At 34.2% G+C, this 72,089-nt stretch overlaps 6 protein-coding genes across 8 annotated transcripts; 2 read left to right on the top strand and 4 right to left on the bottom strand.

Moving 5' to 3' along the window:
* Window positions 1-3,816: 3,816 nt before the first annotated feature.
* LOC147397500 (uncharacterized) lies at window positions 3,817-6,483 on the bottom strand. 2 transcript variants are annotated; one of them, XM_086449198.1, is made up of 2 exons: window positions 6,204-6,483; window positions 3,817-5,857 (listed from the first exon to the last, which is right to left on the bottom strand). In XM_086449198.1, exon 2 carries the CDS (start codon window positions 5,657-5,659, stop codon window positions 4,364-4,366), a length of 1,296 nt encoding a protein of 431 aa, XP_086305324.1. In that variant the 5' UTR covers window positions 5,660-5,857; window positions 6,204-6,483; the 3' UTR covers window positions 3,817-4,363. The 2 variants fall into 2 exon arrangements, with proteins under 2 accessions (XP_086305324.1, XP_086305326.1); XM_086449200.1 differs by having other exon boundaries at window positions 3,817-5,788.
* A 3,746-nt stretch (window positions 6,484-10,229) lies between these two features.
* LOC147397499 (putative glucose-6-phosphate 1-epimerase) lies at window positions 10,230-18,563 on the bottom strand. The gene is made up of 9 exons (XM_086449196.1): window positions 18,425-18,563; window positions 15,899-15,973; window positions 14,222-14,278; window positions 13,980-14,140; window positions 13,679-13,819; window positions 12,063-12,165; window positions 11,845-11,944; window positions 11,198-11,447; window positions 10,230-10,545 (listed from the first exon to the last, which is right to left on the bottom strand). Exons 1-8 carry the CDS (start codon window positions 18,515-18,517, stop codon window positions 11,233-11,235), a joined length of 945 nt encoding a protein of 314 aa, XP_086305322.1. The 5' UTR covers window positions 18,518-18,563; the 3' UTR covers window positions 10,230-10,545; window positions 11,198-11,232.
* A 4,952-nt stretch (window positions 18,564-23,515) lies between these two features.
* Window positions 23,516-26,954, bottom strand: LOC147397498 (uncharacterized). The gene is made up of 3 exons (XM_086449195.1): window positions 26,161-26,954; window positions 24,815-25,050; window positions 23,516-24,363 (listed from the first exon to the last, which is right to left on the bottom strand). Exons 1-3 carry the CDS (start codon window positions 26,189-26,191, stop codon window positions 23,644-23,646), a joined length of 987 nt encoding a protein of 328 aa, XP_086305321.1. The 5' UTR covers window positions 26,192-26,954; the 3' UTR covers window positions 23,516-23,643.
* A 15,619-nt stretch (window positions 26,955-42,573) lies between these two features.
* LOC147397497 (Tetratricopeptide repeat (TPR)-like superfamily protein) lies at window positions 42,574-49,050 on the bottom strand. Of its 2 annotated transcripts, XM_086449194.1 has the most exons (3): window positions 48,791-49,050; window positions 43,996-45,116; window positions 43,752-43,886 (listed from the first exon to the last, which is right to left on the bottom strand). In XM_086449194.1, the coding sequence occupies exons 2-3, from the start codon at window positions 44,891-44,893 to the stop codon at window positions 43,873-43,875; spliced, it is 912 nt and encodes a 303-aa protein (XP_086305320.1). In that variant the 5' UTR covers window positions 44,894-45,116; window positions 48,791-49,050; the 3' UTR covers window positions 43,752-43,872. The 2 variants fall into 2 exon arrangements, with proteins under 2 accessions (XP_086305319.1, XP_086305320.1); XM_086449193.1 differs by having other exon boundaries at window positions 42,574-45,116; window positions 48,791-49,046.
* Window positions 49,051-51,604: 2,554 nt separating this feature from the next.
* NFU3 (NFU domain protein 3) lies at window positions 51,605-54,801 on the top strand. The gene is made up of 4 exons (XM_086449192.1): window positions 51,605-51,886; window positions 51,996-52,113; window positions 53,689-53,987; window positions 54,504-54,801. Exons 1-4 carry the CDS (start codon window positions 51,776-51,778, stop codon window positions 54,693-54,695), a joined length of 720 nt encoding a protein of 239 aa, XP_086305318.1. The 5' UTR covers window positions 51,605-51,775; the 3' UTR covers window positions 54,696-54,801.
* Window positions 54,802-62,974: 8,173 nt separating this feature from the next.
* On the top strand, window positions 62,975-67,498 carry LOC147397495 (uncharacterized). The gene is made up of 3 exons (XM_086449191.1): window positions 62,975-64,052; window positions 66,172-66,302; window positions 66,761-67,498. Exons 1-3 carry the CDS (start codon window positions 63,466-63,468, stop codon window positions 67,216-67,218), a joined length of 1,176 nt encoding a protein of 391 aa, XP_086305317.1. The 5' UTR covers window positions 62,975-63,465; the 3' UTR covers window positions 67,219-67,498.
* Window positions 67,499-72,089: the final 4,591 nt, after the last annotated feature.

The raw sequence follows: 72,089 nt of genomic DNA, 5'->3' as shown, positions 1-72,089 counted from the left end.
GGTATTATGCATTTATGTCACAAGTTTTTTACCAAAAGGGTTCGCCAATTGGTCTACCTCAAGGATTCTAATTTATATTCTGCCCGAGTAAAGATACCTTTCATGAGTTTGCGACCTTGATCAAAAGTATGTACTTCATAGGGCTTAAAATGGGTTGGAATCCGAATTTTAAAAAAAAACACTTGGGCCGCAAGATGCAAGTATAATCTACACATACAATTGAACCTATATACCATTCACTAATCCAAGGCCTCGTTCTATTGTAGATCATAATAGAAGAATCCAAGCGACTATAAGAAGGATTGAAGTGGGTGAAAAGAAAAGGCCCTCCCTTTCAACATCTACATTTGGTGTTCCCAAATCTTTTACAGGAATCAATGTACTTTGTTTGAATTGAATGGTGGAATGGGATTTGTGTTGCCAAACCCAAATAGTTGCAGTAAACCACCATTGATGAGGTTGATGATCAAAGACAATGTTACACATCTCCTTTTCAAGAACTAGATCTAGTAATATATTGAGGACTAACTGTCTATTTGGACTGAGACTACGAACACAAAAGACACTGGAACTCTTGGTGGGAAAAGAGAGAAAAACTATGTCAGGTTTCAATGTACTTTACGTACGATATAAGGAACTTGCATTTGGGGAGTGATGCAGGTGATTTTTAATTAAAAAAAACAAAATATAGAAACGGAGCAATGGAGCAAGAAAAGGGCGAATAATCATTCCTTGACATTGAGAACCACCATTAGTAGCAAACCAAAACAAAAATTCCTCTTCTCAAGAATTCTCCATTCTAATCCAATCTTGGCAATGAAAACTAAATACTTCTCTAGAATAAGTCAGAGTATGGCCTAGATTTAAATTCTTGTTTCTAAGTAATGTTTGGGTCAGGAGAAAAACCAAAACAGTCTCGACCAAAACATCCAGACATTCCGAAACATTCAGGGAAACCTTTCCAATTTTGACTTAAACAGGAATGTTCCACAAGACATGCTGAAACAACACGAAACTTTGAATCATGACTTAACAGCCTGTATTTATGACGCTCCAGCCTCAAAGGGTGCTCCATTCAACTCTCCAGTATGGTATCTACATACTTCATTTTGCTTCAATTCAACCATTCATGACTAATTCAAGAACTGGACGTCGTTTAATGATTAAACACCCCGCAGTGAACACACTTCTAACCATAGTTTTCTAGAACTCTATAATAATTCCATGCAACAAAAGAAACAAGTTTAAATGTCATCCAACTTTGGTTGACTCATACTTTGAAACTGCTACAGTAACAACCTCAAATGGGAAGTCAACGACTGCCTAGAAGAACACGATAAATATTAAGTGAAAGGGTCCAGATCATTAATGTGTCACACAATTTAATATTGGTAAAACTGCTAGTAGAAATAAGATGTGCCAAGCAAGGAACATGGAGTATGAGAGAAAATGTAGCAGAAATGTAAATAATTATTCCACTGTGACAGATTAAGTCTAATCGTCTGACCTGCTAAAGAACAAAACAGGAAGAAAAGGAAATGGTCAAGCTCTTCAAGCAAAGAATGAAGTTAACACATTGCAAATAAGTAATGCCGCTAGGGGTACTAAATGTCCTAATAGAACTCAATAACTCAGAACAGGATGTATTTCAGAATGTTTGTTGAAATTCATTTTTCAAATGATACACTATTAGTAAAATAAGATTGTTGTGCATCTGTGGACTGGTGGTGATGACTAGTATAGTACCACTACAGATAGATCACTACTGTCCTATTTGTGTGCTTCACCAATACTATCAATGGTAATCGACATCGTTACACCTGACTAAACCATCTCAAACAAGTCAACTTTATTTTATCATCCTCGATCTATTCGGAAGTTCCCTCCAATGTGCTCATTTGTAATTCTCTTTTAGCATTTTCCACTCATCCATCTAAATCGAGTTATATACTATTACACATACATGTTTCTTCTTGACTACTGAACATTCTATCCCATGGAGTGTAGCTAGTTTAGGATTCAAGGATTTGCTGGTTAAAGATGTGCTTAGAATGGGATCATGGATTTTTCAAGATGCCTTTATTAATTCATTTTACTTGGAAGAGTCACTTATATTTTTTCATCTGAATATTGTCTACGTAATCTTAAACAAAATGATGATCAAGTCACTTGCTTCAATGATAACAGAGAACTTGGATGAAGCATGCCACAAGTTGTTACGAAGAGTCAAACTTGAGACCATTTTCCATGTTTCATTTTACAACTTTTTTTGTTTCAAGTCAAATGCAATTAAAGAAGAAAACAGGGGTCGAGATAATCTACCTGAATATAGTGCAAAAGATACAAGAACAAGGGCAACCCCAAAGAACGAAAAAATAAAAATAGAACAGTTCGATTAAAATCAAGTCAGCAACATGGGGATCTCTTCAACAATCAAAACTACAATTAATAGAACTAATCAACTCATCTAAGGAATTCCATAAATGAATTCTTTTCTAACAAGCATTAACATAATGATTACCTATAACCGAATTGTGATTAAATGTGTAGCAGTGTACATGAGTCCAAAGTTTTATATATAAATTTTAGTCTATATTTGGGTCAGCTTGGAAATAGAAGTATATACTTCAATGTTCAATCGATACCCAAATACTTGTAGAATTTCATAAATTGTGGAAATATAATAGTGTTCACAGAAAACATATCAAATATACTTTAATATTTTAGGAAGCAATATAACAAGCACAAAAGCACATCACAGCTCACATTACCGCAATCAACAATTTGGAGGAAAAGAAAGCAAGAGCAATATTATAGGTACGTGCACACGCAATTCATTGATACGTCAAATCTCATACTCTACTTACACATTCAAATGTTAATGATCATGTCAGGTTGGTAGATAAAATCAAGAGTAACTGACTTACAACCTACAGAGGTCATAACCGCATAGACCGACAAACTACGGGTGCCCTATGCTTTCTATTTTTTAAAATTTTGTTTGAATTTAAAATATTTTTAAATTATGAATATTAGATCATGCAAGTAATTAGACCACTAGAAAAAGTATTCGAAATTATATGCAATGGGCTTTCCAGTACATGTCTTCATTTATTATTAATTTATTACTCTTTATAAATTATACAATACTTTAAAATATAAAAGTATAAAAAAATATTTCATGGAAATGGAAATATTTCAGAAATGTTTCCTCTCAATGTCTGTTAAAATATAAATATTAAGGTATATTTCATGGAAATATGTTAAATTTAATACCGTGTGCATGACAAAGAACCACTCTGAAATGAGCTTTGTAGGAGACATTCTAGATGGAGCTATATTCAATAGAATCTTCCAATCGGAGTTAATACGTTTTTTTTTTGGTTCGGTGATACAATACTGTAACTCAAATAAAAACAAATAACGGAGGCTGCAAGGAGAATCCCTAATTGTGAAGTATGTTTGCATGTTGGGTTTAGCTTGTGCATGCAACCGTTCTATTCTCATATTATTTTGAAAATGAATAGGATATGATGCCTACATAGATGCTGTAGCCTAAACCAAATTAGTTTAATCTCATTGGAGAAAAATAGATTTCTATTTCTTTCTTTCTTATTCTGAAAGAAGCTGGGTTTGTTTTTCCAGTATCTGGTGCACCGGCCTTTTCAAACCCAGAAGACCACAAAGAGTAAGTTTCCACAATCAAGAAAATTTATTAACACAAGAATTTTGTTCACAATGGAAATATCACATAATTTAGAAAACCAGATAAACAAACTGGGAGAGTATTGAAAAGCCAGAAGAAATAGAAGGTAATTTCTGAGTTGTCAATTGGATGGATTATTCAAATAAAGTCATAAAAATAATATTATGGAAGGGTAAGTTGTTAATTTCGAGACTCAAATAAATTTCAGATTTGATAATACATACACCGCAACACTTCCATCCATTCATGCACGATTGCACCTTTTACCAAGCTACACAACAGTAACCTACAAAACTGTCCTTAAATTTCCTCATTCTGGGCTATAAATTACAACGCTTGAGATCTGCAGTGATGGTGTGAGACATCCCAACACAAATGCCAAACATACAAGTGCAACCAAAAAATGGGTAAACTTTCTTTCTTTTCGTCCAAATTCCCAATTGAATGGCTGCTGTTAAATGTATTCTTGATCGATTGTGCACCCACAGCTGAAGAATACACAGGTTTCTGCTCCAATTCCCACTTTTCAAAGGGATTCATCATGGCCACAAGGGAAAAGTCATCACATCGACGGTTTCCATAAACAATTATCCCTTCGACCATCAGGGACCAATCCCAAAGACAGCTTGGGCAAAACCAAAGTTTGCTTTGGATGCTTTATTCCTCACACGCATGCATACATATTTTTTCAAGCAGCAACGACCAGTCCTCTCCAAGCTGCTGTGGGTTTAGCTCCATCGCTGTCTTGAAATCAAGCAGAGAGATAGGGCAATGGGTTCTCTGTTCTTGCATGTTAGTTTGCATCTGCAATTGATGACCTGGCAAGATGCCGTTAATAACCTTCCCATGCGGCTGTTGCTTGTGAAGAGGTTGCTTTTTTGGTTCATGTCCAAGCCTTGCCCCAACTATCTCCATACAGGATCTTATCAACCGCTTCAAGTACGCATCCAGCCCATTATTCAACAAATTAGCACAATCAGTCAACACCCCTTCAACGCCTTGTCCTCGAACAATATGCTCCATACGTTTCCTCAATGTCTCGGTATTGGGTAATTCACCACTTTCAGAAGCAATAGCAAAACTACTACTACTACTGCTTATTGAAGGCAAAGCCCTACGGGCCCCACCCACACTGGCTGAGCAGAATGGGATCCCGAGAGGAGCACGGAGCGGACTTCTAGCAGAGTTGGAGTTATTTCCCAACTCCAACTTTTCCCCATCTTCAACGATGACTACTTCAGCAGGACCTTTGCCATGTACAGAAACCGGCTCATCTGGAGATCTCTTCGTTCGTGGTCTTTTTGTAGGACGTTGAAGCAAAGTATCAAGCTCACTCTCAGGTTGTTCAGCAATTCCTTGATGTTGTTGCCCCAGTCTCTGGAAATCGTACGAGTTCAAATCCCCGTTTTCTGTAATACCCTTTATGATACCAACCTTCGGTGAGTTTGACAAATGAGATGTGAAGTCTGTCTTCCCATTTGGTCCCAGAGGGCTAGGCCTATCCTTTGTCCTCCGATCACGAAACCCAGACCTGATCTTCCGTGGCGACATTAGCAAGACATCCCCATTTGACCAAATGAGTGGCGTAGGACCTGAAGTCGAGGTTGGGGATGGCCCATTCTTCTGATACCCATCTTCTCCCGAAGAAGATTTCTTCCCTATCGTTTCCGAGAACTTGGGCGGCACTTCCTTCTCGTGGATTGGTGGTGGGACCTTTGCATGACAAGCATTCTTCAGAATCGAACGTATCAGTAGATTGTGCAATTGCAAGTTCTCCCTTCCAATTGTCAGAAAACATAACTTATTAAATTCACCCTTACTTAGTTTCTCGCTTAATAACCCATTCAAATAATAAAAGTACCGCTTCGATCTCTCATGCCCGAGTTTCTTCACTATCTGAGCCTTCAAGTCGGTGAGATTGATCCGAGGCTGTTGCTGCTGTGACGGTTGCATTTCTCAATCCGTGGTAGAGTCCATAAAACAAATGCACAAACCCCCAATCCTTGAAACCCCAATTCCCCAAACAGAATTAGGGTTTCCAACGCTTCCAACTGCGATAAACACAATCACCCGAACCTTGCCCTAATTCCGCGACGTTCAAAGAGGACAATGCAGTAGGCACCAATGTCATCTTCAAATTATCAGAAAAACCTATAAACAAATCGGTGGGACCCACAAATCTGAGTTCCCCATGCAGGTATCACAGTGCCAACAGAAGCATAAAAACCATTCCAAATTTTCAAAATTTTCTATCCTTAGAAATCAAAACCCTCATTTTTTTCTACTTGAGTATTGGAATTCGATTGTGATCCGCGAAACGAACTCAATACGAGATGGATCACAAAGGAATTTGAGTTCGTTCGAGGTGTGCGTGCTGTGTGTGTTAGTTCGTCCAATGGATTTGAGTTCGAATTGAAAGTTGAAATTCGCAGAGAAGAACACACGAAACAATAAAAGAAGAGGATTTGAGCTTGAAAAAAGGTAAATTGAAGCTGACCTTATTTTTTTCCGAGCTTCTTCAGATACTGAGAACGATTTAGATTAAAAAACGCATCTTTGGAGACAGCTTCGTTCGATTGATCCTCGTCGCTTCAATTCTTCTTTCTTCGTTTGGGATGCTCGTCAGCTTCGTCTCTCTCTTACACACACTCTCTCTCTCTCTAAATTTATATTTCTCGCGCTCTTCTCTGTGAATTAGATTGCACCCCTCAATCCCTGCAAGTACTTTCTCTCTCTAGTTCTCGTTTTTCTTTGTCCCCCTCTCTTTCACGTCTCTTTTTCGCTTTTTATTTTTTAATTGATGTAATAATATGGGAATTTCTATCTACACAGACAGTGGAGGGAAGAAGTCTCCACAGTCGGATTTTCTTACAAATGGGAGTTTGAGTTGGTTGGAGTGTCAATGCCTACCCATTTAAACATAATCCAAACCAAAAGTCCTCATTCTAGTTCCCTTTTAGTTTTAACTGATTAGAATTGGGTCTAACATGAAAATGAAATATTGAAATCAGAACAATTAGGTTTTATCTGATGGATACCCACAATATTTAGAATCGATTTATTTTAAATCATTTGATTTTATATTATATATGATTTAAGGTTTTCTTACGTATTAAAAGATTAGTATATAATATATAAAGCTCTTCCATATTTTATATAAATTATGCAAGGGAGTTAAAATGGATTGTCTCTTTTAGAGATTTATTATTTGTAAAGAAAAAGAATTTTAATTATGGTGATATTTTATGGATAATATGTTAATTTTTTATATAATAATTTGAAATTTTCTTTTCCCATCAGATTCTTGAGAATTGAATCAACGGATAACTATGATTGTTCACGGTTCTAATTCCACTTATTTTAGAATCAAAATTAAATTATAATGCAAGTATATTACTAATAAATAAAAATTAATTTATTCTTGTTTATAGGTTTAATTATATATGTTTCTATTATTATGTTTTCTGAATTTAAATAAGGGAACGTTTTTTCCTGTTTAATGAGTTGTGACATAGATGGATTTTCAACGTAGGTGGTGGTGTCTATGGATACTTCTTCTCACAGCTGTCTATGCAGAGAACATGTTCTTCTTATTCTTTTGGGGGGTTTATATAGTTGCAAATAATAATGTATTTTAATTGGATAGCTTCTATAGGCACCCAACTTTTACTTATTACACTCTAATTCATTAAATTATTTATCACACACTAATTAAAGATTTAAAACACACTCTTCAAACATTACAAAGGTTTCGCTCAAATTATAATCTCAACATTACAAAACATCATAACAATCATTCAAACAATTTCAGTAGTTGTTTAAAATTATGATTAGGCTCATATAAAATCTTAAACCCCAAAAAAATACAAAAAAATAAAAAACAAAACTAGCAAAAAAGCATGGGAGATCTTCTATTTGACACCTCAACTTTTATTTAATCTCAACCAGTCACTTATTTTCTTGGGATTTTTCTCAAAAACGTGTGCAACTTATGTCCAAATTCTGCTTTTCGTAGATTATTCATTTTAATTTCAAAAACATGCATTTTGAGTAAATTCGTCACTTTTATAATCAATGAATTCGTTGGTATATCTACGAATTCGTAGATATTAAAAGTGATGAACTCACAAATTTGTAGATTATGAAAATGATGAATGCATGTTTGGGAATTAAAATGAACAGTGTACCAAACTCGAAATTTCATCATATAGCCCACCACGAAATTGAGATTCACCCTATTTTTCTTTATATTTAATTGGGGTGTAATGAGTAAAACTTGCGGTGGGAATAGTAGCTCTCTTAAGTTTTTCTCCATAAGAAAGGAGATTAGAACTCTCCACTCTAAAGATTTCCCTGCATAAGAGAACTATGGTGGATGCCAAGTTCAAACTCTCATCAATGGCCCTCAAGCATGTGATAGGAAAACGTGATTTACTGTTTTTCAAATTTTAAACGAGAAAAGAAAATTTGGTCAATTTTGTTGTCATAATCAATTTTTTGAAGGGGATGTTATTGTCATAATCAAATTAATAAATACATGTGACTAAAAGTGATCAGAGCTATAAGTGTGAATACATCCTTGGTTTAAAGTTTTGTGCTGTTCCAGAATGTTTTGTTTGAGACATTTTGGTTGAAGTTGATATTGAAACAAAATATTGACCTTGAAATATTGAATATTAAGAAAAATATTTTTTATTATCTCAGGATTTTTTTTTTTTTTTTTTTTTTGAGGTTCTCATAATATTTTGGTTGAGATGGTATCTATTTTTTTCCTAACCGAAACATTTGCTCAAGATGAGTTTTTAATATAAGTACATTAAAATGTATTCAAGTTAGTCGAAGATATTAGTTTGAAACTTGCCACAACATGCCTCTAATAGTTATGAAACCAATTTGTAGATTTAATTTAAGTTTAAAACTACAAATCATTTTACAATGAAGATATATATGTTCATTTGTACTATTTATTTATAGGTTTATATTTAACTATTATTAGCATGTTCATTTGTGTTTAATAAATTTTACAAAAAAAAATAACAAAATAATTTTTTTATATTAAATTTCATCCAGGATTTGAACCCAGATGAAGTTCTGACCATCTGCCAGAGAAAGAAGAGCGAATTAATCTTGTAGGATTCCCAAGAAATCTTTTGATTTCTTCTTAAAACAGATGATTATTCACTTACTTCTCACATTCCGTGAATATTCGGGACATTGAGGAATAACCAAAAAGGCATTTTGGGAATCAATCTGATTCTAATTTTGTTTGTTCTATTTGAAGAAAAGAAAGGATCCCACGGAATCAATCTTTCTTTTAATTGTTGAATATCTTTTGGATTTATCGATGTGTGATATTTTAAATCTTCATTACAAATGGAATTGAAATGATCTATGGATTGCTAGAATCTGTACTTAACGAAAATAGATCTTGTAGAATCATATTGCATATTTGTCGATACATTCTGTGCCTTTCTTAAAAAAACCTATCCTTGTTTACCAACCACACATTGTCTAACTAATTCCTAAAAAAAATCCAATTCTTGCTAATTCTTCCCTCAATTAATGAAGCGATCTTGGCTGAACTGCCGCATATGAAATTTAGCACAATTCTGCAATAGAATTTCTAATGGAATCAAGGTAGGGCAATAGTCATTCGCCATTTGCTCCCACAACTTGCTACTCCCCGAAGGGCATATCAGTTATTTTATGAACTAGTGCATCCAAGAATGGAGGAACTGCCCATCTTGATCCATATATTCCTACAAGAGTCTGGATCACATGCACCCAGGGTGGAGGATTGAAGCCATCCTCCCACACCCTAACACATGCCATGTAAGCCATAATTCAAGGAATTAGCGCTCCCATGATTTTTTGGGGAAAAATAAATAAATGTCTTGGACTCCGTAAAATGTAAATGCAAAACTAGAACCTTAAGAGGAAATAAAGTGTACAATATGATCTCCAAGCGATCTTGTAGAATTGGAGAAAACGCTCTTATGATCTACCAAGCAATCTTGAAAGAAACCACGTCGGGCCTTGTAGTCCTCTATAGAAAATAATGTACACTAGATCAAATTGTCAAATATTTCCCCAGAAGAGAGTACATCCCGTTGGTTGTTGATAGACGATTTTTTTTTTTTTTTTTAATTTTTTGTTCTTCCACATTTGAGGGACTTGTGAAAGGAAGAGCTCATAAATTCAAGTAAAGTCATTCCTATCCTAGATTTTTCACTTTTGTCATAGAATCTTCAATCTGAGCTCTCATCTTTGAAAAAGATTTGAAACTGTCAAATTTCTTTTAATTAGCAAAACATCATCTTTGTCATATCGCTCTCAAATGGCTTTTATTCTTGATGCCAGAAAATAATTATGAATATGCTTGGACCAGCAGGTTACCATGGGAACAAAGAAATTAAGGCCTCAGTTGGAGTAGATGTGCTTCCAATGGAAGTACTTCTAGGAAGGCACTAATCTCTACTACCAATACTAGAGTCTTTAGATGATTAAAAGCCATACCAATTGATTGAAGATGTGAAAGGGGTCTAGTTATCTATTTGTATTTCCAGAACTTTGGATTGTCTAAAACCCATTCAAAGTAGCCCCCTCCAAAAGATTTACAAAAACAAGCACTGGCCATCGAAGCCTAGACGTTCAAGTCTTCTTTCCTTTTTTTTTTTTTTTTTTTTTCCCTTTTTGTCAACTTTGACATACCAAATAGTACTCCATGAAAGCATTATTATTAGATAGAAAGTTCTGCAAATGAATCTGGCTGCCAGCCAAAAAAAACAAACTCAGCCAGAATTCACTGTCAAGCCCTGATCCCAGAATGCAACAAGGGTCTGCAAAAACACATTAATTGTTTCTTAGCGATACTCAAAATTAAGAATGCAAATAATAATAATAGCAAGAGAAATCTGATGATCCAAGCATTACGAATGCAAACAAACAAAACAATAAAAGAAGAATGGGAAACTGAAACCCGGAACTCAACAAGAGTGTCTGAGTGAAAGCGAAAAATCCATTATTTGTTTCTTAATGAGTGCAAGCCCAAGAATACGCTAAGTGTACAGTCTGTATGATTGGTGAGACCTTACTTTGAGACAACAGGGGAAAAATACAAAATTGGATCCAACGGAGACCAGAAGCATTTGACTCGGGGCTAAAACTGAACTGCAACAAAAGAAATCAGGTTTGGTAGTTGGGAAGACCATTCATTGTGCAGTTGTATCTATTAGCTATATTTTTGGGTTTGAGGTGACACACTGTTGGGTGCAAATGAGTATTTAAGTCTTTGAAGAATACCATTATATTAAGAACATTACAAGATGTTGTCGGGGGTAGGGGAATGAACATTGAAACAGCCAAAATTTTGTTAGTTTCCAAACTGATAGCAGGTTCTAACACTCTTACAACTTTTGGATTTGATATTAAAAAAAAAAAAAAAACCAAAAAAAAAAACTATAAATACAATCAAATGTATGGGCAGTGTACCTGTACAGCATATGCATGAGATAGATCTTGATCATTCAGCTGCCTTGGAGGACCCGTTGGGGATCCAGTTGCCCACTGCAATAACTAGAAGGAACCGTAGATAGTTCCTGCCTTCCTTTCCACTCTTCCCCAGGTTTCAGTGTGATGGGATTCTCCACTGCTGCAGCTTCCACACACAGCATATGCTTGTACTCATCATCCCCGAAATCAGCCATGGCCTTCGCTTTCTTGTCCCAAGGATTCCATACCACTGTAGAGGGAAAGAAACAAGTGAGCAATCAATGTGTAGTCATGGTATTCTAGAGAACTGTACACAATTATGCCGAGCATTTAGGTTTCTAAACAAGGAGACTTGCTTATTATTAGAATTATAATGTACCCTACCGGAGCCTGGAATAATGGTAAGTGTTATTCAATAAATTACAGTACATATCAATACATAATACCATGTTCAGGATAGAGGAGAATTACTTCGTAACTTTAATGTTTTTTTTTGGGTTGCCATTTCAGAATCTTTGGTAGCATGTGGTTTCAGATGAAACCAGAACAGAACATTTGACGCTGAAACATTCAATGTTTTGGAATGTCTTGGTTGATACCATTTTAGTTTTACTTGCGACAGAAACATTGACTTGAAATTAACTCACCAGCATCTGGAAGTCCATCTTTCCTCAAAACAAACGTTCTTTTCTTTTCATGGTCCAGAATTGCAATCTTGGTAGGCGTGCTGACATATATTTTGTCTACCTATTTGCACATAGAAACAATGAAATAAGTATTATAAGCAACATGGAGGAGGGAATAGAAATAGAAAAAAAAAAAACAAAGGAAAACAACTATATATCCCCAAAAAACGAATACTAACTTCTGTTTCAAATGTTATTGCATCCCCTTGTTCTGTAAACCGCTCCCTGCCCAGCAAACTATCCAGAAAATCAATTGTCTCCAGTCCCTCTACACGCACTTCACTGAACACAAGAGATTTTAAGTTAATGACCAGTTAAGCACATAATGTACATTTCTAACTACAGCATATGTTATCACTTTATAAACAAATACAGTGATATAAACTTGATGTTCATTAGCAATAAATCAGGCTTTTTTTTCGTCAAGAAATTTTAAGTTAATGACCAGTTAAGCACATAATGTACATTTCTAAACTTCAGTATATGTTATCACTTTATAAACAAATACAGTGATATAAACTTGATGTTCATTAGCAATAAATCAGGCTTTTTGTTCGTTTATTAACCAGGAGCTAGTATCACGTATATCAGATCATCAGTATAATGTTTATATATAATACAGCTTGGATGCTACAAACATGGTAGAGGAGCAGCAATGCAAGAAAAAGAGAAAGTAATAAACATAAAGTCATTCTAGGAACGATACATATTTGTTGTCTTTAAAACGATGTTTGCCCCTAACACAAATATCGTGATCGGCTATGGGATTACCAGCAAAACTGGTTCCAAGATACAATAACTAAGTATTCTTGTGATTGATTTGTTGAATTCATTTGTGCTCACCGAACACAAAAATATCGATAAACCATTTTTGATTGGAATAATCAAATTGTAGTGAAAATAAGACAAGATTTTCAAATGAGTTTTGTACTCAAATGAGTAAAAACAGTCCTTTTAAATAGATGGAGGGTGCCTAAAGAACCCTTTAAATCAAATAAACAAGGATCAATAGTTGTCAAAGCAACCTTTGGTCAAAAGGTCAAGGGGTGCAAATTTAAAAAAAAAAAAAAAACTTTTAACAACAAAAAGTTACCCATGTTGGCATTACAATTTTGCATTTGTCAAAGCAATGGTTGGAACCAAAATTGTTTCAACTATTGTCTTAATTTAAATTATTAAATTTTCTAACACTAAAATTTTCAGCCACAAGATCATAATCCCCGTTCAGTTAGTTCATGAACCAAGTGAATAATTATGATAATCAGCCAAATACTTCAGAAATCAGGCTCCACCCATGTCTCAGGTTGTCGCATAAAACGACTAGATTTCACGTAGTTGAAGGTAACTTGTTTTCAAGTCTGTATCTCTGAGGAAATCGGTCTCGGCATGGTTTGGGACTCTCAAATCCCAACCCATGTCCCCATCACCTTTCCCAGCCCAATAAGTGATATACTTAAGAAACAACATCATGGCTAAAGCTCCATACTCAAACCCAATGACTTATCCAACAATAGGTATCAATTTGCACTGAAATATGGCCATAACTAGAACTGGACTTTCTGTTATACAAAGAATACATGGAGGAATATATACAATATTCTCAACATAATAGATATGACATGATGAAACACTTGTTGTTTAAGAGGAATATCATTGTAGAGATCTATATTGTTGCCGATTTCAATTATTTAAGTGAAATGGAGATATGACTTTTATTAATCAAATAAACCCCAGAACTAACATCGAATGAAAAAAACAAAATGACAGCAAGCATGTATGAAACTGCTGACAATACCTTATATCAGAAACAGAAAAATAGGTGTGATACGCAAACGTAAATGTAAATGGTTTTCCATCAGCACTGGTATTTCTGATGCGAGATGTCAACATCAAATCTCCTCCAGGTCCCAGAGTTACTCTAAGACGAAATTCGTAACTGCAAATGACCACAAATTATCAAGTTTTTCCAACCAAAAAAGGAAACAGTTTCACAATATTATGCAAAAATAGATAATAAATAAACAACTATAAAATTGACATTGATCTAAATACTAAAATGTTATAAACAAAGATGACCAATTCATAGGAATGTCTACCTGTGGGGCCAGATCTTCATATCTTCTTCAGATGGCTTAAGAATTAAATCAACAAAAGTTTTATTGGGGCTATTTGTTGGAAACGGAGGTGGATTGGCCTCGATGCTCCACAATCTGTTCCTTGCAAATCCATGTTGATCAAGAGGTCCATGACTTGAAAACTACATATGCAGATCACTTTTGATTTGAAAAGATGAATACAAGCAAAGTCAAAAAGGGTAAATGCAAAGAGAAGTAATTACCTGAGGGAAGCATATTGGTATACCTCCACGTATGGGCTTTGGAGGCTTGAAATTAGCCTACACAAAGCATACAATTTTTTCCACAAAAAAAAAGGGAAGTTAGAACTTGGTAACAAATGAAAGAGGGCCCCAATTATACTCATCCCTTTGATTGTTACTAAAACAAGCAAAATAATTATGCCAGAATAACATGCAAACTTATCTCAATGAGGGGTTACATAATACCATTATTAGGGCTGTCAATGAGCCAAGCTTTGGACCAATCCAGTCCGGCCCATCACGGACCGGGTTTGAGAGCTAGGCCCACTGGGTAGCTTGGTTCGGTCCAACTACTAATACATAAAATATTTTGCATAGATTCGTACAGGAAGTACTTGTAGAAAAATGATTTGTGAAGAAATTTCACATAAAGAGGCTGTGTGTTCAAGAGTTTGTGAGAGTGGTTTTTGAACATAAAAAATAAATTATTTAATACACAGACCAGCCACAAATAGGCCCGAAATTGTGTGGGTCGTGCTGAGGCCCAATTGGGTTTGGACTTAAATGATTTATTAATTGGCCCAATCTGGTCCGCCCGAACCCAGCCCATTGACAGCTGTAACCAGCATGAAGTCAGAAGATGCATGATTTGACATAGGAAGCTCTTGTAAAGTAAAGACTAAAAAGATTGACAGCGTCCATATGGACAGGAATATTTTTGTGGCATCATAAGGAGAAGAACAAGACACATCCACACCAACTTAGGTCATTTTTGAGCTGGATGCAGCAATGAAGCACCGAAGACAGATCTTCAAGCAACTAGGGAGAAACAATATTTGCAAAATTTATGAAAACAATAGGGAAAAAAAAAAGTATCTACAAACATCTGATACATGAAAACAATATTTGCAACTCAAATATTGAACCTTATAAGCAAAGAAAATGAGGTACCATACTCCAAGATTCCTGATGTAGGAAAGGCCCAATTAATGTGACTTTGTTGTTGATCTATTGACTGGTGATAAACCCATATGCAATTCACAAGAAACTTCTGGAAAAGGTAGTAGCATTCACCCATCTACTGACGAAATGAGACAACAATTCTACTAAATAACTCCCTTTCATCTACAATCAAAGCTCTCAACTCAGCTCTCAAAACATGACCATTAGGCAGTTGTTTAACAAACCTGGGGTGGACCCTTGAATTAATTAAGAACATGAAAGAAGCTTCAAAGAAAGCTACAAGAATGGAGTCTACCAAAAGAATGCCATATAACAACAAGATAGAACTCAGGAGGAAGACACAAAAGAAAAAAGAAGCATGAGAAATCTCAGATGATGATACCAAAGTTAGCAATGCAGAAGCCAGTCTCTTAAAATAAAGTTATACAAAGGAGCCTAGCAAAAAAATTCTCACATCTGATTCATCCTTGGTCGAGTCAATAATGAGTAAGCAAAATTGAAAGGCTAAGTCAGAGCTCCTAGTGAGATATAAAGGATATAGAAAGCCCAAAACAGGTATATAAAGTCAATCTCAACATAGGTGCTACCCTTAAAAAAGAAATCCATTTGTTTTTATTTACAGGTATATAAAGTCAATACAGGACCTGAAACTAATATTTTAATCCATCAGAAACAGTAGACAGCATAAAACGCTGTGAAGATTGACTCAAAACTCAAAAGAATACTGTATACTACCTTACTGCTGACAAAAAGCAACTCTTCCCCATGGTCATTCTTCCAAGATGTCACCTGAGCCCCATATAAGTACACCTGAAAACAAACAAGTAAGATCATGATTAACTTTTTTCATGTAGTATACTTTTGTGTCCATGATGGACTGCAAATTGTTGTTTGATATTTCTTCCAAGCAGTATTTTACTATTTTATGATTTTTTTAACAGAAATAGTTCAATATACACCAAAACAAAAATCAAGAAACTAAAGGGAGCCAAACCAACAGAAAGAAGAATCCATTTTGAAAAAATATTTTCTCAGCAAACTAGGTGTGTAATAGATTGTTAGAGTTAGTAGGTCTCACATTTTGAATATGCTCTACACGTTAGATGAGATTACTTACATGAACTTCAGCTATCTTTGTAAACCAAGCAATGAATTTCTTAATGACTTGCTCATCCATTGCATGTTCTCCCATATAGTGCAGTCAAATTTCTTTCCCTATTTCATCTGTTATGGTGCTTTCCTCGTTCTACAAGGAAAAGCAGGGTCCAAAGGAGACCTGGCCAAAGTACCAATTGGAACAACAGTTGACGGAATGGAACCTATAAAAAAAGTAGGAAAAGGTGTCCCTTCACTCGAGTTTAGGCTCGAAGGCATTTCTTTTTCAAAGTTGACATACCTTGGCTCTAAATTTCACATAAAGAATTCAATGGAGTTTGACCCTATTTGTTGTTTGTTGGGACATTTGGACGGAGAGGAACAATTGTGGTTTTGATGAAAAAGAACACTCTATCCAAGAGGTCAGTGTTAGTATTTTGACATTTATCTTCTCTGGGTCTATGGTGTTCAAGGGAGCCTTCTTCAAAGACTTCTTGTTTAGGTGGGAGTTGGTGTGTATGAAGTGCGAGTGAGAAGGTTGCTTTTGTTTCTCTTGTTTGTTTTGTTTTGTTTTTAATTTTCGTTTTTTTTTTCTTTGTGAGAGGTCTGCTCGACCTCCTCTTCCTTGATTGATTCTCATCCATTTACACAAAATCTTATTATAAAAAAAACGTAGAGTTTTTTTTTTTTTCAGGCAATTCCCTTTGTGTTTAATACTTTTGACAAACAGTGTATTAACAAAGGCTCTGAACCACTAGACACCAGGCACTTCATTTTTTTAAAGTTATTTTCCTAAAAAATCCTCCCTTATTGCCATTTTTCTCATTTTCTTTTTCTTTTTTTGTTCTCTCACTCAATTTAATCAGAAGTTTGCAGGAACCTGGCCACATCACTGACACCTCACATTTATTTCAAACAGTGTTCCACATGCCCATTTCTATGTCACCTTCATATCAAGCCTCCACATCATTTTTCTTCATGAATCACAAACAACATGCCACTTCTTAAGTGATTTCCGTTGCCCAACATCTATGGTGAGATACTTGACAACTGGCAATTTTGAACTCCATTTGAAGAGCCAGATCAATTGTCTAATAATATATTGCAACTTCTGTACACTAGCACATACATGGACGTATTACGATCAACATTCACCTATTAACTGCAGCTTGCAAAGAAGTCAGATCAATACCAACCAACTTCCATCACAAAACTGTGGATGAAACTGAAACGAAATAGTTCAGACCTATATAATCATAAGTTCTAGGCTTCACACACCCGTCCAATGACGATCTTAACCAGTGCACTAATTTCTTGAAATAACCGCAAAATGAAAGGATTAATAAAATCGAATGACATTCAAAAGGTTCGTCATGAAGATGCCTAGAGGTTATCCATTTTCTCATATTTCAGCTCCATTTAAGGCCATTAGAATGAACTTGTCACAGTTCAAATCCACAACAAACAAACCTTCATAACATTTTTTGGATAAAACCATTCACTGATTTTAATTGTGGGAAGGATAATATCATCTTTGCAAAGAATGATAGTTAAAAATAAATAAGAACACAGTAATTCCACATATCTTTACAATCAGTGGATAAAACTTGCATTACAGAGAAGGCGAAGAACATTGTATAAATGAAATTGCATACATGCTAAAGATCTGCATCCAGGTAATGGAATCACTTAGAAAAGATCGAACAGCCAACAAACCATAACAAGAATCGATACAAGGGAAACAGACAAAATTCGATTTGCATGCATAATATCCACATGAAATAAACCAAAAGATCACTAAGTTTCTCAGTTTCTCGGTGAATTCGATACTTGAAAGAAAATCCAGTTTAATTTCTCTACATAAGAAAGATATAATAAATTATCACCAGAAATTCAACAAAAAAACAAAAGTTCGAACAGATATTTCACGAAATAATTAAAGAACAACACAAATAATACATCAAGAATCAGATCCAGGATATTAACATGTAGAAAAACAGATCCAGCTGAATCGATCCAAATTACAATGAAATTAAATCGAAATAAGTTCAATTGAATCAGAATCGTATCCAGAAATCAAAGAAAGATGTGTGTGTGTGTGTGTGTGCGCGCGCGTGTGCGTGTGCGTGTGTGTGTGAATGTGAGAGAGAGAGAGAGAGAACGAACCTCTGCAGAACTGCCTCGGACATCTCTCAAGACAACTTTCTCGAGGCCATTGATGCCCTTAGAGACTTTAACAGGAACCCATTCGCTCGACATGTCTATCGCTCAAAGCTCCATCAACTGGAACAGATACCTCCTGTGTTCGAAACAAAGAAAACTCAGAAATTCTCTATTCGTATATATAGACGTCAAGGGAGGGGGAGAGAGACTTTACTTACCCTTGCTGGTGTGGTCCAGGAATGTTCAGTGTTCAGTTTTTCTACTGCCTTTTGGAAAATGTTTTTGGACGGACACTCTAAATCTCTTCCCTGCACAGACGGAATTTCTTGCCACTTGGAGGGATAACGTGGAAGATTAATGTACAATTGACCATTTCCATGATGCTAATGATTTTCTGACTCCAAAATTTTTACTCAGTCTGTATTGGGCTGACTGAGTAAAAAGATTTATGATTTTGTACTCTTATCACATCCATTGCGTATCACTGTTATTAAAGAGTTGTAATAACCTGACTTGAAAAATGATACTTGAATTTCACTCAATTGACATGACATGTGTACGGGATGATAGATTTTTTCTCCTCGAGATACACAAAGAGAATATCTATGGTTATGGGCAGTTGAATAAATTTGAAGTATCGTTTTACAAGTAAATTTATCACAATTCATTATTAAAAGTACGAGTGTGATACCAATTCAAAAAACGAACAAATATACCTATAATTGTCCAATTATTGAGGAAGGCGGTTATACAAGTCAAATTTTATTATTATTGAAAATTTTATTCTCTAACTTATTTTAATCATTTTTATTTTTTCTATAATAAATTCAGTCAAGTTAGGATCGGGTGTCAAGGGATACCTATTTAATCGGAAGTGAATCAAAATTAACTCATAGTTGGAACTGATAACTTATAGAACTAGAATAATTTGAGGAAAAAAACATTAATGATTATTTTATGATTCCATTAATTTGAGAATCAGAATTAGAATTGTTAAAATAATTGATTCATGATCTTTTTGGATGCATAGCGGAATCCAACCATTGACATCCCTAATTTAAGTGGGTTTTACTATTTTGAAAGTTTTGTTATTTGGTTACATTACAATTTAGGATTAATTTAGCTGTAATCGGAATGGGAATCTAAAATTTTATTTAAATCATTAGAAAAAATGATTTAATTTAGTATTCAAATTATCAAATGAAAATCAATATTTTTTAAAATCCTTCTCTTATTTATCTTGTAGATTCAAGATTTATATCATAAAGAAATCTTCTCTTCGACTTCTCTCGCTTTGATTGCATCCCTAACAAGGCTCTCTGAAGTGCTCACTTAGATATTTCATGGTGAGGAATTTCTATAAAATTTACAAATATAGAAATAGAAAAGGTAATCTGGACTATGACTAATTTGTCGTGTAGAGCATTTAGTATAAAATCTTATCCACGTAAAAAAAATGATGATGTGGCATGATACAAGAGCTCCACGTGTAAATAAAAGGTATTCCACTCATATGGATTCAATGAGAAATTTACTAGAACCTGATCCGAACCTGGTTGGATCTGTCATTTTAAGCTCTGGACCTGATCCTTTATAACATAGTTGTTCCAGATCAGATCTGATAAAATCCACACACACACAAAAAAAAAGTCTATTTTTGGATCATTCCTAATCCAATCTGACTCAATTTGATAAAATTATATATAAAACGTTATATACATTATTTATTTAAGTAAGATATATAATATAAATATATAGTATTTATATTATGGATCCAAAACCCGATCCAATAGTAATTAGATTGGATCCTTATTGAAACCCAAATGCTTGATCTGTCACTGAATCCGAATGGATCAGATTTTCCATTTACAGTCCTAATCTATGTAGCCAACCTTTTCTTATGTAAGAAAGTGTGAAGCCGTGACTCTTATGGGCCCAAATGCAGTTACCAGTCAATCAACATCAATGATCCCAAATTTGGGATTTGAACGATCTAAAGGGTGACTCAAATTTTGGTTTTATTACACGTAATCCAAAAACCGTTCCAGTCGGATTCGGATGACCTGTAATTTGGATAATTGCAGTTTCCAACCTTGTTGGACAAAAGCCTTCGCCAACCAATTAAACCGTGCCAGATACTTCTTAGAATCTTCATAATTAGGCAATCAGATCTTCTCTTCTCTCGTGTCATTGTCTCATTGGTCACTGGATACTCACTCAAATTATTAATATTATTATTTTAAGTTTTTAGAGCATATGATACATGATATAATCAATCGTGTTAAAGATTAGATTTTTGAAATTATTACATGATGAACCCTAACGGAAGGTTTTCTTTTTAAATAACCCTTATTAGGAAATTATTTATTTCTTAATCCTCCTCATCACCTTTTCAATTGTCAAGATCAATAATTCAAATCATTGAGATCGACCTTTGATTCAATCATCGAGATCGATTATTTATCGTCCTTAAGATCAATGATTATAAATTGTCGATTTCGAAATTTGAACATGAATGATTGAGATCAACTATTCAAGGGAGAGGTTTTGAGTTCAAGTATTCTCATTAACCATTTACAAGGATTTATCCCTATTTATTTGGTGTAGAAGGAGATAATCACGCAATTATCTAGGCTGTACACGTGTCTAGGCCGGTTGAGTAGTACCATGCGTAGATCAGCATATAGGCGCTACCCAACAGCAGGACAGGTCAATGCAGAGAACACCTAGTTTGGCTAAAAAAATAGTATAACATTGAAATAGACCTAGTCATATATTACCCATAATTCAGATATGTGCATGTCAAGTCCAAAGATCTCCCCAGTATAGTATATCCAATCCAGAAGATTCTCATTTCGTTTTGGGATTCAATGAATCAGGGGATCACCTCTCGTGAGAAGGAAAAATCTTGATTCGCAGGAAGGATCCATAAATAGCAAAATTAGCATGAAGGAAAGGATTTTTTGACGGATTGGAAGTCTAACCAGTCGATTAGATTTTTTCACTACTTTACTAACTTGAGCATCAAAGAATTTTTTGAAGATAGCACATTGACGTAAGGAGGGAGGTGACTGAATTGACTTCGGATCCGTGAGGTGGAGTCCATCAGCACCGCTCACCGGCTTTGACCACACACTTGGATTCTATAATGTGTGAAGTATTGTATGTACTTGGGGGATTTGAGCAAGATATAGTACTCTAACAAGTCAGTTACCTCACCCTTGTTAGTCGGGCTTATAGGTCTGGAACTCTGGTTATCAAAAAAATAAAATGGTATAAACCATTAAATTGTATTCCATTCATTTGAACTCCAAATATAAATGTAGTAAAGGGCGAGAAAAGTTTCATGGAACAACAATAATATATAACATAATTAAAATACACGAATTTGATTAAACTTTGTTTATACCACCGATGAGTTACTATTGCTTAGTACAAACGGATTTATGTATATATTTAAATAATAACTATTATTTACACAATTAATTCTATTAACAGATGGTCAATAAAAAATCTTAAATTATACAAAATCAATGTATATTGGATGCAGTCCAGACCACTCCCCTAAGTTTATGGGTCTCAAGCAAGTTTAAAAACCATGTTTCGATGTGGGAGCCCATTCAGTAACGGGTCCTCATGAAATAAACTTAGATACTGAGAAGTTGACAATATCTAAAGGCGTTTATAAACTTGCTTAACATGCATGGTCTGGACCTTTTCCAGCTATCTTATGGTCCCACAGCGTACCCCAGCTGTGTCTCAGCTGTACCCACACAACTAATTGTTTAGGTGATGGCAACAAGGGACCGTTCGAACGAAACATAAAAAACAAAATTAATCCTAGTTTGAACATAATTTGCACCATCCCCTAGATGACGGCTTGAAATAATTAATGGTAAATTTGTTTTTTTCTTCGGTGTTGTTACGTGCCATTGAATCTTGGTTTGGTCCTATTGAGTTTAGTCCGACATTGGATACTCATTGCCTCGTCTCTCTCCTTATAAACTCTTGGGCCTCTCCACTCATTACCAATGGATTTTGAGTTGGACCTCAAAACTTATCATACTACAAGAGTAGGTTTTTCTCTCCTCCATGTTATCTAATTCATATCTCCACGTGCTTTCTCCCAGTCAAGCTCACTCTTGCGGGGGCATGTGGAGTTTAGTCTCACACCGGACCCTCATAACTTAATCGAGTTTTTGACCTTACACACGTGCATTTTCAATCAAGCTTTGCCAGATTAATCAGTTAACCCATGTTCATGCATCCAGGTAAATAGACAGTCACATCTCAATAAATTTTTATCATAAATGCAGCTTTTCTATTTTTTATCTGATCAGGTTCACAATAGAGTACTAAAAAAATTCACAAACAGGGCACCTTTTTGGTAAAATTAAATAAATACCAAACCAGATGCATGCCCTATTTTTAATAAATATTTTAAAAACAAGTCTCCACTGATAATTTCAGCAAAATATCCTCATTTTGGTAAAGCACCCAAGATTCTAAATAAGGAAAAGTATAAAACAAGGGACACAGAAGTCAAATTACATTGCTGCATTTATTTTATTTATTTTTTTTTTTTTTCAATATTTAGAAGATAGGGTGAGTAGGTCAAGTGTTCGAAACCCCACGAAACTATGAATTCCCTGGGGCCACCCTTCCAGGGTCTGGTTGACCCTTGACTCAACTTGTTGCACGTAGGACTTTCCGAGGGGGCGGTGCCTGTGGCTGCAGGATTAGTCCTACTCGAAGGATGAGGATACCCACGATATTATAAAAAAAAGGGGCTCATCGCCATATGTTAATGAAATTTTATAACTGAATAGGTTGTCTGTTGTACTTCCCTGTTCTGTGAAACACCCTTTTAGATTAATACTTACAGTTTCAGAAAGCAAACGATCAATAACATCGGCACTAGCACAGCAAGGATGCACTTCTTTGAACAGGATTTTCCTGCATGCCAGCAAAGCTGTGTCGTCCAAACAAATGTCACCAAGAACCTATGGGACTGAATCATAACTAGTGTAACACATGTTGTGAAACAAGATTTCTCCATGGAAATATTGATCCAAAAATGAGTGAAAAAGGGCGTGGGTTCTTGAATCGATCCACATAATTCAATTAATATCAATGGAAACTAAATTTTTTATCTCAAGGCATACCCAGGTTAATTAGTAGTCCGTGTCACATTGGAAGGACACAATGGTATACATACAAGTTCATGTCCTGTTCAAGCTTAGAGTTTGATAAAGCCATGGTGGCTGCTTTATGCTTTCCCGATTGAACGTTGTGCTCGCAATGCCTGTACTCTTGGTGGGGTCACTGCATTCCTCTCCTTGATCTGGTCTAATCAACATAGATGGGTCCATCTGCCTTAATTCATTATTTTCTGACACAGAAGAACCTAATTCTACAATTGAATATGGCATGTGGTTCTTGGGTTTATTCTTATTACTAGGGCCAAATCCAATACTCAATGTCAACTCAACATCGTTCTCTGCATCAGTGGGACAACGAGGATCACAAGAGCTATTGATGCTCATTTTGTCTTTCAAAGAGCTTAAAGAGCTAGGTGTGGCTTGGTCTTCGATAGCACTGAAATCTGTAGAGATGACTTCTTCAGCAGGACGTTCGAGATCAAAACCCCTACACATTCTAAAAGTGTCTCTAGAGCAGCTACTACTCTCTTCATGCAAGCTTGGATCTGCTCTCAAACTAAAAAGTTGATGGAAGCTATATGGGGAATTAGTCTGGTTGGAAGAATTAGTTCCAATCCCAGTACTCAAGAACCCGGATTGGTTATCCACATTTTTGTATTTGGGTCCAACCTGGTTTGCTTTGGGACTTGGATTGGTCAGTGAATGAAGCTTTGGTGTACTATTTCTAAGCTCAGCCATCAACATTTTCTGAACTTTGTAAAGCCGATGGAGTTCCTCTACCTGCATTGACGGGTTAATCGAAGTAGAATTAGCCTCCATAAATTTCATTCTATTGGTTGTCCACATTTTAAGAAAGCAAAACTTGAAAATGTGCAGTGTTTTCTATGTTTACTAGTGAGTATTTAAATTTATTATATTATTTATCTAAAATTTTATGCACATCAGGCCTAGGCCTTGAGCCAGCACCTTGCCTCGCTCCTCATTACGTGAAAATATTGATTATAAGTTCATAACCGTCTAATTGTGTTCAACATTCATAAATCATTGCGTCCAGTCAGGTAAAAGGTCCCTAAGATTCATGTTTAAAATTATCTGATCAAGTTAATTTTTCAAAGATTTTTCGGTAGTTCTCATCAACTTTAGAACCGAAATTCGTTGATAATTTAACTAGAGGAAACCTTAAAAATCTCTTCTAAAATAGGGCAAGCTGAAATCATGAATTCCAATTCACCTGGTCTTTGAAGATCTCTTCGTGTTTCAGCATTGTCATCTTCACAGATTCTCTGTCATAGTGTTCTAGAAGTCTATCCATGATGTCTTCAAACTGGTCAGGACAGGTCTGTGTGCTTTTTAGCAATCTTTTCTCGACTAATTCCCAATAATCTGAATTATTTACAGCATCACTAGTGGTTTTCTTTGGTATGTTGGCTAAGAGATCAACTGCATATTGGACCGCCGTTCCCATGCCTGAAATGGTAGGCCATTTTTTCATCAGAACAACCAAAATAATCAAATATTTTCTCAAAATGTGATACCAATACAGCTACGAGAAATGGACCATGTCGCCATCTCCGAATATCAAGTAAACAAGACATAATCTCAAACCAATCTGCTTAATTTAAAGTGCATTTCCACAAAAATTAACAGAAGGATCAGCTCTTCAAATAGCTCTATAGCTTAAATGAAAAATGGAAAGAATATTTTAAGCATTTTGAAGGGAAACCAAACCATATTTCAAGACATGAATGAAGTTGAAGACAAAAGTTCTTTTTTTTTTTCATTTTTTGATCTTCTTCAATGTTGATTATGACAAAGCAATCTACAAATCACACAAAAAAGTAGGTGGTATACCACTTGAGTAACAATCTTTATAGGGCTTTAAAGGAAATTGGTCAGTATTGCAGAGGGCAGGGCAACTAAAAGAGAGACAAAACCACACCCTACTCTCCGGCTCGTTAAACAAAGGATCAAGATTCATATTAGGAGACAGCGAAGTTTTCACACTCGCTGCCAACCTGATGTTACCCTCCTTTATCTGGGCTTGTGACACAGATGGAGGAATTTGGATAATTTCTTGAACTCCTCCAAGAATCCAAGAACACCCAAAGAGAAGAAAAAATATAGGCAAATGTAGAAATTTCAACATCTTATGTTTTGGATCTCTCTCTAAATCCAAAACACTTGGGAGAATCCTGAACATTAGAAGAAAAAAAGGCAGAATCAAACAGAATTGCCGATGCCCATTCATGCCATCGAGACTAGTTTTCTACCCATCAAGAATGAGTAACACACTAACTAGCAAGATGGACAACTAAATTAAGCATTTGAGTCAAAAGTAAGAAAAACAGATCTCTTTATCTCCAAAAGACTTGAGAGAATCCTTAAAATCCCAAAAAAAAAAAAAAATTACTAATAAGGCAGAATCAAACAGAATTGAAGATGCCCATTTATGCCATCAAGCTTAATTTTTTTGAAAAAACATTGTAATACTCAAAAGAAAAGTACCCATTAAGAATCACCAACTAAATCAAACATTTGAATCAAAGTAAGAAGGAAATTAAAAGAAAATGTTTTAACCTGTGAGATATAACGGTCTCCAATTGCTCATGAACCATCTTCCTCCTCACTAAATAAACCAAAACCAAAATAAGCACCAACAATTCCCTCATTAGCACCCATGACTCATTCCAACCAACATCGAGGCCTCATCGACGGAGCAATCGAAGAAGAAAACTCATAAATCAAGTAATCTCTTGCAAGGCAAAAGCTAATCTTACTTTTCTTACAGAAACAACAAAGGAAAGAAGCTATGGAGAGCAAAAAAATAATCAAACTTGACAGGCTGTGAAGAAGAGGCAAATAAATGGTGGAGGAGAAGCCTATGGGAAGGGTTGTGTGTATATTGTTAATAGTATTGTATTGAACTTGGGAGGAAGATCAAAAGGGGACCCAAAATAAAATAAAATAAACAAAAACATTAAAAAACAAATCTCACTCTCTCTCTCTCTCTCTCTCTCTCTCTCTCTCTCTATGTAAGTCTGTTGAACAAGATATTCCAGACAGCTCTTCCAGGACATCAAAGTTTACAAATGATGCTGAGGTTGGGGTGCTGTTAGTTAATAAGTTTAATTTCTTTTTCTGTTATTTTCTTAACTATTTCTGAAAATTCAATTATACCCGTTGGATTATTCTAAGTACTTCACTATCCATATCTAGTTTTCTGTGAAAAAAAGTGGGAAGAAAAAAGTTACAACGAAAGAACAGTCAAGAGTTTGAGATTTTCTTCAAGTACACACCTCATTTGGGGTTCTGTAATGTGGTAAAAGGTAAGAGTAAATTCTTTTTAAATTACTTCTAGATTATTGGAGTGTCTATTTAGATTTTTCCACCAAAATTGTGGTGAAAAAAAGATTGAAACTTACTTAAATAGGACTCTTTCTGATTATTTGAAAAGTACTCATTAAAATTTTCCATAGTTCTTGAGAAAAGGCTTGAAAGTAACTCAATTTTGTCTTTTTCTGATAATTTGAGATGTACCCATCAAAGATCTCTGTCCTTAAAAACCCATCCTCAGAAATACCAGATTTTTTAAGTGAAAAAAAAAAGAAGATCATTCATTGCACATCAAAAGGGACTGACCCACTTTCAGGGGTAAAAAGGCCCAAAAAAGGGTAAAAGAAGAGCTTATCACTATGGTTTTAAAACTGGCACACCGAGTTGATTCGTAGGAGTCAACTCTATATTAAAGAGTTAAATATTCTAAAATTATTTATTAATACAATTTATATTTAAATAATTATACTTTCTTTTAATATGGGTAAGTTAGTATTTACTAATAATTAGTAGACGATCAGTCATAAAATCTTATTTTTCATAATTAACAAATATTAAATCACCCAAAGATTACTTATTTTATGAGTCATGTTGGAGTTACATTGTGGGAGACATTTCTGACGTGGAAATGTGTAGTAACTATAGATACTTTTCATCGATATACAAATGAGATCTCGACGAAAAGCATCTATGGTTCCTATACAATTCCATGCTAGAAATGCTCCCCTCCCCCCACAATGTTACTTCTGCATTATCCTTATTTTATATCAAACGTACAAAAATCATATTCAAATTAACTTTAAAAATGATAATCTTGGATCTTGTATTGGACGATTCACATTGACTAATCTCGATTGGTGGCCTTTGAAGTCCTAAATCATATTGGTATTGGATAATTTTTTAAGCCATGCTATTAATAAGGATGCTAATAATATTAGTCCTGATAATTTGACTCACTTTTTTTACACTCTCCTCACAAAACTGTACAAAACCAAAAATATATGTTCTTGCAAGGACGAAGCTAATCAGAAGCCAATGGGGGGTAATTCCGCTCACAAAACTTTAAGTTAACCTTGAATATTCAACTAACTACATGCCCCCCACTGCCTCACCTCCCTCCAATTTTTGCTCTCCCTTTCAATTTTTGAAAATAACATTGTCTTTAGACTAAGTCTTCTCTCATAGACTAATTGAAAAAAATCGAATACTCTTTCTTCAATTTCAAATAAAAAAAGATCTCTGAATTTTTCTTCAAAACTATTCATCTTCAAGCTCTTTAATGGTACCATGAACTATAGTTTACCCCCATTACAATAAAATCCTGGCTCCACCCTCGTATTTTTATGTATCCCAAAGCAAAGGATTTATGATTTTATGAAGGGAGCGTACAAAATAGTGAGTCAGATCACAACTCAAAAAAAAAAAAATGTTCTCATTAAAGACAATTTATCTTAATTATGAATAATATTAGTTGTCAATATTGTATTTCATATGGATAATGTTTTTTTTTTTTTGGGAGAGGGCCTCCAGTTAAAGATTTAAGAAGAGAGAGAGAGAGATCACTTTCCTTTAAAAGCTCAAGGATCAAAACATATCTGTTAGCAGTACCAAGTTATTAAAAATCTAAAGGTTAAGGCAAGTGCTATCCAAGGGAATTCCATCCATAGCCACATACATACATGCCTCAGGTCTTATTTTATTAGAGAATGTTAAAAAGTAGACATGAGCTTCACAATGAAAATTATTGATCCTCGTGATTTGTATCAAATCAAACTTTTATTCTATCGATCCAATGGAGTTGACTTAGGGGACGTATGGTTTGGATATTAGAATTCTGACTCTAAAATCCAATGTTACGTTTCTTTCTATCATAAAGAAATATAGTCAGCTAATGTGATTTTGTTTTTAGATTCTGAAATTAGTTTCAAGAAACATTATACACACTAGTTTCGAGTTAGATTTTGGACAACGTGTTCCATATGAGTCGTGTTGGTGTGACCTCAAGATTGGAATTCATATCACACTTCTCGTATCTCAAGAAAGAGTTTCTATGATTCCCATACACTTTCACACCAGGGTGTGCGATGTAAGGTCCAATGTTGACGTCACTTCAGTATTATTCTTTCCATAATTTGATTTTGAAAATTAAAAATTAAAACCCATTAACAATCTGAATTAAAAAACTTTTAATCCTAGAAAGGCTTCTTGTAGATTTTAGATCCCATGGTAAGAGAGTCGTGCTTGAGTAACATTGAAATTGACTTCATTTCACATGTTGGTGTGCACAGAATCATCGATGCTTTTCATTCATATCTCGATGAAAAGCATTTATGATTTTGTATGCACATCCACACTAGCAATGTGTGAAATGATGTCAATTGCAATGTTACATCATCATTTGCCATAATAAAAAAAATCATATATAGTAGGGTCGTGCATTCTTCAATTCTTTGTTTCATACTACTTAAATATCTGTCCAAAATCCTCTTTCACATTTCCATGGAGTTTGGAGTGACATAGTTATAAAACTCGACTCGACTCGACTAAGCTGTTTATCAAGTGTAGTCAAAAGTCTACAATTTACTTGTCAATTTAGCCAATCAAATAAAAATATATTAAATTTAAAAATTATTTAAATACTAGAAAATATTTATTATTTTAATCATCCACAAAAATATTATATATATAAAAAATAACTTGGTCTAATCAAATAAAATATATGCATTTTCGATTTGACTCATCTGAGTTGACTTGATGATTGCCCCAAGTGGATTTGATGCATTTGTCCCATTCGTGACCGAGTCACCTCAATATGAAATAAATCCAAAAGAAAAATAAAATAAAATATTATTTTAGAAGAAAATTGTAAGAGAGGGAATTTTTGGATCCTTCCCTAACTCCTAGATTAGAGACTGTCTTTTCTTATGTGATTTTGCTAAGGTAGACAGAATTTTATTTTATTTTTTATTTTTTGTTTTTTTATTTTTGGAGAAGTCTTGTTGAGAATCTTGTCCCTTTCATGTCCACTCTTTTCCTTTCCTTCAATTTGATTTTCTTCATTCTTAACTTCTTATTAAAAAAAACAAACTAATCAAACACATTACACCCATTGAATCTCCCACTTGAAAAAGAATTTCATAATCGGCTCGAGTTGAGTTAGGAATCATCGATGATGAGTTGAATATGATGGGTCGGCTCAGATGAGTCATAAATCGACTCTGGTATTTTACAGCTATGGTGTTGACCTCCATTATTGCTTCTCAAAAAAAAAAAAAAAAAAGGATATTCTTAGCCTGAAACAGATTTCAAAATTAGAGTCTTTAAAGAAATCATTATCACTGCCATCTCAATCTTCTTCAATGCTGATGCTTGCTTTCTAAAATGTACATCTGAGTTGACCCCACTTGGGTAATTTGATCGTGAGTTGACTCTCTTTTGGCAGCTAGACTAACTATTCATCCACCTTTCTTAGTAAGTTTAGCTAATGTAATATGATTTGTGGGCCAAAAATATGATTTTATTCCCATATATGTACTAACTTTACATATGAGATATTTTGATATTTTCAAGCAGTTGATCGGTCCCTCCTAAAAGTTGGGACAATCCCCAAAATCCCACTTCTAAATTGCGTAGATAGAAAGAAATCTATACTCGTGTAATGAAAGCTATAAATAATTTTTCAAAAAATACTAATAATTATTTTTATTATATATTTATAAAATATTATTATGCAAAGAGTGGTTCTAAAAGCAACTCCAAGAGAGATACCCATATCCATTTATGGGTCATCAAGTACTTATGGATAGTCATTTTAGATATTAATAGGGTATGCACTCCAATTGTACTACCTAAAAATTACTATCCATAAATATTTTTATATCTTTTTTAATTCAATTTAAATTTCAAATTGTCTGAAATTGCCTTATTTTTAGCTAACTATATGAAGTTTTCCCTAAAAAAAAATAGGTGGGCAACTAAGTGGAGTGACCTATTATGAGTCCTGAGAATTTCATGTGTTCAAAATTTTTTATGGGTAAGTTGAACTTGAACCCACAACCTCAAGGTTGCCTTGCAATGTGTCAAACCAATCGAGCTATGGTTTTATGGCTGACTCAAAAAATCATGGTTATCTACACACTACCACGTCTGTGTAGTGTTGTAGGAAATCACTGTCAAGATTTTTCTTTATTCAAAGAGTAATGTTAAAGTGACCTCAAGATTGACATCGATTCTCACTTTGTCAACGTGGATGTGTGTACGGAATCATAAATACTTTTCATCGAGTATGAGTGAAAGTCATCTATGGTTTTGTGTGCACCTCCTCGTTAGCAAAGTGAGAATCGATGTCAATCTTGAGGTCACTCACATCGTGAAAAAAAACTCATATTCGACAGTCCAATCATATTTTATAAAATTTGACAAATCATGGTATCAAAATTTTCGTTGTCAATTTTTTTTCTTCTTCTAACAAGTCAAAATCGTCAAATTAATGGATGATGTGAGAAATTCGATGGCTCTAGGCCGTCAAATCTAGGTAACATCATAAATTACGATAGTTCTAGGTTGTTTACTTTTTATTTCTAAAATTCATGACACTTGGACTATCGAATTTTCCAATTTTCACATAATGACTCTAGCATGACTCTTTATGCAAATATAAAAAATATATTTACTTTCTCACTAAAAAAATAGTAATTAAATATATCATTAAAAACAGAAAGTATTGGAAGATATACCCCACATCCTTATTATGGTGACCTAGAAATAAAGACTCAAACCTCAAATGACATGTTATGCATTAAGATTTAAAAATAGATAACCATCTCGTCTTCCCTCTCAAATTGTTTATGTGAAAAAAAAAAATTATATTAGGAGTTTGATTTTTGTTTTCTCTCAGATTATTCCAAAGAGTAGAAGGTATATACGTATGACCAAGCAGAGGTTGCCCTATGATTGAGGACAACAAACTAAGGACGAGAATCACAACGCATGCATAAGGTCTCAATATAGATGGAAATTCTATGTCGACCGTCAACATGACTCACACACACATTAGATAACTCCAACGTACACAAATCCCTAAGAAGTGATGTGAGGTACTAATAATTTTAAGGTTAAAAATAATTTTAATAAAAACAAGAAATAATATTAATTATTATAAATAAAAATAATATTTAAATTAAAATCACATGTCAATCTTATTATTTTATTAAATTGAGAATTGACTTAATCATAAAAAAATAAATAAACATATATATATATATATATATATGGGGGGGGTTCAAGGGCCAACTTTTTAGCAAACTTTTTGGCAAAACATTTTTCAAAACATAGGTTAGAGATTTTGGAATGGGCTGATTTTTGGTGAGGATGATCTCTACGGTGAGGGGATCATCATCACCAAAAATCAGCCCATTCCAAAACTTCTAACCCCATAAAAAACAGTTTATAAAAAATGGACGGTCCACGATTTTTCAACTTATAAATATGGGTTAGAAGTTTTGGAATGGGCTGATTTTTGGTGAGGATGATCTCCTCACCGTAGAGATCATCCTCACCAAAAATCAGCCCATTCCAAAACCTCTAACCTATGTTTTGAAAAATGTTTTGCCAAAAAGTTTGCTAAAAAGTTGACCCTTGAACGCCACCCTATATATATATATATTATATATATATATAGGGTGGCGTTCAAGGGCCAACTTTTTAGCAAACTTTTTGGCAAAACATTTTTCAAAACATAGGTTAGAGGTTTTGGAATGGGCTGATTTTTGGTGAGGATGATCTCTACGGTGAGGAGATCATCCTCACCAAAAATCAGCTCATTCCAAAACTTCTAACCCCATCAAAAACAGTTTACAAAAAATGGACGGTCCATGATTTTTCAACTGGTAAACATGGGTTAGAAGTTTTGGAATGGGCTGATTTTTGGTGAGGATGATCTACTCACTGTAGAGATCATCCTCACCAAAAATCAGCCCATTCCAAAACCTCTAACCAATGTTTTGAAAAATGTTTTGCCAAAAAGTTTGCCCTTGAACGCTACCCATATATATATATATATGGGGGCGTTCAATGGCCAACTTTTTAGCAAACTTTTTGGCAAAACATTTTTCAAAACATAGGTTAGAGGTTTTGGAATGGGCTGATTTTTGGTGAGGATGATCTCTACGGTGAGGAGATCATCCTCACCAAAAATCAGCTCATTCCAAAACTTCTAACCCCATCAAAAACAGTTTACAAAAAATGGACGGTCCATGATTTTTCAACTGGTAAACATGGGTTAGAAGTTTTGGAATGGGCTGATTTTTGGTGAGGATGATCTACTCACTGTAGAGATCATCCTCACCAAAAATCAGCCCATTCCAAAACCTCTAACCAATGTTTTGAAAAATGTTTTGCCAAAAAGTTTGCCCTTGAACGCTACCCATATATATATATATATGGGGGCGTTCAATGGCCAACTTTTTAGCAAACTTTTTGGCAAAACATTTTTCAAAACATAGGTTAGAGGTTTTGGAATGGGCTGATTTTTGGTGAGGATGATCTCTACGGTGAGGAGATCATCCTCACCAAAAATCAGCTCATTCCAAAACTTCTAACCCCATCAAAAACAGTTTACAAAAAATGGACGGTCCATGATTTTTCAACTGGTAAACATGGGTTAGAAGTTTTGGAATGGGCTGATTTTTGGTGAGGATGATCTACTCACTGTAGAGATCATCCTCACCAAAAATCAGCCCATTCCAAAACCTCTAACCAATGTTTTGAAAAATGTTTTGCCAAAAAGTTTGCCCTTGAACGCTACCCATATATATATATATGGGGGCGTTCAATGGCCAACTTTTTAGCAAACTTTTTGGCAAAACATTTTTCAAAACATGAGTTAGAGATTTTGGAATGGGCTGATTTTTGGTGATGATGATCTTTATGGTGAGGAGATCATCATCACCAAAAATCAGCCCATTCCAAAACTTCTAACCCCATCAAAAACAGTTTACAAAAAATGGACGGTCCACGATTTTTCAACTGGTAAACAAGGGTTAGAAGTTTTGGAATGGGCTGATTTTTGGTGAGGATGATCTACTCACCGTAGAGATCATCCTCACCAAAAATCAGCCCATTCCAAAACCTCTAACCCATGTTTTGAAAAATGTTTTGCCAAAAAGTTTGCTAAAAAGTTTGCCCTTGAACACTACCCTATATATATATATATATATTCCAAAACCTCTAACCCATGTTTTGAAAAATGTTTTGCCAAAAAGTTTGCTAAAAAGTTTGCCCTTGAACACTACCCTATATATATATATGGGTCCCGTTCGGCACCCTAAGTTTTACCACACACTTTAACAAACGCGTTTTGTCCTACATGGGTTAGAAGTTTCGGAATGGGTCGATTTTTGGTGAGGATGATCTCTATGGTGAGGAGATCATCCTCACCAAAAATCAGCTCATTCCAAAACTTCTAACCCCATCAAAAATGATTTATAAAAAATGGACGGTTCACGATTTTTCAACGTGTAAACATGGGGCTAAACATTTCGGAATGGGCTGATTTTTGGGGAGGATGATCTTCTAATCATAAAGATCATCCTCACCAAAAATCAGCCCATTCCAAAACTTCTAACCCATGTAGGACAAAAAACATTTGTTAAAATGTGTGGTAAAACTTAGGGTGCTGAACATTTCCCATATATATATAAGGAAATGTTCAGCACCCTAAGTTTTACCACACACTTTAACAAACGTTTTTTGTCCTACATGGGTTAGAAGTTTTGGAATGGGCTGATTTTTGGTGAGGATGATCTCTATGATTAGAAGATCATCCTCCCCAAAAATCAGCCCATTCCGAAATGTTTAGCCCCATGTTTACAAGTTGAAAAATCGTGGACCGTCCATTTTTTATAAATCATTTTTGATGGGGTTAGAAGTTTTGGAATGAGCTGATTTTTGGTGAGGATGATCTCCTCACCATAGAGATCATCTTCACCAAAAATCAGCCCATTCCAAAACTTCTAACCCATGTAAGACAAAACACGTTTGTTAAAGTGTGTGGTAAAACTTAGGGTGCTGAACGGGACCCTATATATATATATATATATATATATAGGGTAGTGTTCAAGGGCAAACTTTTTAGCAAACTTTTTGGCAAAACATTTTTCAAAACATAGGTTAGAGGTTTTGGAATGGGCTGATTTTTGGTGAGGATGATCTCTACGGTGAGGAGATCATCCTCACAAAAAATCAGCCCATTTCAAAACTTCTAACCCCATCAAAAATAGTTTATAAAAAATGGACGGTCCACGATTTTTCAACTTGTAAACATGGGTTAGAAGTTTTGGAATGAGCTGATTTTTTGTGAGGATGATCTCCTCACCGTAGAGATCATCCTCACCAAAAATCAGCCCATTCCAAAACCTCTAACCTATGTTTTGAAAAATGTTTTGCCAAAAAGTTTGCTAAAAAGTTGGCCCTTGAACGCCCCCTATATATATATATATATATATGGGAAATGTTCAGCACCCTAAGTTTTACCACACTTTAACAAATGTTTTTTGTCCTACATGGGTTAGAAGTTTTGGACTTGGCTGATTTTTGGTGAGGATGATCTCTATGATTAGAAGATCTTCCTCCCCAAAAATCAGCCCATTCCAAAATGTTTAGCCCCATGTTTACACGTTGAAAAATTGTGGACCGTCCATTTTTTGTAAACCATTTTTGATGGGGTTAGAAGTTTTGGAATGAGCTGATTTTTGGTGAGGATGATCTCCTCACCATAGAGATCATCCTCACCAAAAATCAGCCCATTCCAAAACTTCTAACCTATGTAAGACAAAACACGTTTGTTAAAGTGTGTGGTAAAGCTTAGGGTGCTGAACGGGACCCTATATATATATATAGGGAAATGTTCAGCACCCTAAGTTTTACCACACACTTTAACAAACGTTTTTTGTCCTACATGGGTTAGAAGTTTTGGAATGGGCTGATTTTTGGTGAGGATGATCTCTATGATTAGAAGATCATCCTCCCCAAAAATCAGCCCATTCCGAAATGTTTAGCCCCATGTTTACACGTTGAAAAATTGTGGACCGTCCATTTTTTGTAAACCATTTTTGATGGGGTTAGAAGTTTTGGAATGAGCTGATTTTTGGTGAGGATGATCTCCTCACCATAGAGATCATTCTCACCAAAAATCAGCCCATTCCAAAACTTCTAACCCATGTAAGATAAAACATGTTTGTTAAAGTGTGTGGTAAAGCTTAGGGTGCTGAACGGGACCCATATATATATATATATATATATATATATATATAAAGATTTTAGACTGAAAATCGATGTAACCTATCTTCGGTGGACCCATAACTCCAATAAAAACAATGTAAATATGGTTCTACGGTAGGGACAATTTAGGAAAATGAATAATTGGTGAAAGCCATGGCATGAAAGGGTGGGATCATTGGAGGGAGAGACAAGACAAAAAGCTGACACGACAGCATCTTCTAATAGCCTGGAATTAGATTGGATTGCAGGCAGCACGCGTTGTAGCCTTGCAAAGGCACAACCGTAAGATAAATGGGCTCCACTCTCTTTCCCACTATCGTCATCACCACATTTATCATCCTTATCATATACAAAACCAATCACATCTACCACAATAAAATCCCCCAAATTTCTCTACTTATGTATCACCCTTAATTAACCCACTAAACGATACGTAATGAGATGGATTTGGATTATAATTTTAATATAACACGATCTTAGATAACAATAAAATAAAATTACGAGAAGATGGAATACAAGCAATCGACATCAAAATTTGAGTGATCATAAATGTTTTTTTTTTTTTTTTTAATATTTAAACGTAATATTATTAGTATTTTAATAATAAAAAAATTATAATTCACCACTTTATAATCACATTGCTTAATTTTCAAAATTTCAAGCATATCTGTCAATTTATATCATTAGATATTAGTTGTTTAAGACATGTGTAACCATTGTTTTAGGTTCTTAGTATAATGCTCTCCACTTCTTAGTTATGACAAGGACATACATCATGTACCCAGGTAAAATATCAACATCATTTCATTTTTATTCAAACAAAATATCAGATTGATCGATGTTTATTCCAAATTAGTCCCCTAAGTTATCAAATCGAATCCTTACAAATGAATTAAGTCCTTATCAAGATCCAAATTCTTGATCTAGACTTGGAGATATCATAATGAATTTTGATTTTGATTCCGTCCATTGACAATCCTAGATGTCGGCATAAAAAAAATAGAGATATTAAAATCTTCAAAATCTAACTTTCTAATTATTTCTTCGATAACTATTTATCTAAAATAAAAACATTCTTAAAAGTTATTATAAACATTACCTTTAAAATTTATGTAATCAATTTTGATTTTAAATTTAATCCAAAGACCAATAGTGTTGAGTGTATATTTTTCTCTACTCTCAAGTGTGTGTCATACCTGAATTAAGTCTCGTGACCTTGTAATATTTATAGTTCTCCTCTTCTCTAATAGGTCAGTCTTGTCGGAGTAATTGACTGATTAACATGGTATCAGAGCACTAGATTTTATACGTTACGAATTTGAATCTTTTTATCTTTATGGGTGAGAGAAAGTGTTGAGTGTATATTTTTCTCAACTCTTAGATGTGTTGTACTTCAGTTAAGTCCCGTGACTCTCTTATATTTACAATTCTCCTCTTCTCTAATCGATCGATTTGGTGGAGTTGTTGGTTGATTAACAAATAACACATAACTAAACCCTATTTTTCACATGAAATTTGAGTCGTAAAAATATGTCAGAACTTAAAAGTTGAGGACGATTGATCCGGCCTTATCCAATAGTCACACCTACGTCACATGGGCAAAATGCCAAGGCATCACTCTCTTAAAAAAGTGCCTAATTTATTTATATCCTCTCGTGGCCAGCAAGCCTATCCTCTAATATCCTAACAAGCGTGACAGATCTCCCACATTAAAATCAACGCCTCCTCTCCTCCACTTCAAACAACAACCAAATAAAAATAAAAATAAAAATCCAACTCCAACATGTTCTACTGTTTCCATATCTATTAATAATTGAAAAAACACAACAACTGAAAACCCTAATCCTAATCCTGACTTATTCTTAAGTAGACATCAATGACCACCCAACTTTCCCTAGTGTTAATTGTTTATGAAAGACATTGGTGACCACCTTAGGAATACCTACTCCTTTGGACCCACATGTCTGGATTATCATCAATATTAGTACTTCTCGAGGACCATGAGGATTACATGCCATCGATGATCCTCAAGATTAGTTTGCTTTTGATATTGTCGTATATGTAATGAGTCGTGCTACACTGCCTACATTGGACAGTGGGTTCAACACTGAATTGACCTAGCAATGCACATATAACCGTAGATTTTATTTCCTTGAGATACAAGTTAAAAAATCAATGATTCTTTATGCACTGTGAGGTCAGCTCAGTGTTGAATCCCAATGTCTAATGCAGGAGGTCAATTGCATAGACATTGGCTCAAGTGGCTTTCTAGACGATTCTAACTAGACAACTCCTTGATCAAGTCAATGATGAAATGCCCCGAGTTGAGTAAAACTTGACTGAGTTATATAATTTATATTTATTATTTTTTTAGGAAAACAAAATGTAAGTATTATTATTATTACTTTTTTTTTAATATATAATAAAAATATATTTTTAGATATTTGTTTGACTTACCTGAATCAACTCACGAGTTATTGAGTTGAGTTGATTCATTGGTCAGTCTAGTTTTTGAGACTATGATGCAATATTAGCCTAATAGGTAAAAGAAATTGAATATGAGTTTGGATTAGATACTTCTTATGTGTCATTTCATCTGTTTAAGATTAGTAGTTATAGAAATGAGATAATAAAGCTTATAATTAGGTACAAGTTTGTCCTTGTCCAAGGTTATTAAATTCTAAGTTATATGAAATCATGGAATCTTGAAACCCACGACTATATATGTCTTAGACTTGAGAATGTACTTTATAGGATCCATCGCGGACCCCATCACCAAGTGATGTCGTGATCCATCGATTCGTCCGTCCCAAGGGATTAGGAGTGATATGGGGTCCATTCTACCATAATTAAAATTAAAAATTCCCTAAAACAAAAAATGATTTTGGAATATGTTTTTTTTTCTGTATCTTTGCTGTAATGCAATATTTTTATATAACTGTGGATTTAAAGTTCTTGATGAATATTACTTAATCAAATTTTTAATTGATTTGAGCGTTGGAGATTTTTATCAAGCATTTTACCCGAACAATCGATTGTAGGTCAAATAAGTAAGGGTTAGAGATTCAACAAGTGTTTTACCCCCCACAATACAAATGTTTAAAAATCAATTTTTATGCAAAGTATCAAAACTATAAACTTGGGTTCAATTCGCATCCCCACTGGATTTTGATCTCATCAAAATAAATATATACATATGAGGAAAGATTCGTGGGACATAATGAAAAACAAAGATTGTGACAGAGGTCTCTAGTTGTTGGATTAGAACATCTCCCCTGTCACGATCTCTATTTTTTTACTTTTGTCCCTTCGATCTTTATTTCGAAAAAAATCTTCATCAGTGAGCCAAAGAGAGAGAATTCAATGGTAAATTATTCTTGTTCATATAGTAAATTTCTTTTATCTTCAAAATAATCTATTTTATAAGAACAATGTCTACATTGCACGCTTTGATAAGAATTTAAAACACATCAGGCTCCTAACGAAGTCGTTTCCGATAAAAGATGTAGTCAAATGGGACTCTTAATAAAGTCATTGTGTTGTGATAAATTGACGTTCTTGACATAACAGTGCATAGAACCATAGATCTGTTACTTAGGGATACATAAGAAAGAAGATCTATGATTCTGCTCGCATGCCATGTCAAGAGGCATCAATTTATCATTAGTCAAAGTCATTTCCTATATAGTCATGATTTTCTGACTCGAAAATTTTCATTGAATTTATACGTGATTGACATGGTAAGGACATATAACCATAGATCTTCTTCTTCGAGATACACAAGAAAAACAATCAACGGTTTTGTGTATTTTCCATGTCAGTCAAGTATAGCTTGAATGAAAATTTTTGAGTTAAAAAAATCATTAGCGTTTCTTATAAAGCACGCAGTCCAATATTTTCAATTTGCAACGAAAAAGTGTCACGTAGACATTGTATATTGTTATAGGAATTGAACACCACTTCGGATTACGTCTCCTTTTATATTTGATTTTTTAAATAATTGATTACAGAGAAAATTAAATCCATCTAAAAGAAAATCTTTAAAAATTAACTATAGCACAAATAATAAATTATTGATCCACTGAGAATGGTTTACCAGGAAAAAAAAAAAAAATTCATTAAAAGATGGTAAACATGAGGTATTGCATCCCACATTCAATGCATCAGATTTGATGAGGCTTTGAAAGTAATAAAATAACAAGATTTTGGGATTGGGATTGGGATTGGGTTCTGAAAGGAAAGAGGGGACCAAAGGGAATCTCGTACATGAATGATAACTTTATAATGGTATCATCATCCCACGTTGTCCCAATCCTTATTTTTCTACTAATAAATATAAATATTTTATAAGAAGAAGGTGATGTAATATTTGATTAACTAAGCATAGAATAAGTTGGTTGTGTTGAAGGAAGGAAGGGTCCCTCACCCTCCTCCCCACTTAGGAGATTTGTCACATCAAGACTGATTAAAATCATCCAATTATTGTACGGATAAGGTTTTGATGTTCAACAGTACCACAACTGGGGTCACACCCAGTTGAACATTTAATTTGTTAGACTAATAACATATGGACACGTGGAAACCAATCCACATGTTTCCGAGGAAATCACTGGGGGAACCAGTCAACTTTTCTTTGGAAAGCAACGAGGAAGGCAGAAGCGAGGGAACCAGTTGGACTGGTTTCCAGGTTTCTCCCATACATCTGGCACAAGAGTCAAGACTATTTGTATTGGAGAATCTCTTAGGTCAACGAGCTGTGATACCATATCAACTGATTTCTAGGCGTATAGTCTTGGGCTTGGTAAACCCAAGCCGGGGCTTGATAAGCTCGTCAGGAAGAGTAAGTCAAGTGCTCGAAACCTAAGAGTCAATGAATTCCTTGGGGCCACCCTCTAAGGTCCGGTGGACCTTCGAATGAATTAGTTGTACATGGACTTCTCGTAAGGGTGGTGCGAGTGATTGTGGGATTAATCTTACCCGAAAGGTGGGGATACCCATGATAAGCAAAATAATAATCTTGGGCCTGACTAATCCATCACAAAATTACTTAAAGTAACATGCAAACTTCATCAATCAGCCAGATTTTCATGTAAACAGGGATAACATTTTAGACAATTCAACCAAACAGTAAATTATCCATGCCTTGAAGACCATCTTCATAAAATTTTAATCAACTCTGACACACTTTTTTCAAAAATCCGGACCTCTTAGAGCACTTAACTAATCCCCCTCCCCCCCTAATTCCTGGGATAAATCCCTGAAGGTGGCCCCTAAGAGGGGATTCGAGCTCAAGACCTCCACTTCTTGGGATATGGTCTTGGCCATCTCACCAACCCTTTGGGGATATTGACACACTTCTTATGTTACTAAGAAGAGAGATTTTTTGTTCACATGAAAATCAGTATGAGATTTTATAGATTCCCGTTTGACCAAGCACATAATGCATACCTAACATGGGTAGTTTTATAAATTAGGAATGTCCTCAATACACGTGGGTTTGTATGATTGGTCATTCTAAGACTCAATGAATTCCCATATTAACTTTTTTCAAAGCCAAAGACTTTTCTACTATAACTTAACTTCTGAAATTTTTTAATTATTCATTTAATTTGGATATCGGGATAAGTTTTTAAAATATTGTTAAAAGTATATTAACTTTTGATGAAAATGATTCAACATGCCGTTGGAAGATCTAAAATAGCATTCGTATGGGCACCATACATACATATATCAACAGATTTCTTCTAAGATTTTATGACCCTCTCAAAAATTCCATTTTGCCCCCTTTTTATTCTCATTCATTTGTAGAAGGTGATTCTGATAATGAAGCTCTACTTGTCATGTTCTTATTTTTCAAATATAGAAAAACTTCGACGTCCTCAATTTTGTTTTGTCTTTGTTTTAATTTTAGTTATTTTTCGATAATCCTTAATGTCTTCTCTGGGTGGTTACACTGGCGATGACAAGAGCACCAAGTAGAGGCATGATTGAATTGACATTTTGAAGGTTATTTTTGACCCACCCCTTGAGGGACCCACACATTAATAACTTGATTAGCGATTTCTATCGATGAATTTGAATATCATCATTTTCCAGGCTCATGAATAAAAACAGTCTTTCAAGCTAATCAGAAAAATGCTCAAATTCAAAGTTCTAAGACCCCCAATTACTTAGATCGGTTCATATCTCATTATATATAAACACAATATCGTCTCAATATTAAATGAAAGTGTAGTATACAAATATTTTTACTATCTAAATGTTTTTTGATGCAAATTGTATGTATTACATCTGATTGAAGAGACTTTAATTAAGCTAACGGTTTATTGGAAAAGCAAATAAAGCAGAACCCGTTCATTATCAAAATGAGCATTAAAGAAAACATGAGCAACACATAATAAATTGCGGGCACAAGAGGTGTAGAACTTGTCTTGGTCAGACCGATGGGTATTAATTAAGGTGAGACTAAAGTAGAAATGTCATCTAGCGTAACGCAGAGAGTACAAATTTCAATCTTGAAAAGTTTTTGTTAGAGCAAGAGTTGGTGATTGCATTGCCTATCTGTAAAATAGCGAGGTCCCTAAGGATAAATATCTAAGCTCCACAAATGGGTTAAGTTTCTGTGCAGATGATAATAAATTCAACTTATGCTAGTTTGCAGTTGCTTGACCATGGTGCCGCGAAGTAATAATATTCACACGTAAATTTAATTTAATATGAAAAAATTGATTGGACAGAGACAAATTTAATGAATTTGACAATACTAATTGGGTCCCGTTCGGCACCTTAAGTTTTACCACACACTTTAACAAACGCGTTTTGTCCTACATGGGTTAGAAGTTTCGGAATGGGCTGATTTTTGGTGAGGAAGATCTCTATGGTGAGGAGATCATCCTCACCAAAAATCAGCTCATTCCAAAACTTCTAATCCCATCAAAAATGATTTACAAAAAATGGACGGTCCACGATTTTTCAACTTGTAAACATGGGGCTAAACATTTCGGAATGGGCTGATTTTTGGGGAGGATGATCTTCTAATCATAGAGATCATCCTCATCAAAAATCAGCCCATTCCAAAACTTTTAACCCATGTAGGACAAAAAACGTTTGTTAAAGTGTGTGGTAAAACTTAGGGTGCTGAACATTTCCCATACTAATTTACACGAGTTGAAGTAGGATGATTGAGATTATGTTTTCTTGACGGAGGAAAAACAGTTTGTAATCTGGAAATCATGTCATTGAGCCTCCTCAACTTGTCTGTCTCCCCTGCTTGCACCAAAAAATTCTTTAACACCTGAAACCCTCTTTCACTCATATGCCTCCCTCTCTCGACCACTTGTTTAGAACACTCATAAGCTGCATCGACTTTCCCTACACAGCACAATCCTGTCACCAATAAATCCATGGCATGCCCATGAGGACAACACCCTCTCTCAACAAGGTATCCCCAAAGATCCAACCCCAAATTAGATCGTCGATTCTCACAAAAGAATTTCATCAACAGCACCACTGTTCCCGACTTGGGCACAAAATTTCTCTCAACCATCCTCTGATATAGTGAACAAAAGCCCTCGATATCATCCAATCTCTTCAATCCTGAAAATATTGTGTGGTAAGTTACATTGTCATGTCCAATACCTTTCTCTTCCATTTCGTCCATCAACTTCATTGCAGACTTCATGTCTCTTGTTCTGATATGTGAACCAATAAATGCATTATATGCCCCAATATCAGGATATAATTTTCTCAATGAAATTTCATTAAACAATTGTTGAGCCCTAGATATATTTCGAGCAATACCTGCACCATGAATTAAAGTAGTAATTGTCTCTAATGTTGGCATGCAATTTGACCTCTCCATCTCCTCGAAAAGCCTTAATCCATCATCAAAGCAACCCTTCTTAATGTAAGCATCAATCCTGATATTGTAAGTTATCGCATTGGGCTTAAACCCTCTTAGAACCATCTCATGATAAAACAATTCTACTGAAGTGATATCGCCTGATTCCTTGAACCCCAAAAGCAAGATATTCAAGGTCTGGGTATTGGGAGAAAACCTCGGATAAATCTTTCTGAATACTGCACGGGCTTCTTTCATCTGTCTTTGCGTACAAAATGCTCGAAGGAGTACATTAAAGTCATCGACCCCAAATGCTCGTCCAACAAATATCTCCTTCTCCATCCTATCAAATGCTTCAAGGGTATCTTCGAAGGATTGGAACTTTGCAATTTTCGATATAACAATGCTCATGGACTTCAACGTTAACAATGAAGGGTCTGATTGCTGAATTTCTTTCATCAATTCCCATGCTTTGACAAAATTTCGCATTCGAGAAAGAATGTGAAGAGTCTTTTCGAAGGCATCGGAGCTGGGACGAAAGACATGAGACTGGTGAAGGGAGAACTTGAAGAATTCGAAGGCTTTGAGACCGTTGGAGTGGCCAGAAAAAAGGCGACCCAGGACATTTTCGACTAAAGGGGTTGAGAGGAGAGATGGTGGGATATGATGGATGAGGGTGGGGCGAATAGGGTGAAGAGGGAACTGATGGTCATTGATGAGTTTGGTGATTATGTCGACATTGATTTCGATTTCAGGATATAGGTTGGTTGAGTTGGAAGAAATAGAGAGAGCCAATATGAGATTTTGAGGGGTTTGTGTGAGTTGATTGGGTCTCTTAGGCTTCCTTACAAGGATCATTGTGTTGAATGGAGACTTTGTGTTTCTGATTTTTTAATCTTAGCAGACAGAACTTGAAAATTGAGAGAATTTGGAGAAGGGTTATTTGGTTCATAAATTAAAGAATGAAACTAAAATTACATGTTGACCAGCTTACAACTCAACTGAAAGTATCTGAACTTACCTTATTGTTATTTTTCTTATACCATCCATTCCCAACAACTTTGCACTGAGAGAAACCAATCTACAAAAAATTATGATTATGTAAACAAAATGTATTAAAGAAACAAAAATTATCATTCGAACGAAAGTAAGAGACATCATTACTAATCTACTACTATAATTCTTAATAATCTGAACTCAAATATTTGGAAAAAAGGCAAATTATAAGATACAATAATAGGAGGCCTAAAAAGTGTCAAATTTGGTTGATCAATTTCAACCAAGATGGGGTTTGGTTGCAGATCACAAGTTATGTTACCATGTAAAACATGACATGAAATGGGTATGTGGGAATGGGATCCATGTCTCATATGGTTCAATTGTACTTGAATTCTCATATTAAAAAAAATATATTTAAAAGCATAAAAAATACATAGAAATTGAGTGTGTGTTTGATAAAACTTCTGAAGTCTTAATGGAGGTGGTCCACCTTTAAAATTCAGGCTTTAGAAGCTCTATTGCCATTTGTTTCGATTTAGATTTCAGAATTAAAAACCAAAATTCAGAAGTTTTGGCTCAACGATGGGGGGACTTCTGGATGAAACTTCTGAATTCTGAATTTGTTTTTTATTCCTAAAATACCCTCCTCAACACACTGATTTCTATCACTTATCCTTTCTTTATACAAATCCTAAAACCCTTATTTTGAATTTTTCTACCTCTCCTTCCTCTACAACAGTGCTATCAAGGTCTCTCCCCTTCATCTCGTTTCGTGTTCGAAAACCCTATATTTTTCACTTCGAAATTAACATAGCTAGATCTCTCTCTATCTTTAATCTATCATTAATGGACATCTCTTTTTTTTCTAACATCATATGTTTCATATATGTAATTTCGATTATATGCTTGTAATTTAAAAATCTCTAGGATTTTTTGAGTGTATGGGGTTTAGGTTTTGCTGATTTGGGTGTTTCAATAAAAAACATGTCATGTTTCTCGATTAACAATTTATTACAATTACAAAAGGGTAATATTGTCAAAATGACCATTATGTTTTAAAATTCTGTTTGTAACCAGAAACTTTTAAAAATGACAAACAAACAACTTTTCCAAAACCAGATTTCAGAAAACAAAGACTAGGGCCCGTGTGAATACAAGAGTCGGAAGTACTTAAAACATAAGTACTCCTGGAAGTAGTTTTTGAAGTACTGTCTGAAGTAGCTGGATATGTGTTGTACATTTGGATGCAGGATCTGAGAAGTACTTCTCATAGAGTTTTGTGTTTGGAAACTATTCTGGATTATGTTAAAATGACCAGAATTCCCTTATATGTAATAATTACCGTTTTTAACATTATAACTCAACAACTAATGCTCAAAAAAAGTAACAATTACTATTTTTATTAAATTAAAATATTATAACATCATTTTAAATTCAAAATATACTTATTCTTATTTTAAAAAAATTCGACAGAACCTCCCCAAAATATTGGACATATGAAAAATAAAACCTGTATAAAAACATGATAGCTATCATATAATAAAACCTATATCATCATACATAAAACCATATGTAATAGTCATACCAAACATGCTAACAAAAAAAGTAGATATAAAACACCATATAATTCATCTCTTCATATTGTTAGAACAAAGTCGACACTCATACCTCGATTTATTCTCCAACTTTAACTTGGTGAATATGTTGACACTCAACAACACATGCATTTTAGGTCACAATTATGTCATATTTAAAGAAGATAATTGTTTATGTCCCTGATCTACATCTAAGAAGCCCTTTGGATATCTGTAAACTGCCTGTGATTTAGAAGTTTTTGGGCTTGTCACAGAGTCTAGTTCACTTTGTAAGTTCAACTACATAATTGATGAATTGTAACCAACTATTTTCCTCTAGGCCGTTGTCTTCATTTACAACGCCCTACCCAACTATTTGTAGCTGGCAACATGAATCCTTACTCTCCATTCAATTCTATCTTTGTGGGAAATCGAAACTGTCTATATCTCAAATAAAGATCAAGGAGAAATCCTTTCTCTCAATGGATACAAATAGAAAATGAAACTTCCTATTTATCATTTTATTTTATTTTATCCATAGTGTTAAATATTGTCAATTTTTAAAAAAAGTTGCAATTCAAAGAATCTGTGATTTAGTCTCAACTTACTTGCGATGTTTTGAGATTGCATTTGTATATTACGTTTTGTATGAAATTTTGTTTAATATGGAAAATACATTTTTATGATATGAATTATGAAATTTTGTTTAATACGTGTTATATATGAGAGCTTCTATTGCCACCCCAACTTTTGCTAATGCCACCCCAATGTGTGTTCTAATTCTTTAGTGATTTACATATGAATTGGGGTGGCGTTAACAAAAGTTGGTGTGCCAATAGAATCCATCGTTTTATATATTTTTATATTTTCCATAATTAATTATGTAGATTTTTTTTATTTTTTTCCTGAATTTTTGCTGACTTTTCCCCTGTTTTTCTGAATTTTTCCCTGACCAAAATTTTCATGAATCTCAACTTCACTATGATTTTAGCTGAGAAACAACCTTAATGGTTGTGACACAAAGCATTGTCCTGTTAAGCCACTCAACTTAACACTGATTTATCTTTCTGCTTCCTTTTAGAAATTGTTATATGGGCAACCTCATAGCTTGAGTTAATGGGATTATCCAGGCACAATGTTGATCATTCAAGGCAGTGCTCAGTGTTAAAGAATCAGAATTTCATTATGGACTGAATGACTACATTACATATGGTGGGCTCAACATGTTCACCTAATAGTCTTAGGAACAGTTGTCTCAAGGTTCTGTGGATGATAACCCTTTCAGAGTCTCTTAGTTTTGTTTCATTTTTGAGTTTATAGTGTTTTATCCTTGATTTAATGTTACCGTGGCATATGTACTTTTGAACCTTCTCGGGCTTACTTAAACAGTTCCATATCTGTACAATATTGAATACGAAGAACATGATTCTACTGCTAAAATGAATGTTCACGAGATTCAGTTACTTTCTTGTGTACAATGTATAACATGCAAACACAAACAGTGCTAGAAATGCATGGTATGTGTCTCACGAAAATAAAAATGTATTCGCTCGGGCAAATTACAAAGCATAATGTGGGTATCATTCAGAGCTAAAAGTGGGTATCTCATCTACAAAATGTTGAATAGCCAAGATTCAAATCACTCAAATTAGATGTTCGCATTTCAGCTTTAAGACCAAAACCCTTGCTGAAATTCCCAAAGGAGGCTTCAGATTGACTCAACTCAACTAAAAATTAAATAAGTAAATTCAATCTCATCCATGAGCAAGCAATATTCAACCACTCTAATTAGTTACACAACATACCAGCTCAAACATGCAAGTAATGAACTACAAAGCAGGAACCCACTTCACCTCAAAACATTTTTGAAAAAAAAAAAAAAAAACACTTAACAAGAAAACAAAACAAAGAAATAGGGAGATTTTCATCAACAAAAAGGGATTGAAAATCAAAGAAACCAGATCAATGAATCTGATTCCAAGCTAAACCGCAAACCAAAACCTAAAAAACACAAATCCTTAAAACTGTTCAACAATGGTTTGAGAATCAGTTATAGAATAAATACCCAATCGATAGATACAAAATTGGACTCAATTCATTGAAGAACAGATAGAATTCAAGATCTTTCAACTTTTTACAAAACAGATTTGGTTTGATAAATCTGAAACAACACCAAAAATACCTTGAGGGTTCTGTCGAGGGTTCCGTTGAGGGTTTCAAAGATCAGAAATTTAGGGAGAACTCGCCGTCGCAATCACCCGAGGGAGAAGATACTGTCGGAAGGTTCGAGGGTTCTGTCGAGGTTCCAAACGAGAGAGGGTTCTCTTGAGGTTCAAAACCAGAGTTCTGTCGTTCTGTCGAGATTCCAAACCAGAGTTCTGTCGTTCTATGGAGGTTCAAAACCAGTGCTCTGTCGAGGTTCATTTGAGGTTCCAACTTCCAAACGAGAGAGGGTGAGGCTAATATTTATGTTTCGTGTGGTTGGGGTTAAAAAACAAAATAGAGAGTATTTAGTGGTGAGGGTAATATTGGAACTGCACACAAAAATTTGACGGAAAAATGACTCTCCGCAAAAACGAAATTGAGAAGCACCAATTCCGATACTTCTCACAAAAATATTATTTTAACTCTTTTAAAAAAAATGTTTTCCTAAAGCATTGAATATCCAAACGATAGAGTAAGTGCTTCTGACTCCCTGTCAGAGCCAGAAGCATTTACAAAAGTCAGTCCAAACAGGCCCTAGACTTTAGAAGTGTTACCAAACATGAGAAAAATAAAAGGCATATAGAACATTAACAAAATTAGATAAACATGTTTCCTAACTCTATCTCAAATACACTAGGGTATAGGATCGACGAACTGGAAATTTGACGAATACCCACTACATGCAACCATGTCTGGCTCACATAGACAACAAGTATTTGATTATAGATCACTCAACCCAATCAAATAGTTGAAGAACAACTGCACAAAGTTGCAAACTCGTCTGAACCACTACCTGTTCCTGGTTTAGCTTGACCCATTTTAAATTGGCTCAAATTCAAATCAACACGACAAGTATCAAATTGAACTTTAACTTGCTCAATCGATTAAAGTAAAATTTAAGTAAAAGAACATAACTTTAAGAACCACAAACCTAACTCACAGTCTCCTCAATTACATCGATTCCCAAATATTTGTAAAGATGGCATTTTTCGAAACCCTATAGTTGTAAACTTTTAGTTAATCAAATGAAATTTTAATTAAAAAATTAATGAAAGCTTACGATTCATGAACACTAGACCACCACATGAAGATTAAAATGTAGATGAAAGTTCGAAAAACCAGAAGTCAATAAATTTTTACATGAATCGCCACCTATAAAGCTATGATACAACATGGATGTGGTCGAATCCAGCAGTTCAGAGAGCAATTTGGTGCAATAAACGGATTTAGAGCTTAAGGTTTTTTAGGAGTTAGTTTACTTGTAGAACAGTCGCACACATGGAGATAGAACACAGAAGCGTTGATACTTTTTGAGTAATTTAGATAAACCCCTCTTAGTTTTGGTGAATATTTCATATACCCCTGCATTTTCATACATAACACATTCCCTCCTTGACCATCGTAGCTAGTAGAGACTAATGTAAATAACGAAAATACCCTCATCCTCACATGGAGAGATGAACTGGGTGACGTGGAGGAGAGAAAGGTCTTATTTGATATCTTGATAAATTTGGACCTCTCAACTCAAACCCAATTAGCAATGGTGGAGAGGCTCAAAACAAGGGAATGAATGTTTGATGTAGGACTAAACTCAACACGCCCAACATGTATGGGCAGGATTGGGTCAAAGTAAGTGGAGATATGAATTGATTGACGTTGAGGAGAGAAAGACCTACTTTAATACCATGATAAATTTAGGAGTCCAACTCAAAATCAATTGACAATAAGTGAAGAGAACCAGGAACTCATAAGAAGGAACACAAGGCAACGTGTGTGCAATGTGGGGCTAAACTCACCAGTTCTATTGCAATTAGGAAAATGTGAAAAGGAGAGTTGATTTTTAGTTTTAGGGATACTGATAATCCTAAGAGAACATTATGAGGTGGGGTAAATCATTTTCGTGGGATAGGAAATTATTCTTCTTCCCAAGATGAAAAATCATTCCGTGTGTGAAAATGAATTCTAAGTAAAATGTGCAATCATACACCTAAAAATCCTATTTTATAGAAAAAAAAATATTTATCCATTTTTCATGCCAAATCATATAAATCCCATTTTCTTGAAATTCCATCTTCCTCCACATCTTCAACCTTTGAATGATTTATTAGACCCCTATTGATTTTTTTCCCCAAGAATATTATTATCATTCAAATAAAATTATAAATTAAGTAAATGCTCATCCCAAATTCGATTGTCGTATAAAGTAAAAAAGAAAGATTATTTTCTTTTATTTCCTCTTTTGAACAAGGTAGCTAGGCCTCTTAGAGTTCCCGATTAATCCTTGGGGCACATGTAACACCTTCCCCACACATGCTCTAAGTAATTTACGGGATAAATCCTTGAGGGCGACTCCTAAGGAGTGACCTTCACTTCCTGAGACATGGTCTTGACCATCTCACAAATCATTAGATGATTTTTCATTGATTTTATTAGATGAAAATAATGGAAATAATCATATCGCAGACAAGTGCTTTTTTTATTATTTTTTATTTTCTGGAAAACAAGGGGTATGTCATCAGTTTGAAAATAGGTGCATCTCAAATATTTACCAAAACTCAAAGGGTACCTTTTAATTGCGCTTTAAAAAAAAAAAAAAAAAAGATATTCACATTATCCCTTGAAACATGTAAAATACCTATAGAAAACAAGATCCAAACCCGTTAAACTTCGGGTCTATCCATTTCTCCATCGGTTTGCTATGTGTTTCCCACCTATTAGTCTGACGTGGCATTCTGTGTTTCACACAGCTTAAAGGTTTCGATTCTATCCACAATTTTGTGACCATCTCAGCACCCAATCAAATCCATTCTATTAAAATTCCCTCCATTGAAGTTGCAAAGAAGTTAAAAAAAAGAAGAAGATAGATTTGAAACCAATTTCACTAAACTCTGGAGTTGCAAGCTTACACAGCGAACACACCTTTCTTCAATGGGTATTTTTCTTTGACTAATAAACAACAAAGATGGGTGTGTTTTCAAACCAAATACAAGGTCTCAAAGCAACTTCATGGTTCAACCCAATGAACACTTCATCTGAACCAATCTCCTCTACTTCCCATTTATCTCTCTTCAAGGTATAAAACTATAAATCATACTTTGTTCACAACCCCTTTTTCTATTTTCTCTATAATTTTGTATATTTCTTTTACAAAGATTTAAAAGAAATTTTATCTTCTTATCTAGAATCCCATTTCAGGATACAATTCAATATCATCGAAACAGAATTCTTTCCTCAGAGGTCAATCTGATATCAGACACTTCCTTTGGGTCACTCGAAATCGCCGAAGGAGAACTCGAGCAGGTAAGTGATTTAGAAATTCTCTTTTGAAATGTTGGATAAACTTAGATGGTTTGAACTCTCAGAACAATTCTATTATGAAGTTTAGAGATTAATGTTATATCCATGTTCTTAAAAAATGCATATAACACTGTTATTATGGTCTTTATAAATACAATGCCCCTTTACCTGTTATGTTATCCGTTACATAATTTGTTTGAGTAGTTCCAATGAGATTCCCCAATGTTATGCTGAGAATATATAGTTAGGACCTATGTTATCTGGTTCGTCAGTTCGAATTCGGGTTCGGAGTTCATGTATTGCCAATATAAAATGAATCTGGTTCGTAGCTTGGTTCGTTTGTGCATATATATAATTCAAGGATACAAATTATAATTACAATTATAATATTAAAAAAGATTCTAAGTTAAATAGAAATAAATTAGTAAAATAATCTAACTTTTAAATATGAACAATGAAAAAAAAATTAAAAATCAATTAAAAAAATATTTGGTTAGCCGAAACTGACCAAAATTCGGTGGGTTCATGGTTCGCTTGATTTTACGAGCCCAGTACGAACTGTACCGCGAACTGGTTTGCTTTGTACCGATTCGTGGTTCGGGCTAGTAGAAACGAATTGGGTAACATAGGTTCAGACCTTCAGAAGAAGATGCCGTTTGATAAAAAATTCAATGACCATTTTACCATTTATATCTTCCATCCCCTTTTTTGAAGAAATGGATATATAATGTGTGTGTTTTCAATTGAATTATTTTAACAAACCTTTTTTTTTTCTCCAAAAAATTAGCCATTTTAAACTTATGACATCTTTTAATAGCATTTCGTTTTTCACCATTTTATAGCATGGATTGTGGGTTCTATTAATTTAAACCATTGTATAATGCTGTTATAAATGGTAATGCCAGCCTCCATCAGTTTAAACCTTAGGATTTTGATGATTGTTCATGGAAAATGGGGTGGCAAAAAAATCATCCTGAAATTGCGATTTTCAGGAACATGATTACATATTTTCCTTGGAATTCAATTTCCCACTGCAAACAATTTTCCACCCTGGGAGGTAAAATGATTTTCCCACCTCCTAATGCTATTCTCTCGTGATTAACCCCCCACACTCAAAACTAAAAGCCAACTCTCTTCTTGATGTTCTCCTAGGTACAATCAAATGGAAAAATTCATTTCCCAGAACCATTTTCCCAAATAATTTATATTTCCTTGAAAACAAATTGCCCGAAATCAAACAAAATCTTAGTTATATTTGTTTCTTTTCTTTTTTTAATCTGTTTTTTTTCCTAAACACTTCAATTTGGTAGTCACTTTAAAAATTCCTCAATTCCAAACATGAATCCTGATCATACATTTCATGTAGTTTATGAGAGGGCATTTGAACACTATTGCAATAAGAAAAGATATGGCTTTAGACAGAATTGAATGAAGGAACAAGATTCATTCTGCTGACCCTCAATCTTTGGAAATAAAACTTTGATGATACTTTTTTCTTAACTAGAGAATATGTTTTAATCAGCATAGAGAGATTTTTTGTGGTCTAGTTTTGATTTTGGTTTGGTTTTTATACTCTAGGAGTTGTCGTTGCTCCAAGCTGTGTTCTTCCACTAACCGAGGAAAATGTTGAGAAAGTTTTGGATGAAGTGCGGCCGGGCCTGATGGCTGATGGAGGGAATGTAGCTTTGCACGAGATTGATGGCCTTGTTGTGGTATTGAAGCTACAAGGTGCATGTGGATCATGTCCAAGCTCAACCATGACATTGAAGATGGGGATCGAAACTCGGCTCAGGGATAAGATTCCAGAAATCCAGGAAGTGGAGCAGATCTTAGACACTGAGACTGGTCTTGAGCTCAATGAGGAAAATGTCGAAAAGGTAAAATGCTAAGTTTTTTCTAATTACCCAAACACTTAGTTATGTCGAAGATTTGTTCGACCGAGCAAATTTATAGTTCTTGCTAACAGGTCGCTCTACTCACTAAATTATAGATGATGAGGAAAAGTTTATAAAATCAAAATTTTAAAAGATTCAGATTTGGAGGCCTTTCTTCTTTCTGCTTAAGATAATATAAAACATTCTAATTCAGTTACCGTACCGTGCCAATGAACAATTACCCTTCATTTGTGAGAGGAAGTTTAAATCTTGAATATAGAACAATAGATTAATAAATGTCTCTTGGCATCTTTCTCCATTTCTTCATGAGGAGATTCATTCATTTGAAGTTATAAGTTTAAACTTTTGAACCACTCTATCAACAATTTTTTTACTGTACTGCACTGCACACTAAGAATCTGATTTGGTAAGACAATTGAACTTTATTCTGTTTTTTTACTGGAAAAATGGTTATGTTTGTGATGCATAAGAGATTTTCTTATGTATTTGGTAATTCAGATTCTTGCAGAGATAAGACCATACCTTGCAGGCACAGGCGGTGGATTGCTAGAGCTAGTTAAGATCGAAGGATATGTAACAAAGGTGCGACTCAGTGGGCCTGCAGCAGGGGTTATGACAGTTCGCGTAGCTTTAACACAGAAATTGAGAGAAAAGATACCCGCTATAGCCGCTGTCCAGTTGATGGACTAGTGAAGTAACATTAAAGAGAATTTCATTTACTGTAAAGGGGGTAATACAACTTTTCATCTCAAATGAAATAATGAGTTATATTAAAGGATCAAATTTGTGCTTTTTATACATATGTTGCAACATTCATCAATCCATCTGACTTTTTTTGTGGGATATGATCTTATCTCTCGCACTTAACAATTTGATTCTGATCTAACGAAATCTTGAAGGATGCAAGTCACATACCTTCAATGAAGCTTGAACAATGAGATCAGCGAGAATGAGATCCAACAATAAGCCTTTGGTATTTTATAAATCGATGCAAAAAATAGATCCAAATAATGAATCCTGACCCCTTGCTCTTCTATCGAATCAACGATCGATCTCCCTTCTTCAAACTACCATATGCCTTAAGTCAAAACAGTGGTGCTTTACCATTTTTTTCTGTATGACCAAAACGATGGGATTTTCTTACGATCATACATAGTAGGGGAAGGTTACCACTTTCTTCTTTAAAGAGTTTTTCTTTCCAATTCCACCCCATCATCAAATTGGAAGAAACTTTAGGAAGATAACAACTCTTATACATTTAGGAAATCACAAGATCTCATTCAATGGAAACTTCTTAGATCGCAAGAAAATATTTTCAACTTGGTTCCCAATGTCCTAAGTCAATAACAATTCAATCCCTTTAAAAAATTAGAATTTAATTGTGAAGACAACCTTCCTTGATGGTGACCTTGAGAATGATACTATATGGCTCAGCCTGACGGATTTGCAATCCAAGGCAAGAGCACATGGCATGCAGTTTGAAGAAATCCATATATGGATAGAATCAAGCCTCTAGGTAGTGATACCTAAAGTTTGATCAAGTTGTTGTCAGGCATGGATTCAAGGAAAATATGGTGGATAAATGTATTTACCTTAAGGTCAATGAGAGCAGATTTGTGATTCTTGTTCTTTATGTGGACGATATCCTACTTACCAGCAACGATATTCACCTACTTCATGATACAAAACAATTTTTATTGTTGAGTTTTGACATGAAAGACATGGAGAACATCAAGTATGTCCTAGGGATCAAAATTTATAGAGATCGTTTTGCTGGATTACTGGATTTGTCTTAGAAAGCTTATGCTTATATTGAGAAAGTTCTTAAGAGATTTCATATGCAATCTTGTGCACCTGGTAAGACCCCAATGGTCAAATGTGACAATTTTAGTGATAAACAATGCCCCAAGAACCAAATCGAGAGAGACTAGGTGGATTCATAGGTATATGCTTCAACTGTTGGAAGTCTGATTTATGCAATGATTTGCATCCGACCGGATATCAGATATGTTGTTGGCATACTTGGTAGATATTAGAAAAATCCTAGGATTGATCATTGGAAAGCAGTGAAGAAGGTATTAAGGTATTTACAGAGAACAAAATATTTTATGTAGATTTTCAAGAGGTCAAGCAAGCTTAAAATAGTCGATTATTCAGACTCAAATTTTGCCGAATGTTCTGACACTCAGAAGTTTACTTCTGAATATGTTTTTACACTCGCTTGTGGGGTAGTTTCTTGGAGAAACTCCAAACAGTCGATTATTGCAGATTTCACTATGTATGCTAAGTATATCAGTTGCTATGAGGCTACTCGACAAGCTATGTGGTTAAGGAACTTCATCATGGAATTAGGCATTGTGGATTCTATCAACAAGTCTTTGGTTGTTTCTTGCGACAATGAAGTTGTGACTAAGTTTGTGAAGAACGACCGAACTACTAAAAGCAATAAGCACATAGACATTAAGTATCGTCTAGTGTGTAAGAAAGTTCGAGAGGGCATTATTGAAGTACTGCATGTGTTTACAGACTAAATGATTGTAGACTCTCTCATTAAAGGACTTCCACCTAATGTATTCAAGGAGCATGTTAGTCGCATGGACATTTTGAAGTCGTTTGACTTTGTAGCCTAAATGACTTATTTTGTCTTTATTGATGTTTTATTTGAGACTGTCTTGGATTGGGTGCACTTGGGCAATGCATTGTTAAAACCTTCATTATGATAGGATGGTGATGGTTTTCACATGGCGATTGCTTTAACATATCAGAGTGACACCTTCAATATGTGAAACATAATGAATTTAGATAATGTACTCAAGTGATTGCATGAGGAGTGTGAATTATCTCTTGATACTCTACAAAATCACTAAGATGATAAATTCTCATTTATTTGATAATCCAGTTTTATGACCATGGAATTGTCTTGGTGCCAACTCCAAGGACCATCAAAGTACTCATGATCCACTATTGGCATTATCGTTGAAATTGGGTGAAAGTTAAAGTGGTAACTAATTGTCTTAGTCAATGATTTTCTAAAACTAAGAGTGATCACTCGATTTTAAAGTAAAACTTTTCAAGCCCCAAGTCTTTTCTGCAAAACAAAATTATTTACTGGACCAAGTGGGAGATTGTTGGAATTTTAATTAAAATTATTTATTTATTTTAAATTTTTTTAAATTAAAATATCTTAATTAAATACTAATTTTTTATTTGGACCACAAAAGGACATTTTAATTTAAAGAAAATCTAAAATAAATAAATAATTTTAATTAAAATTCCAACAATTTTTTTTTAGAACTATTATAGGAAGAAATTTAGAGTCTGGTGACCTAATAACATTCACATATAGTTTTTATTTTATAGGAAGAAATGTGTTGAGACAGCAAAAATTATGAGAGAAATACAAAAACAGATATTAACTTTTTGAAATTTTCAGAATCAGGCATGGAAAGGATAATTACAAAATTGGATAAAAAATTATTTCTTTTAAAGCAGCAAAGCGAAATCCAATACTTTTGAATGGATTTTTCTCTATAATTTGACCTGATCCAATAATCTAATACAGATTTTCTAGATTTAATTCATAGCTTTGGAGTTAATGGGTGTTCACATTTAAATCGCTTTCGTGTTAAAAATTACATAAGCTGTACAGCAGCACAAGTTCTAAATACAATTTCAAATGAATTGGTTGGGCGCTAGAAATGTTATGGGCATCCTTTATATGTCTAGGTTTAAGGAGTTCGTCGGCGTGGGTACATGTACATGGGCTTTAGTATCGGACTTAAAGCTCTTTTGACTTAAGTTTGATGTTCCCTCTCGTAAATGAGTAAAAGACATAGCATCCTCTTTAAAGTAACAAATGAAGATAGAGATTGGCAAACGCCTAGTGTTGTCTAATATGACCAAACAAGCGTGCCTTATCAAGTGTTACAATCGATGCACATTTTAATGTTACTTCAACATTATCCTTAATTTTATCACAATTCTGAAAATAGTCTTCTAATTGTTTCAGCATTACAAAGAGTTTGATGCAATAGTAGAAAGATTGGGAAAAATGAAGCAATATTGAATTTATTCAAGGAAAAATGTAAGAATTACCCATTTATTAAGAATTATCTAAATTAGGGAGCAATTTTATTACAAAACCTTCCTTACTTTATCAAGTTTGTTATTGAACAAACCTTACTTTATGAATTAGCATGACTAAGCTAGTAAGATTTCAAATCTTACTAAGAGTTGTTGGACCTACGTGGATTATTAATTGGAAATCCAATACTAGAGTCTTCTAGAGTTTGTGGAAAAATTCAGATCCAAAAGGAACGAAAAAAAATCATTTTTTACTTAGATCAAGGATTTTGAAAGTGAATGGCTACCAAACTCCCAAATTTAAAATTAAAATTCACATGTGAAAATTAATTTTTTATTTCGATTTTTTTCTTCTTCAGAATTCAATCATTTTTAACCTTCTAACATTAGATTATGTTTTTCGATGTGGTTAGGATCACTCCAAGGTATGTTAACTAACAAATTAAACTCATCAATTTGAATTTTATGACGTGGATCAATGCTACTAGGTTTGTTGGGTAACAAACTTGATAAATTAAGGTTGGGTGGATAACAAACATCATAAAGTACGGTTCCTTTGGAATTGTCAAAACTCCAATGAAGATTTTTTTTTAATAAAATTGCAACAGTAAGATCTCCCGGCTAAATTTCTCTAATATTTATTACAAAATAGTATTATTTAAATGTTTTTTCACTTTTATAAACATAAGGATCCACCTTATGTACTATTGTCAGTTGTTACCATAAATTCGTAAGGGTGATTTAGACATGCCCCCACGATTTGATAAATATTTGAGATATCCCCGTGTTTTATGACATGCCTCCCTTAACCTAAATCCTTTCTACAAGACTTTCTTACAATGACCTAAATGCTCTTATTTTTAAATCTTTAACGAAAAATTCTTGACATTCTTCTCCTAAATATCAGTGGTAATCTTTAATTTCTAGTAAAAAATTCTAGACACTTTTCTTTTTTAAATTATTGATCTTCAGTCTCTTGGATAAATTATTTTAACCTATTCAGCCTCCTCTTCTTTAACCTTGTTTTCAATTACTTTAAGATAATTTTTTATTTTTCTACTAAAAAACCCTTTCTTTTTATTCTTTGGTGATCATATCTTACTTTGCATATTTGAAGGTTGAAGAAGATAGAATCTTAAGATTGAAAAATTAGAAAACATAATCATACTCTAGACAATAGATTGTAGGGGAGAAAAATCACAATAAAACTCATCATCTTTTTACTTTTTAAAAATTCAATTTTTCTCTTGGGGTTTGAAGGTTGAAGAAAGTAAAATCTTAAAGTTGAAAATCAAGTGAGGAGAAAAAAAAACTAGGGGACTTTAGCTAGAAGAGGAAGAGTCATTTCTAATTAAAATTCTAGAATAGACCATGGTCAAGGGGCATGTCATCAATTTGAAAACACAAGGGAGGAGGGGAGAGGAGAGGAGGGTCTAAGTCACCCAATTTTTAAAGACCACAGCCTTATGGAGCACTTCACCTTTAAAAAAATAAAAAAATAAAAACCTATTTTTGGTAATTATACAATGTCCAATCAATCAATTAAAACAGCTTGCATTTGAGTTTGCCAACAGCTTTTACCTGATTCCAGTGGTAAGACACCAATGGTGTGAAGATTTTTGGGGACAGAAAAAATAATGAAGTCTTTAGGAATACATCCTCTCTAGAGTTATAGCCATTGGATGTAATTGCGACTTACATAAGGAGGACGTACACTTCAGGTCGATAGTAATAGAGCTGAAAACAATGACTCAGCACATCTCTCTTTTTCTCTCATCTCTCCTACTTTTTAATCTCTGTATCACTTACCATAGAGTACAGACGTCTCTATCAGTCTAAATTACGTGGCTAGTAAAGCCAAGGAAACTAGGAAGAAAAGAAGCAATGTCGGTGTCATTCCGAGGAAGCGTTAGCAACGTCGGTCCTGCACTCCCAGAAGTTGAGTAAAGTTAACCGACACCCACTTCACCTTACCCTACTCCACTGACTTATTTTCCATAAGGGGCACAAATTTACTTACCTCAACTTTACTTCCTTAGTAATTTCTATTAAAATGTTATTATAAGAGAGTTACTATTACCAAACCGACTGTATGCAATTCTATTCTTTGGTGATTTACAGAAGAATTGGTGTGGCAATAGTAATTATCTATTACAAAGAGTGTAAATTATTTTAAGTTAAATTCAAATTATAGGTAAAATTCATAATTTTTTAATATGGAAGTCCATCAAAGGAGGGGGATGATGCCTCCAACTAGGATGCAACAGTTGCACAATAATGATCGACAAAGCCAAAGACAATGCTACCTAATGCGAGGAAAGTGTGTACCCCCACCCCTTTTTTTTTAACTTAAGGCTACAGGTATTAGCAGAGGTTTTGAAAGGACAATATATTTTGGATTTTTGGTCAATCTCTCGGGGCAAGGTTAGCACCTTCAAACAACTACCTTAGTGGTTGGGATGACATACCTGTCACCTATGGCCTACGTGTAATGCATCACACGATATTCTCTCCACATGTTGACCCATGAATGTTTGGGCATTTGTACGAGGAGTCATCGATGAAAAATCAACTTGGTTGATGAATCCAGCCATTTGATCGATATGTTAAAAAAATGTAAATCCAATTGAGAGTGTAGTAAATTGCAATCAATGTCGATGGTGCTTCGAAAAATATTCCAAGAGGTTTTTTCTTTTTTTTTTAGGGTGGGGGAGTGCAATTTTGAGGGATGAGGTTGGGCTGAATTTAGAGTGCTTCTCTCGCCCTCAAAACATTAAATCTCTCAAATGTTAAAGTTTTGATTGAGTTGAATTCTCTGTTATTAGTTCAAGCCCTTAGAAGAAGTTTTTTTTCATGGCAACTGGAAATTTGGATGCATAGAATTAAAACGGCCTTGTCGATGATCACATGGGAAGTGAAGCATGTTCGGAGAGATGGGAATGCAACAACGAATGCTTTAGCTAATTTCTACTTTCACTCTTTGAAGTCTAGTTCTCTTTCTAAGGTGTTTATGCTTCCCTTAATTGTTAAAAAAATTGTTTCCAAGGTAATAGGGTAAGCCTCCCTTATTTTCGACTTGTAAATTAGGGGTTTTCCCCACATTATTTCTTCTTTGATTAATATAAACTCTGCTTACTTAACAATAATAATAATAATAATCCATGATTGAGAGTGAAGATATGAGATTCGACTACATTACCATAATTAGAAGACCCTGGCCAATTTAATTAGCCTCAAGATTATACATTGGATGCTTGAAATTTAGAAATCCTTACAACTTATTTCTTATTAGGGATGCTAATCGATTCAATATTTGAAGGCGGCTCAAATCTTAATCAAGAGACTACTAGGTCCCTACTCACGAGGTCTCTTAAATGAAGTTGAAAGATAGCTCAAAGAGATGATGTGATAAGACGATTAGACATCTAACTTGCACTCATTACTTCGATGAGCATGCATACCAATTCAATATTACATTTATTATACCAAATAATCATGCCTATCTGATTAGTATGTTTACAAGAACTTGTTACCTCCAGCATGTTCTATTTAATTTGATATTTACTTACGAGTCGTGCTGTAGTAACATTTAAATGTACATCATGGGGATATTTTAGTGTTACTTCAGCATCATCCCTTTTTTTACTCCCCAATCTATAATAAAAATGGGTGTGACCACAAAAAAGGAGGTTTAGAGGGAAAAGGTAGAGAGAACCGTAATTAATTGTACATGTATAGTCAAATTCCTCTAGTAGATTAGCTTTAAGGGCCATAGGATGCACTAAAAAATTCAACTATTAACCCTGTAAACCATATCATATGTTTATCTTTTTTATCCTATTTATCATACATTTTGATAAAATCATGATTGTTGAGGTAAATTTCAAGATATGGATGATTGCTTTTTTACCTTACCATCAATGATATGAGATCCTTTAAAAAGAAAAAAAAATTATATATACTTCTTTCAGAAAAATAGCAATCAAGTTGATTTATGGTGCCTTGAACACCAAATAGGTGAAGCAAGCAATCATGGGTTAATGTATGTGAACTATAAAACATAAAGAATAGATTATTTGATCCAATTGAATTTTGAGGTGACTCAAATATACAATTTGAAAGGGTTAGATCAATCTAATCAACATAAAAATTCGTCAATCTAGGTTTAATCTAATTTTATAATATTTAGGTTCACACTTGTTTCTTCTCACATGCTCTCGAAACACATCCCACTTAAAAAAAAAAATGCTAATGCTACATTCGATAGTTTCGTATTGAACCCATTCAGAATCAATAGGTAATAGGTTGCTGAGTGGGTTCATTTTTTTTTTTTCAATAACATCGTACTGATTGGAATGTCTTTCGAGAAAGATGGAGGTGGCGAGGAGTGGGAATTGGGTAATCTTTTCTCATATATTTTTTGGGGAGAATTAATCCTCCCCTCCAATAGTTAGGGAATAATACCCAACTCCAAGGTTTTAAAATGGGAAAAATCTGAAAATAAGAGTTGAACATTATAAATATTTGACTCACACTCATTTCCCCAAATCTTTTCTCTTATATTTTTTCATAACTAAAAAATAAATATGTTTTCTATGAGTTAATTGTTTTTTCTAATTTAAAACATAGGAGTTGGGTATTATTCCCCAACTATAAGAGAGGATTAATTCTCCCCAAAAATGTTGGAGAAAAGATTAGCCAACTCCCCTCTAAAAAGCTTTAGATGCTTTGGCAATGAGTGCGAATCTAGTATTTACTGATATTTATTATGTTCTGCTTTTATTTATCAGAAAATAAAAAATAAATATGTTTTTTTTATCGGGAGTTAAAATTTCCAATTTTAAAACATCCGGATTGGGTATCATTCCCCCAACATAGAAGGAGAGGATAAATTCCCCCCAAATATGTACGAGAAAAGGTTAACCAACGCCCATCTCAACAATTTTGATGCTTTTAACTCAACCATTCCACTTAAAAAGCTCTTAAGCCCTATAGCTAAGATAGAGTTCCCAGGCTCATTGGTCTCCCTCTCTCTCTCTCTCTCTCTCTTCAAATATCTGATTAGAGCTACCATCGAGGGAGACAGCTCTGCAACCTTGCTAGGAGTAGAAATTCCGGCTGTGCTTTGAATTTGCCGTCCAAACAATTACACTAGTGCGTGTGAGACACTCACTCGGAGGGTAGAGAGAGGAAACTGAGATACCCACCTCTCTCTCTCTCTCTCTAGATTGCATGTGTGTTAGATCGTTTCAACTCTATTATTGTACTCAACAAGAACAAAAGGCAAAGCTAACATAAAAGGAAGAAAACCACCTTCCTCTCTCTCTCTCTCTCTCTCTCTCTTTGTGGGTTTGTAGCTTAGGACGTCAGAGAGAAGATGAACATCTCCAACAATGTCTGTGAGAATTGGAACAGCAACAACCCTTCAATGGTATCCTTTGTAGGGTTAGAAAGCAACAATCAAAAGCAGTTTTGGGATTGGGAGACTAACAATCACAACAACACCACAATCACCACCACCACCACCAACAACAACAACCCATTCATTAGTAACCACCCCACAACCAATATCTTTGATTGCAGTAACATTTCTTCTTCTCCTCCTTCAATTTTTGCTGCAAATTGCTTATCAACCAACCAATTTTCCGACTACCACGCATCTTCGACCGATTTCATGAAAAAAGAAGCAGACTACCATGGCAGTGGTGGGAGAATTGGATTGAATCTTGGCCATAGGACTTACTTTTCATCAAGAGAAATTGGGTTGATGGATCGACTTTACAAGAGGCCTAGAGGGTTTTACCAGGCAAATCAGATCCCTAGATGCCAAGCTGAAGGTTGTAAGATTGATCTTACAAATGCCAAGCATTATCATAGGAGGCATAAGGTGTGTGAATTACACTCTAAGGCAACTAAAGTTGTAGCTGGTGGGAGAGAACAGCGTTTCTGTCAGCAATGCAGCAGGTACAATTTAATTAAACACCACCCTTTCTATTCTTTTTTAATTTCTGTGATTATATCAATAACTGGTTTAATGATCTGGTAAGCAAAACAAAGGGGAAGGGGTGGAGGGATTTGTTTGTGGGTTTGGGGAGGGGATATGGGTGTAATTTATCTTTCTATGAGTTCAATGTAGCATGAAACAAGACAAAAGAAAGTTCTCTAAATTTTAGTCATTTTATTTTTATGTATAGTTAACTATCTTAGAGCAGAAGTAGGGTTTGAGGAGATTGTGTTTGTGTGTGGTGGGGTGGAGTTATGGGTGTAATTTATCTTTATATGAGTTCAATGTAGCATTGAGGCAAGATGAAGATCTCTTCATTTTTGTCATTTTATTTTAATGTGTAGTTAAATATATAAGAGTAGAAGTAGGGTTTGATTTTCTTTGAGTTGGGGTGTTATTATCTTCATTTTTTGGTGATATGCGTGTAATTAATTTCCCCTTATGTGAGTGCATGCAGCATTCAAACATGATTTATAAACAAATATCGTTTTCATTTTACTATTTCTTAATGTATGAGTAAATATCTAAGTCCAAAAGAATGTTATATTTTCTTTAAATTTGGTTTTGATTTTTTGGTGATATGGGTGGGATTTACATTTTACTGATTTAATTGTTGTAGTATTGGAATTTTGAGGGCAATGCAGCATTTCTTTTCCACTAATCAAGCAAGAGATTCTTTAAAACTCAAATTAAAAAAAATAAACAAATATATACCCCAAGAAATTTTTTTCAACAGTATAGATTTCTTTGCATTGCAAGGAAATATAATTTAGGATTTTTTTTTTTTTTGTTGCAAATTACCCGGTTTAAAATAGTAATAAAAAATTAGTTTTTAGAATTTTGTTGTTCTTTTTGGTGTTGATTCTCTTTGGTGATATATGTTATACACTTTTAGAGAGAGAATTGAGAGCATTAATGCATCTTTTGAAATGAACTTTAAACCTATGGTTCTTTTTCTTTTGCCTTTGTGATCGACTTGTGACTTTAAACCTAGATTTCTGAAAATGTAGCTATTTCTCTTCATTTTTTTCCCTCTTGAAGCCTTTAGTATATGGGTATTTATTTTATTTAGATACTTCCCATTAAGTAATACAGATTTTTCCCTGACCTACATTAAGCTTTTTCGAGATAGTACGGCACATGGGAGAAAGAGTTTGACACTGGGTTTCATGTCTTGGGGATGGGTTTTTATTTTTATTTTTCCCCTTCCCCTCTCTCTTACTGATCTATTGGGACTTTTAGGTTTTCAAAAATAAATAATATAATTAATTTTTTTATATCTATTTCTGGAATTATGACTGAAATTTTATTTTCTTCTTTGTATTTAATCTAACTTAAAAATATATTCTAAATTTCTTTGTGTAGAAAATATTTTCAACTTGGATTTTCAGGTAGGATGGGATGTTTTATAAGCATCAATATTAGAGACATTTGGGTGGGGGTGGGGGTGGGGGTGGAAAATATCTCGATGAAATGCATCAATAATTCTTATACACTTTCATGTCAGGACGTTTGATGTGAGGTACAATTATTCTTTTAGTCAATTTAAGGTTTATTTTGGGAGAGCTCTCTTAATTTAGGGTGTTCTTAGTAAAAGTTAATGTGACAATGGAAGCACTCTGATTTTAGACCTAAGTCGAAGAGTATATAATCGATGAGTCGTGATAATCTGACTACCTCACATGGCATACTCAATCGATTATCTAACATGACAAGTTCGAAATGTAAACCTCTACTCCTTGAGATGCACGGTTCTCTCGCGATACACTTTTTTGAGAAGTACAGTCATGTATCCCGAGGAGCACAGATCTACGATTTTTGAACTTTTCACGTCAGGATAGTCGATTGAGTTTGCCACGTGGGGTAGTCATATTATCATGATTCATAATCAATTTGTAATTTACATTACAAGACTTAAGTCAAGGAGTATGCCATCAACTTGTAATCAAGGGGGTACTTATAATTTTCATCAAAATCCAGAGGGGTACCTCTAAATTACCCGTAAAAGAGTTTATGGTATTGCATTCCCATGCAAATACCCTCCTCTAATTTGGTTTTCTCACTCTTGTGTGTGAACAGGTTTCATGTATTGGCAGAGTTTGATGAGTCAAAGAGAAGCTGCAGAAAACGCTTGGCTGATCACAATCGACGCAGGAGAAAGCTTCAACCCGGCCCATCCGACTCGGTATCGACTCAAATATCTGAAAACGGTACTCTAAAGTCATCCCTCTCTCTCCACTTTTGTTTGTTATCTTTGACTTTTTCTCCATTGCTGCAACTATACCCACACTCTTGGATCTTTGCACGTGAACCCAACTTTCAATTTATAAATAATTGGGGTATTTTAGGCAATAACCCCCTAGTTTTGATAAATATTTGAGATACACCCGTGTTTTTTATAACGCATAGCATACCCCTTGATTGTGGTTATTTTTATAAACGACTTAGAAAATGACCAAAATGAACTGGCTATGGAGGTATTTGTGTCATTTTCTGATAGTCTCTGGGAGAAAAACCAAAGTCAAGGGTCATCTCATCACTTTTAAAACACAGAAGGGTATACGTCTAAATCAGCCTAAATAAAAGCAGTAAAAAAGACTGGACTGTCTTTCTTTATTTATGTAAGTTGTTCATTATTCTCTCTTTACTTCTTCTTCCCAAACATCAGCATTTCCACATGTGGGCCCATCATCTTCAAGACCAGAACTCAAGGTGACATCCCTATCTTCATCAACTATTCTCCCTTCTATGATCTCTGCATCCACCACCAGAAAATCAAGTACCATCAATGCTAAAGGAACAATTATCACCGGTGGTCCTCCTTCCTTGTCTCTTGGTGGACAACAACTACAACAACATCAACAACATCAACAACATCACATCTCTTCTTCTTCTTCTTACACTACTACCAATCAACGACCGTTCATCATCAATCATGACTCAACACCATTGTTTGATAGAGAGAACACTGTTGCACCATATCATAATCTCTTCTTCACTAGCTCCAATGAAGCTTCACAATCTACAACAACAGGTGGTGGGTCTGATCACCATAGCCAGCATCCGGAGGAGTTGCAGAATTTGCTGCACTTACGTCAAGCCATGTTTGAAATTGAGTTGCTCTGACTGTGAATTGTGAGTGAGATTAGCTGATTTAATGTTCAAACCTAACATCAAAACTGTGTTAGGTTTTATGTTTGTGAGACACCGAGCTGCCATATTAAATGGTATTGAAGGTTTTCCTTTCGATTAATGTTGAGGTAATGAAATATGTACTTCGAATCCATTGATTGGTTGCTTATGCCAAGATTGGTGGACCCAACTCCCAAGTGGTTGGAAAATAAGGGATTATCTATTATGGTAGCTCGCTTAATAATGGATCTTCTCCCCCTATTTTTCACGTGGCCCACTTTGATCAAATAATTTAATTTTAAGATTCTCCAAAAATCTTGGAATCAATCAGTTATTTATTCATCATTGAAGTAGTAAGATTTTCCCTTTAGCTGTTAAAATTTTATTACCTTCAAATCTCAAGAACTAAATAGGGTTTTTTTAGAAGTTCAAGTGATTGATTTTTCTAAAAATTTATAAAACATCAGTTGTATATTTTCCAAAAAAATTTCAATTTTATTTTCATGAAACTTACTAAAATTTATGAGTCGTGCTTGGGGTGATACATGATTTACTGTGATTCTTTCAATTCTGACGTGGAGATGCATACATAATCATAAATGATTTTTACTCGTCTCATGAGGAAACACATCTATGATTATAAATGCACATCCCAGTAAGAATTGCAATAAATACTGTGTCAATCCAGCATTTTTCAAAATTTATATGAATTAATTGAAATAAACTCTCTTAGAATAATTAGAATCAAAACTTTCTTACTATGATTTAAGTATTTTGTTAACTTGTGCCCTAAGGGGCCCACGTTAAAGTGCAATAAATATATTTTGAAAATTGAATTTTGCAATAAAAATACTCTTAAAAAGTTATTTTTAATCAAAATTACCTTAAAATTCTAATTTTCAAAGTGTATTTAATGCACTTTAACATGTGTACAAGACCCTTTAATAGTCCACCACCTCTCCAACAATTAATATAGAAGAAATAGGGGTTGTGTTAACATGTGCCCTTAGGGCGCAGTTAAGCAGCCTTAAAATACACTTGAAAAATTGAATTTCCTACCAAAACTACACCTCAAAATATTTTATTCGGAGACATTTATGAGAAGGTTGTGATTAGAGTGATAATAAATAATGAGAAGACAAATTAATGAATAGCGATCCAAAACGATATCCTATTCCTATAGAAACAAAAGATGTGAACTGGCACGTTTTGTTCGTGTTTAATATACATAGGATCATATTTAAATACTAATAAAATCTTGCCACATAGAGTATTTAGAATATTTATGTGTATTTATTATTAATCAATTTTTCTTGTAAAAAATTGTGTTTATATTATTTTAATTTAATAAAATGTAATGTTAGTTAATTGGATTATAGGGAGACTTAATAACTCAAAATTATAATTTTGGAGTTCAACTTTAAAATAAGTAAAAGCAAAAGACAAAATCGATGGTCAAGAAATACTTGGAAACTATTCTTTCATATAAGTAGTAATGAAGATATTGATAAGGATATTATTAATAAAATTAGAAATCATCAATTATAAAAATGTAAATATACTTTTGAAGTGCTTATACTTCTTAAGTATGAATAGAATAAAATGAATTTTTTTTCTACGATGACAATTAGATCAGTTATGCTTTATAGCATGAACATGCAACTTATACTTTTAACTTTTGAAGTGTTGTTTCAATTTGTAGGGTTGTTTTTTTCACTTAATAATATATTATTTTATAAATTAAGAAAATAATTGTCTATGCTTTGTGAAAGTGAATGTTAAAAAAAAATGATGATGTTTTGATGAATAAGTTAAGAATAATTCTATACCAACTTCTACATTCAACATTGTGCTAATGTAATTTACTCCTCCAAGCCTATGTAGTGTTGTCGAATGATTAATAAAGATAAGGTTATAAGTAAAAAGTCATGATCAAAGGATATTTACAAATGACAATTATATTTTCATTTCTTGAATGGCATTCATTTTACACAATTTAATAATATTAGATGATGTTAAAGAAAACATTGAAAAATAAATAGCACTCAGATGATTGTGTAAAAATAATTGTTAGTTGTAAATATCACTTGAACACCTCCCCATATGTAATGGATGTAATTTTAAAAGAAAATATTGGAATGATACAGGTATTTATTATATTTCTCACAAATCTGACGTGGGATGTGTATATATATAATCATAAATGTGTTTTATTGCGGTGCGAGTAAATATCATTTATGATTATATTTATATATATGCATCTCCACGTCAGAATAATGGAAATCACAGTAAATCCCGTGTCACTCTGCACGACTCAATTTTAAAATGAAAAATGCAGGAACGACACAAACGGAGACTCGAGAATAGCCTTAGTAAACTGTCAAATAAAATAATAATTAAAATGATTTTACCCCGTGATCGAGACATGAGAGTCGAGATTGAGAGAGAAGGATTCAATGAACATAGATAGATTGAGATAATGAGAGCAGATATAAATGCATTTGGACCATTAAAAGTGAACGATGGATGACAGTTGGGTTGGGTTGATGTGATACATTAGAGGAGGGACCCATATATAGCTATTATCGAAAAAAAAAAAAGAAGAAAAAAGTAGGTGAGACTCGCAATATAATTCCAGCTCAGTTTCTGAGCTAATTTCACGCTTTTGGCAAAAGAAATTAATGGGTGAAGAGTAGACATGTGCAATGTATGGCCTTAAAATATCAAGTGGTTCGTACTCTGGATCGACAGTATGAACGTACCATGTCTTTTCAGTCTCCAAAAGAGGAAGATAAAGAGAGAGAGATTTCTTTGCAAGTGTTATGTGGATTGGTGTGGTGCGGTGTTGTGGTGCACACAAATATTCATGCACCAACCAATTCAAGTGTAAGGTTGTTAGCCAAACACTTGCTCTTCATATTCAATGAACCAATGAGAGCCTAACGTGTTTAACAGAATCTATTTTTTTTTTCTTTTAATAATTGGGAGTCTTAGGTGGCATGAATTTCTGTTCCTCAATGGTTTGTATATTATGTACTTTAAATCTAGAAGACTTTATCTTTAAAGATTTAGGATTGGTTATAGGAATCTTACTTCTGAATTTAGAGATCGTTGTTAATATAATTATGAAAAAATAATAATGATGTTTATAGAAAGATTTAAACTTTTTAACTATAAAACCAAAAGAGAATAATACACGAAATAATCATTCAAGATTTTAAATCCAAATCCAAGTCCTGAAATATTTGTACATCTCTCTTTCAATTTTTCTTAAATCATAAAATATTTTACTTTGAGGTGGAGTGGAGTTCTAATTATTTAGTATTAATTGACCTTTTATCTCCGATACAAATTTTTATCAAGATAAGTGTCTTATCTCTATCCTAATTGAAAGAATTTTGTCATTTCATCGGGTTGGAAAGCATTTCAATTTTCTTTAAGTAAGTAAAATGATCCCTTATAACCAGCTCACCTACTAAAAAATACTTCAATGCTTGCCTTCTCTTTGCCTCATTTTTAGTTTTTCTCCCTATGGGGGACCATATATACTTTAAAGATAAAAGAATAATCCCATGTTATTGCGTGTTTCTCTTTTCTTTCTTATCTATCAAAGATTTGATCTATTTAGATGAGTCAATCTATTCTAATTTTTCTTTTTTTATTAAAATCTTAATCTATATAATTTAGATACACACAATATAGTAACGGCATAGGTTTAGTTGTATTAAACCTTAGAGAAACCCCAAATACAAAAGGGTTAGAAAAATTTGAACACAACCCTAATTTATTTGGATCAAGAAAAAGGTCTTAAACCTTATTTTTTGGGGTGAGTCAAACCGGGTTAACAGGCTAAAAAGGGGTCAATTGACAAATCCTTTTGTCGCATGTGCTCCAACCATCTTAGTCAACTTTCATTTAGTTTATCTCGTATTGAAGTTACTCCTCTGTTATTCAAATTATGTTCGCTTCTAAATCCATCTTTCCTAATCATTTTACTTATCAATCTAAAAATCAACTTTTCTACATTCAATTTATTGACTTCATGCTTCTCGACTATCCAAAATTAGCTCCATTTTCATTTTACTATTATATATATATATAAATTATTTTAAAATTTTATTGTTTCATAAAAGTCACATAGCATGACCTTTAACCATCCAACTTTGATTCTGTAGGCTGCACATCCTTTTAAGTCCTTATGTACAATCAAATCACGATAACAAATGTGAACGCTTTAAGCAATAAAATTTCACTTTTAGAGCAATAAAATGATCTAATAACTGAAGAATGTTATTTTTCAGAAAATAGAAAGTATCACTAGCCATTGTAATGGCTGTGATTTACCAATTTTGATCACTTGTTGAAATCATAATTAAAACTAATAGCATAAATGACTGTTGTAACGCAACATTAAGGATTCATTCCGATATTAGAAAAATAAGAAATGTGCAAAGTATAGTGTTTTCTAGTTAATAATGTCTGTTATAATGGTAATATAATCATTTTGTTTAGTTTTAAAAAATTATGGTTTCCAAAACTCAAATAACAGTGTTATTTTTACATTAAATAGTTATAATTCATTTTAACAGTACAATAACATTTATATTTCAACAAGAATCCTTCCAAAAGGGAGAGGTCTTGAGTTCAAGCCCCTTTGTTGGCCACCCTGGTCTGTGTGGTTTGTGGGGTATTGCATGTACCCAGGGGATTTGGATGAGATATAGTGCTCTAAGAGGTCAGTTGTCGTGCCCCTGTTAGTCGGGCCTACAATTTCAGAAACCAGTCATATAAAAATAAAAATTAAAATTAAATTCAAATATCAAATATCAAATTTCCAACCCGATTACAAATTTCAAATGAGATTT

This window comes from Akebia trifoliata, chromosome 8 (genome assembly GCF_017979445.1).
Source record: "Akebia trifoliata isolate Shusen 1 chromosome 8, ASM1797944v1, whole genome shotgun sequence".
Lineage (NCBI taxonomy): Eukaryota > Viridiplantae > Streptophyta > Magnoliopsida > Ranunculales > Lardizabalaceae > Akebia > Akebia trifoliata.
Note: the sequence above shows the minus strand (reverse complement) of the source record. Positions and strands in the feature narration are given on the sequence as shown.

Bases quoted from the DNA above. Each gene is read 5' to 3' on its own strand.
- LOC147397500 (XM_086449198.1), bottom strand. From the start codon at position 5,659: ATGCAACCGTCACAGCAGCAACAGCCTCGGATCAATCTCACCGACTTG.
- LOC147397499 (XM_086449196.1), bottom strand. From the start codon at position 18,517: ATGTCGAGCGAATGGGTTCCTGTTAAAGTCTCTAAGGGCATCAATGGC. The intron at 15,974-18,424 runs GTTCGTTCTCTC...GTTTGTTTTCAG, and splicing joins TCCGAGGCAGTTCTGCAGAG to GTGTACTTATATGGGGCTCA. The intron at 11,448-11,844 runs GTGAGTTAATTT...TTCCCTCTACAG, and splicing joins AGATGGACTTCCAGATGCTG to TGGTATGGAATCCTTGGGAC.
- LOC147397498 (XM_086449195.1), bottom strand. From the start codon at position 26,191: ATGAGCAATTGGAGACCGTTATATCTCACAG. The intron at 25,051-26,160 runs GTTAAAACATTT...CTACCATTTCAG, and splicing joins GAGACCGTTATATCTCACAG to GCATGGGAACGGCGGTCCAA. The intron at 24,364-24,814 runs GTGAATTGGAAT...CCGTCAATGCAG, and splicing joins AAGAGATCTTCAAAGACCAG to GTAGAGGAACTCCATCGGCT.
- LOC147397497 (XM_086449193.1), bottom strand. From the start codon at position 44,893: ATGATCCTTGTAAGGAAGCCTAAGAGACCCAATCAACTCACACAAACC.
- NFU3 (XM_086449192.1), top strand. From the start codon at position 51,776: ATGGGTGTGTTTTCAAACCAAATACAAGGTCTCAAAGCAACTTCATGG. The intron at 51,887-51,995 runs GTATAAAACTAT...CTTCTTATCTAG, and splicing joins CCCATTTATCTCTCTTCAAG to AATCCCATTTCAGGATACAA. The intron at 52,114-53,688 runs GTAAGTGATTTA...TTTATACTCTAG, and splicing joins CCGAAGGAGAACTCGAGCAG to GAGTTGTCGTTGCTCCAAGC.
- LOC147397495 (XM_086449191.1), top strand. From the start codon at position 63,466: ATGAACATCTCCAACAATGTCTGTGAGAATTGGAACAGCAACAACCCT. The intron at 64,053-66,171 runs GTACAATTTAAT...GTGTGTGAACAG, and splicing joins TTCTGTCAGCAATGCAGCAG to GTTTCATGTATTGGCAGAGT. The intron at 66,303-66,760 runs GTACTCTAAAGT...CCCAAACATCAG, and splicing joins GACTCAAATATCTGAAAACG to CATTTCCACATGTGGGCCCA.